Source organism: Diadema setosum, chromosome 3 (assembly GCF_964275005.1).
Source record: "Diadema setosum chromosome 3, eeDiaSeto1, whole genome shotgun sequence".
NCBI classification, from domain to species: Eukaryota; Metazoa; Echinodermata; class Echinoidea; order Diadematoida; family Diadematidae; genus Diadema; species Diadema setosum.
In genome coordinates, this window is record NC_092687.1 from 1,112,645 (window position 1) to 1,184,733 (window position 72,089).

Consider the following 72,089-nt stretch of genomic DNA (forward strand, 5'->3'; position numbering starts at 1 on the left):
AGTCATCGAAAACAAAATGTTGCATGTAAATCCACTCACTCAACATATTCTAATGTGTCATGCGGTGTCCCTCAGGGATCTATCCTTGGGCCCCTACTCTTTTTGATTTATAGCAATGATATTATCAACTCCTCTCCTAGTTTAAATTTCATCTTATTTGCAGACGACACTAATGTTTTTTTTTATTCCCACAAGGACATTGTAACACTGGATGATACATTAAATACGGAATTAAGCAACATCTCAAAGTGGTTTAGAAGTAATTAGCTTCCACTGAATATTGATAAGACATGTTTTATACACTTTCATACGTTGCAATCCCAACCCACCCTTTCTCAAAGTATTTTTATTGATGATATAAACATTGCTGAGAAACATTCAACCAAGTTCCTAGGAGTAAACCTAGATAGCAATCTAACTTGGAATACTCATGTTCAGAATATTACAACAGCAATATCTAAACCAACTGGTGTTTTAAGAAGAATAAAATATTTAATTAATGATCAAACTTTAATTATGTTATACAACACTTTATTTTTACCATAGGTAATGTACTGTCATATTGTATGGGGCAACAATAGCGAAACAAAATTGAACACAATTTGTCTTCTTCAGAAAAAGGCTCTTCGTATATGCACACATTCAAACTTCTTGGCTCACACTGATCCCATATTTTATCACCTAAAAGCTTTGAAGGCCCATGATATACATTTATACCTAACCGCCATATTTATGTATAAACACACTCGAAATGTATTACCATTTTTTCATAATACCCTACTAACCAATGACCATATTCACTCATACCCTACCCGTCGTTCCCATGATTTTCAGTTAACCTGTTCCATACGGGAACCTGGTGGCCTGTGTAGATTAAGTATGGGGATTTCAGAATTCAGCATCGAACGGGTTAAGTAATCCGAAGCTTTTACTTGCTCAAAAGTCGATTAGACATCAAAGTCCGGATAGATGAAACACTCTTCCTGAGGTGTTGAAACAGTGTGCCTCCTTGTTTTCATTTAAAGCAAACTTAAAGAAGTACATTTTATTACAGTATATTTCAAATATGAACTAAAAACAAATAAATTATCTAACAAATGTTGGTCTCCTAATAGCAACAGCGCATATCGTCCCCTCTTTCAGTAAACCAATTTCACTGTTCTAAATTCCAGCCTATATCTGCTATTGTGCATCCTCAAGCACCTGCACACACATTCACCACCACCACCATCACACACCAGAGTTTATCTTCCCCTGCTACCTTCGCAGCAGAATTTATATTGTTACGAATTTAGTACATCCTTATCTTTTCCTCGGGCCGGCCATCTTTTCAAGCAATGCTTATAATGGCGGCCCTCTGCATAATCGTTTCTTAACTATAAATGTTATTCTTATCACTGCTGCATAGACATGCATACTGTATATTAAATTTCTTTCATATCGTTGTTTATACAAGTCAAAAGACTGTGTTAAATTTATTTTACATATACCCTACATGTTCATGATTATGTACTTATATGTATCGTGGTTTATGCAAGTCAAACGACTTTGCGTTGAATTTACTTTGCATATTTCCTGCATTTTCATTATTATGTAACTTATGTATATTGATTTGCAGAAAATAAAGTATCTATCAAACAAACAAACAATTTGTTAATATACCATTACTCTTGAGTGTGCTATTATCTTTGCCCATTGCTTTATTAACCCGTTCCTTCCGCAATTCTCTGAGTGCCTTTAATGCCCCCCCCCCCACACACACACACACACACGAGATTTTTTTTTTTTTTTTTTTGCCCGTCGACAGAAAGGCAGACGGGTTGGTAATCCACCGGCCTGTGTGAGAAGACAGTCAAGCGGTTCATTGTATCCCCCTTTCCATGGTCAACTACATGTGCCAGTGAACAATAAAAATACCCATGGGGTGCGAGGTATGAATAGAGCGTGCGCTGATGAGCTCACAGAATATTTTGTTTTACACAAAACCAAGACAGCCTTGCATACCCTCCCGCCTCCAGTTGCAATGCATTATTTTTTCTTTGTTCATATCCTCTTGTCTTTACCAAAAATTCTGCTGTGTCGAGATTGAAAGTAGCCCTCCATACCATGATTATGTGGAGTATGATGAGACTGATTAGACTCTAATAGACTATTCATGTATACCCATTGAGTTTGACTTCTTTCTCCAAGGTTCTAGCAAGGTAGAAGTTTTTTCTCACTCACCTTTTGAAATCCACTAACATTCTAATATTTCTCTCAAAATAGCAAAAGTGAAAAATCCATACAGTACTGTTAGCCTACATGTACTTTCAGTGATCGTCGCAGTGAAGGGAACAATATCATGTATGTATTTAAGTTCCATTATTGGTACTGATCAGGGAGTGCAGATGTTCACCACAGGCTAAATACAGTGAAAACATTTTTTTTTTTTGTCTCTTTTTGATGGAGTGCATCATCTACACTCCCTGATCAGTACCAATACGACCATAGTGTTGTGCATGGTATAATTTGCCGTGAGCCTAATCTGGTTCGGGTACACCCCAAAGCACTTTGCCAATAATTGATGCAATCTTCAAGGTCGGCATGGATTTGTTCACAGACTGCAGTTATGTTCCTGGAGGGGTTACTATACATATCAAGCTTCCGAAGCGTTGAGTTGCAATTCACAATCAACAAGTTTATTAGTTTGTTTTACAATACTAAGAATTAGTTCTGAATACAGTAGAAAGACGGCAATTTTTGAAAGTAGGCCAAGAATTACATGTGACTGAAAAGTAATTGTTAAATGCAATATTTTTTTTTTCTCCAAAATGAGTTGTGTGTCATTTCCTGCATATACAGACTTTACTGTGTATATATGAGAGAATTTCATTTACGTCTTCGTGTACAGGCCAGTGACTCCCAGGTATCTTGCATTTAACTCAGCATGGTGTCGTATAGCGAAACATGGCAATATTTAAAGGGGAAATCCAGTCCAAATACAAGTTAGTCTGATAAGAAAGAGTAAAATATTAAGAGTTCATTGGTAAAATTTTGATCGAAATCGGATGTAGGTTAAGGAAGTTATGACATTTTGAAGTTTCGCTAATTTTTGAGGAAACAGTTCTTGAATGGTTGATATGAATATGCAAATGGCAACGTGGGCATGTCATTCCCTCACAACTTACTTCACATTCAAACATTCAAACGCAATTATTCCCGAGGCTCAAGTCCTGATATATCTAACCGATCACTTTTCTGAAGTTATTCAACCAGCAATACCATAATGGTTCACATTTCATTAACATAAACATTGAATTTCATAATTTTTTTTTTTTGTACACAATCAATGGAAAATTGTGAGGTTATGGCATGGTCAACTCACTCATATGCATATTCATATCCACTTTTAACTGCTTTGCAGAAATTAGCAAAACTTCAAAATTTTATAACTTCCGATTTCATTCAAATTTTTACTGTTAAACTTGTAAGATTTTACTCTTATTTATTGGACTCGATTTCCCCTTTAAAGGATTTTAACTTATTATTCATCAGATATTGCCCAAGCTTTGACTGAAGTTTTGATAACTTGCATTCAGAGAATTGCCTTTGACTCTTGTAGCCAACATGTTTGTGAAAGCTAACCCGGGTCTTCCCTGTTATTATGCGATGTAAGTGTGCTGATGATTTGGTACATACTGGGTAAATTCTATATAATGTTATGCGTTTATCTCATTCCATGCAAAAAAAAAAAAAAGTGGAAACAATCCACTTTACATTAATAAATGCATGGGAAATAGCATGCATGATGATATGTCTCATTTAAACACGTAGAAATTAGCAAGTATAAATGTATGATGTGTAAACATGTCTCATATAAACACGTGGAAATTACCATGTATGATGTGTAAACATGTCTCATATAAACACGTGGAAATTACCATGTATGATGTGTAAACATGTCTCATAAACACGTGGAAAATACCATGTATGATGTGTAAACATGTCTCATATAAACACTCAGCATGTATAAGGTGTAAACATGTCTCATATAAACACTGAGAAATTGCGATGTTTAATATGTAAACATGTCACATGTTTAGTGTATGCAATTTTGTGATCACGATCTAAAAATCAGACATGTGTTCTGAGAATAAACACTAAAATGGCAAATAAACATGTCGCAGTGTTTTTAATTTGTCACAGCGAATAAACATGTCGCAGTGTTTACATCGTAAACAGTGCGTCATGTTTATTTTTTGGTTCAGTGTTTATATCTTAAACATTGTGGGTGATTATGTGATTGTGCGGTGTTTAGTATTTAAACACTGTGAGTGATTATGGTGTAAACGTTTGGTGTTTAGGCTATAAACAGAGCAGGTGTTTAGTTTTTAAACATCAGAACCGTTTAAAACATAAACATGTGTGTGTGATAAACACCTAGGGTGTGCTGAAAATAAACACAGCATGTGTTTAGTTCCTAAACATGTTTAATATATAAACGCGTCGCAGTGTTTTTAAACTGTCACAGAAAAGTGTTTAGTTAGGTGTTTAGAAACTAAACACATTTTTAGAGTGTAGTCTCTTAGCACATAAATATAAATGAACAGTAGCTGGATCTGACATTAAACTTGAATCAAGCAACTTCCCAACTCACTGTAGGCCTACTAATGAATTTACTGAATCGTGAATTCTCCAATCTCTTTCAAAAGAACCACCTCAATTTTTTGTGTGTTTCTATGAATACTGCATTTCCCATTTCTGCGATGCCTAAAGTCGACGGGAGCTAGACTTGAACTCACTCTATGCCACTATGTGGCAACTTGAAGGGATCTGTTTTTGCTGTGATGTTTGAACAGCACTCTCATAAAGTACCACGTTACTGAAAGAGATCCTATGGTTAGACAACTGAAAGTATGAAATATGTAATCTGTTTCTTGATAACCCTTTAGTCACTTTTTACTTCAGTTACAGCTTTTTCAAACAAAAGACTTCATTATGCTTATCACTTTCTCCTCCACCTTTCAATATATTACATGGATGACTCGGGAGCTGAAACGAGAATGTGCAACAACAAAGCATCTCCACCTTTGACAAACGGTTCCGCTGTAATCGTTCCTCAATAGTGCCGGAATTCAGGACAAGGTAAGTTCCTGTATTCACTAATTGGGATTGAATGCAGATATTGTTAATATTCGTGAAGTTGAATAAATAACTTTGAATGCACAATTATCTGTTTTTGCTGCGATGTTGAGCAGCGCACTCACACAACTTGGTAGACAACTGAAAGATAACCTGTGGTTTTGAGGCAAGTCGTACTGTTTCCTCCCATCTTTTAAAGGTATACTCTCGCATGTCGCATGGAAATGCAACCATGGCAAAAGGTCATAAAGCAGTATGAGTGAAAATATGACTAGAATCTAACTACTTTACATAGACTCATTGCATTGGTCAAATTTTCGAATGAGAGTTCAGATTTTGGGCTGAAATATATTTCTTGAATTCAGTGATTTTGAACAAAGTTGATCCGACCTTGAAACTTTATGACCTACCTATGGACTGTCACTAGGTAAGAATAGATACAATGTACTACCACCGGTACATGTACTACGTGCATAGGCTTTCAATACTTTTCAAAAAAAAAAAGAAATACAATCATTACCAAGAAAAGTCTTCAGCTGTCAGTTTTTGGTAGGGTTTCTCTAGTTGTAAACTGGCAAAGTATTTGGTGCAGCGTTACACAGACAGCTGAAAATATGAAATGTGTTATTTGTTTCCTAATGAACCTTTTTCATCTTCTCCTAAATCATGGCTATTTCAAAGAAAAATCATTCAAAATGCTTATCACTTTCTCCTCCCACCTTCCAAAAGATTACATGGATGGCTCGGGAGCTGAAACGAGAATGTGCAACAACAAAGCATCTCCACCTTGACAAATGGTTCCGCTGTGATCGTTCCTCAATAGTGCCGGAATTCAGGACATGGTAAGCTCCTGTACTCATTCATTGGACTGAACCAAATATTGTTGATATGCGTAAAATTGAATGACTAACTTTGAATGAACAATAACCATCTGTTCATGCTGCGATGTTTGAGCAACACACTGATATAAAGCAGAAAGATAACCTGTGGCTTGGGAGTAAGTTGCACTACTTCTACTATCTGTTACAATGTAAATTCCTTTGAGAAAATACAACCATGGCAAAAAAAAAAATAACTTAGCGATATAATGTGTGAAAATATGACTAGAATGAAACTACTTAACAAAGACTCATTGCGTTATTCAAATGATGGAATGTACATTCAGATTTTGGGCTGAAATATATTGCTTGGAATTCAGTGATTTTGGACAATTTTGATCCAACCTTGAAACTTTATGACCCATCTATGGACTGTCAGTAGGTAAGAAGAGGTACATTGTACTACATGTATAGGCTTTCAGTACTTCTCAAAAATAAAAGAAATGCAATCATTACCAAGAAAAGTCTTAAGCTGTCAGTTTTTGGTAGGGTTGCTCTTGTTGTAAACTGGCAAAGTATTCGGTGCAACGTTACGCAGACAGCTGAAAATATAAAATGTGTCATTTGTTCCCTAATGAACGTTTTTCATCTTTTCCTTATTCATGGCTATTTCAAAGAAAAATCATTTAAAATGCTTATCACTTTCTCCTCCCACTCTCCAATAGATTACATGGATGGCTCAGGAACTGCAATAAGAATGTGCAACAACAAAGCATCTCCACCTTGACAAATGGTCCCGCTGTGATCGTTCCTCAATAGTGCCGGAATTCAGGACATGGTAAGCTCCTGTACTCATTCATTGGACTGTACCAGATATTGTTGTTATGCGTAAAATTGAATGAATAACTTTGAATGAACAATAACCATCTGTTCATGCTGCGATGTTTGAGCAACACACTGATATAAAGCAGAAAGATAACCTGTGGCTTGGGAGTAAGTGTTAATTGTCATAAGGAAGTACAATCATGGCAAAAAAAAAATAAATAAGCGATATAATATGTGAAAATATGACTAGAATCTAACTACTTTAAATAGACTCATTGCATTAATCAGATAATGGAATGGGCATTCAGATTTGGGCCTAAAATATAGTTATCAAAATTAAGTGATTTGGTCACATTTGATTCAAGCTTGAAACTTCAGGGCTTGTTTATGAACTGTCACTAGGTAAAAATATGTTCCACATCTATACGCTTTTAGTACCTCTAAAGAATGCAATAATTATAGAGAAAAGTCTTAAGCTGTGATTGTTAGTAGGTTTGCTCTGGTGACTTGTAAACTGGCATAGTATTTGCTAGTATTACACAGGAACTGAAATAGGAAATGGGAGCTATTTCGTAATGAACCATTTTCATTTTTTTTTTACATCACGGCAATTTAAAAGAAAAAAAAAAACATTTAAAATGCTTATCACTTTCTCCTTCCACTTTTCAATAGATTACACTGATGGCTCAGGAGCTGCAATGAGAATGTGCAACAAAAAAGCATCTCCACCTTGACAAATGTATCCACTGTGATCGTTTCTCAATAGTGCCGGAATTCAGGACATGGTAAGCTCCTGTACTCATTCGTTGGATTCAATGAAATATTGTCGATATGCGTAAAATTGAATGAATAACTTTGAGTGAACAATAATCTGTTTTAGCTGGGATGTAAGAGCAGCATACTGATACAGCAGAAATACAACCTATGGCTTTGGAGTTAGTTTTACTGCCTTTACCCATCTGTTAAACAAGAAATTCTCATAAGGAAATGCAACCATGTCAACAACAACAACAAAAAAATATTATTTAAGCAATATAATGTGAGAAAATGTGACTAGAATGTAACTACTGTACTTTAAGTAGACTTATTGCATTGGTCAGATTTCGGAATGGGCGTTGAGATTTAGGTCTGAAATATAGTTCTCAGAATTAAGTGATGTTAATAATTTTGATCCAAGCTTGAAACTTCATAAAATGACTGTCACTACACAAGAATAATGTACTTCAGTACCTGTACATTTATAGGCATTCAAAACTTCTCAGAAATGAAAGAAGTGCAATCATTACCAAAGCGGCCAGTTTTTGGTAGGTTTACTCTAGGTGCTTGTAAACTTGCAAAATATTCGGTACAGTGTTAAACGGCTAATTGAAAATATGAAAAATGTAATCTGTGCCTGATGAACCTTTTATCATTTTTTTCTTAAATCATGGCTAGTTCAAAAAAAAACCCTTCATTATGCTTGTCATATTCTCCTTCCACCTTTTAGATTACGTGGATGACTCGGGAGCTGAAATGAGAATGTGCAACAAAGCACCTCCACCTTGACAAGTGTATTAATTTCCATTTTTCCTAACTAGCAACGGAATCCTGGACATAGTAAGTTTCTGTATTCACTCTCTGGCTTGAATGGATGTGTAGTTAATATTTGTGAAATTGAATAAATAACTTTCAAAACATGAGATGCACTTTTTTCTCATAATCAAAACTTTCGAAAGTGGCACAGGGCAACAAGAGGAAATGTCCATTTACACCCGAATCAGTTACCCAAATCAGTAACAATTTTATTTAGCATTTACAGAAACCTATACTCTGATTTACCCTGATGCTTTTTTTTTGATATGATTTTTAGGTTTTAAAGGAGTGATATAGTGAAGAGGGGCTTTGCCTACATGTAGACTAACCCAAATTCTATGCAGAGTCGGTATGCATATTAACCCATCGAAAAATTAAAACTTGCATCAAAACAAAGTTGGAATTTTGACTGAATTTGGCTTTCATTTTCATATCCAAAGAGTCAGCAAAGAAGACCACTGTTCATTTCTGTTGCCTAAATCTAATCTTTAAAGGGGTGACTGCATGAATTATGACATAGCTTAGGAGAGTACCATCTTCCCCATACAAATTTGATTAGTAAAAAAATTGATTACTAAAACAACTTGTCATAAATTAGGTCATAGGTGTCTATGAGCGCACTGTATTTTAGTTTACAGACATTGTCCAATTGCTAATTGTCAATGAAGTATAGACATAACATTTACAATACTAAACTTCATGTCTTGACATTCCTTCATTTGCTTTCCGGTGCTCACTTGTTATTCAGTATTGACAATTTTCTAGATTAAAAAAAAAGAAAAAACAAAACAAAACAAAATCTTTGAAATGAAAAATTTTTGTCCAGATTGTATAGCTATATGAAGTGCAATCCTTCTCTGGTTCTTCATGAAGTCCATCGTGGGCATAGTACAGACATCAGCTATTCATTCTGTTTGTTTGTTTTTAATTGTGTCTTTCCAGATTGCGTCCGAGATGGCTGGGGAAAGGATCTGGCAGTTGTGTATCTTTTGCCAAAAGCAAACTGGGGAAGCCCTTGTCTGTCCTCTTGCTAATCCAGTCACAAGTCGTGGAGAGGGGGCCTATGAGGAGATCATAAACCTAGCCAGCCAGTTTAAAGCAATCGGGGTTGCTCCCCATCCGGACATAGAGCTTCTGGATGCATCATCCATGAAGAAGAATCGTGCATCTTGGCATAAATCTTGTCGTCAGCTATACAGGGCATCTGCACTTGAACATGCCAAGAAACGTCACAATGAAGGGTTACCTCCTGTAAGAAGATCCCAGCGAAGTAATGTAGCTGTTGATCGTCATCTGTGTATCTTTTGTGGGGACGAAAAAAATGCAGCCGATCATTCTTTCCAGAAGGTTACACTCACTGAGCAAATACATGACAAGGCAGTTGCGCTCAGAGAAGAGCGTATTGTGGCACTTCTTGCCGAAGGCGATCTGGTTGCTATTGAAGCGAAGTACCATCGAAATTGCTACATAGCGTTCAATCGCCGTTATGAAGCGATTCATAAACAAGACAATGCAAGCGAAAATCTAGAGACCACAACAGAAAATGAACTGTTCCAATTCATAAGGGAAGAAGTCACTGGAGGTTGTAGAATATTTGCATTGCAAGATCTGACAGATATGATGACTGAAAGACTAGAACTGCATGGAATCAAGAAGAAAGTAAATCGGACACGTCTAAAGGAAAGAATCCTAGCACACTTCCCGAATATGACAGAGGAGAAAGGTATCCGTGACCGAGTTTTCATCATTTGCTCGAGGACGGCTAGGAAAGTCATATCAGATCCTACTCTGACACCAGATGAGGAAGCACGCATATTACTAATGGCGGCATCGATTCTCCGCAAAGCTGTTCTGGATCACAGCAGTGCATTCAAGTTTGACGGCTCATTTCCGAAAGGTTGTGAAGAATCGTCTGTTCCACAACGTATGAAGTATTTCTTCCGTCAACTCCTCACATGACCCAAATCAATGCCAGAACAGGAAAGTTCTAGGAAGATACTTTCTGTTAGTCAGTTAGCCATGCTAAACATGACTTCTCTTTCTGCGAATTTGAATTGTGAGCCGCCTGTTGCAGTGTTTCTGGCCCTCCTATTGCATTCACATACAAGAAGCAAGAAGCTTGTAGAACTACTACACAAGTATGCTCTGAGTGTGTCATACAAGAAAGTCCTCGGCATTGAATCTAGATTTGCACAGGCTATTGCTGATCAGACAAGGCACAGCACTGGTGTAGTATGTTCTACAAATTTGCGGCTTGGCATTTTCACAATTTCAGCACTGGATAACCTGGATCATAATCCCACATCACGCACTGCAAGCTCATCTTTCCATGGAACTGGCATCTCCCTATTTCAGTTTCCTTCATCACAAAAGCCTGGGTTGAACCAAGAATGCCTTCGAATCAACTCTCAGAAAGCAGGAGCATGCAGCAGTGAACTCATCCTGCCTCGTTCGTACACGTTCGTACCACCAGTGGGCCGAAATCTTGTCACCCAGCCTCCAGTGAAAGATGTGCAACCCGTGGCAACGAGTTCGTTTGAAGAGGAGAAACAGCACGGACAGGCATGGATGGCTACAGTCAATGGCATCATGTATGTGGATTGTGATACAGAAGTACACACTCCAGCAATGTGGTCCTCCTACCATGCAGCTCGGTTAGATACTGTTGGACAACCGGGAAAAAAAAAAAAAAAAAAAAAAAAAAAACATTGAAGCCCTCTTACCACTCTTCCATGAAAAGGCCGCCACTCCAGGAATGATTCGACATGGAATGCAACTGGTGAAAGAGACAACCGAGCACCTCAATCCACACCAAGTCCCTGTGTTGGTAGTGGACCAACCACTCTATGACCTCGCAAAAAAAGAAAATGCAGTGGACTTTTCCTGACATATTTGGGGAGGACATGTTTGTGGTAATGCTAGGTGGGCTTCACATTGAGATGGCTTTATGGAGCGCCATGGGAGATCTTCTGCGTGGATCTGGATAGCCTGAAACCCTGAAAAAAGCTGGGCTAGTTACAACAGAAGCAGCAGCCACAGCTCTTCTAAAAGCATCCAATGCGATGAGAGCAAGATATGCACACCAAGTGACTCTTTTGGTGCTTGGCAGTCTTCTGAAGCGAGCCTATGAAGACAGTGGAACCAAGAGTGCTGTTGAGGATTGGTTCATGGAAGCTTCCCAAGAGAGTCCAACATTCAAGTTCTGGCTACTCGTACACAAGTACCAACATATCATATCCATGTTCATCCGGGCACATCGTGAGCGAAAGTTGGGGCTTATGGTTGCTACCCTGCAGAGGCTTGTGCATCTCTTCTTCGCTCTAGATCACCAGAATTATGCCCGATGGATATCAATCTACATCCGAGACCTGGAAGGTCTACCAGATAGCATCCAGCAGGAGTTTGAGAGGAGCATTGGACAATAACTCGAAGCAATCACCGGTTCTCATCCTTACCTGTTGACCAAGCACATGAGCAAGCGAATAACAGGGTGAAAGGAGTTGGTGGCATCATTGGTCTAACAGAAAAGCCTGATATGCTGGAACGCTGGATCATGACTGGCCCAGAAACCAGTCGAGTCGTGGAAGAGTTCGCTGGTGGGAACAATTATGATGATGATGAAGAGCTTCCCCATCATGAGGAAGGATATGCATCTCAGCAGCGATTTCTGCGCCATGCCAAAGATCTAATGGAGTTGTTGCTGAGCAATGGAAATCCCTTTTGAGGAGCACAGTGGAGTCTTAGTTACATTAGACGACAAGGTGTGTGAGTCTACTGCTGCTGAAGAATCTGTCCATAAAGTCGACTATATTGGACAAGATCAGTACAACAACTTCAGAGAGCATGTGCTTGCCTCAAATGACACACCTCTGACAGCACCGATCAAAAGAAACAACTTACTGTTGTTCCATGAGAAGAAAACACAAAAGAAGTCAGCAATTAAGCTGAAAATGCAGCACTTCAAACGTCATGCAGAGCTTTATGGGCAAGCTTTTCTTGTACTAGACATCCGCGGAGGTGATTTGGAAGAATTCTTTCGTCATGAATCGTCCCCATACCCACCTGCATTGTCATCCCAAGGGTCCCTCAACTCTTGTACCAAGTCAGATTTGTTGGCATATTACGGAGGACCCAACAAGTAGCACCATTCATACCAACAAGGAACTAGTCGCACCAGATCATTACGATTTCATTGTTATTGATGGTGGAGCACTGATACACTCGCTTCCTGGTACAGCGGTCCAAGGCAAGAACTTCAATTCATATTTTGACCAGGTATTCTGTCCAAGAATTTACCACGACTTGAAACGATCGACAAGAGTAGACATTGTCTGGGACCAGTATCGCGCACTGACAATCAAGGGGGGCACACGAGGAAAACGTGGAAAGGGCACCCGACAAAGAGTATCTGGTTCTGCAAAAATTCTAGGAAATTGGCAGAAGTTCCTAGCTAACGATGACAACAAGAAAAAAATTATTCTCATTCTTGTCCACTAAGATCATGGAAGAACATTTCCCTGAAGACAAGAGTGTCTATGTCACATCAGGTAATCAAGTGCTCCATACTGGAAACGATTCACCGATGGATCAGTGCAACCATGAAGAAGCTGACACGCGTGTCGCAGTACATCTGCTCCATGCCCTCCAATCTTCGTCAGTTGGAATGGTGTATACAGGAGACACTGATGTTGTTGTAATTCTTTTCAGTAATTTCCATCACATCAAGGCCCTGAATCTGGCTGCAGAAGTATGGATCTCTTTCAAAGCGGGAAAGACAACTAAAATGATCTCCCTGAACAGTATTGACACAAACCTGGGTACTACAATATGTAAGGCCATGGCCCTTTTCCATGCATTCACGGGATCAGACAGTACTTCTTCCTTCAAGTTCAAGGGTAAGCGATCCTGCTGCATGTTGATGAATGAAGTGCCGTCCCTTGTGGAACAATTTGCGAGTATTGTTGACAATCCATTTGAGACATCACCGAGACTGACAGAAGTGGCAACAAACTTTGTCTGTCGGCTGTACTTGAATGAATCACATGAGGACAGTGATGTTGACCTTGTGCGAATGAAGCTGTTCTCACAGAAGACTACGGACGTGGAGAGAATTCCTCCAACCAGAGATGCTTTGTATCAACATCTGAAGAGGAGTGTCTTTCAGTCGAGCATCTGGGCAACAGCCCACATGTCTATGATGCCTGTCAACAACCCAACGGACCATGGGTGGAAGGAAGAGGACGGCAAGCTGCTTCCCATTTGGACCACGCTACCCCTTGCCAAGGATGTTTTCCAACGGGATGTGAAGTGCACCTTTCAAAATACCTGCTCTCGGTGCAAATGCGTCAAGACAAAGCTGAGGTGTACGCGCCAATGCACGTGCAAGTGCCAGAAGTAGCTGGACTAGAACAGTTTTCAATAAGAGCACAAAAATGGATAAATTTGGTTAAATTGCTAACCGTTTTGTTACTCTCAGTACATCGTCGGCAGACATCTTAAAGCAATGGTCTATATGTGACCCTGCACCTCAAAACAAACAAAAAGTCGCCAGACATGAATTTTTAGTTAAGACCATATTCTGAAAGAACATACTTTAAGCTTTAAAATGATGTATAACTCAAATCAAATGGACTCTCCTAACCTATCTAAATATTGGAAAGAAAGCACAAACTCAGGAAAAGTGTGAACTGAGAAAAGAGGCTCTGTGGTACAGTGTCTATTCAAGCGCTTAATCTTTACCAAACCGTGCTGGCTGTGCGATGAATGGGACAAAAAACAGGAAGTAAACCACCAGAGTAACAACAATGGAGAGATTATCAGATTAAACTGAAATTAAGCATGCCTCATTAACACATTCTGTCCATAATTAATGCCAACTTTCAAATCAGTAGCCTTATCCTTTCAAAAGTTATTAGAGTTGAAAGTGAAGAGTGTGGACAAGGTTTTTCAGAAATGAAAAAGGGATTCTAAAGACACACCTAATCACACTATTCTACCAAAAATGTTCGAGATAAACTGATAAAAAAATACACTTTCCTGCCTGTTTTATGATACCAAATTTTAGCTTAATGTAAAAGAAGACCCGCTCTTTCAGAAAATATGAAAAAGTCAAGTTCGGCTAGGTTGACCCATTTCACTTATTCTCAGTCCTCACGCATAATCAGTGTGTGTGACTTTATGTTCGTTTTGAGGTGCACGGTCACATATGCAATAATGAGGGAAGATATGCTCCATGATGTCTACTATAATTTTTTTCTATTCAATTCCTCATACATACAAACCTTGTAGTAGAGACCATCACTACCGATATAGGCTCAGAAGTATGAAACTTGTGAGACCTAATACTGGAAGAAATTTAAAATGACAGTGATCTTGAATTTGGTGACCATTTTGAACGGTGACATAGCAATCATATGGGAGTAGAGAGGCCGAAATCTCCAATTTAGACTCTACAGTATTACAAGAGTAACGAGTCGTAATGCAAATGAGCTTGGAATTATGGCAGACGCTCAGAAGTATGAAACTTGTGAGGCCTTATACTGGAAAAATTGAAAATGACAGTGATCTTGAACTTGGTGACCATTTGAATGGTGACACATGCAATCATATAGGTGTTGAGAGACTGAAATCTCCAATTTAGACTCTACAGTATTACAAGAGTAACGAGTCGTAATGCAAATGAGCTTGAAATTATGGCAGCAGCTCAGAAGTATGAAACTTGTGAGGCCTTATACTGGAAAAATTGAAAATGACAGTGATCTTGAACTTGGTGCCCATTTGAATGGTGACACATGCGATCATATAGGTGTTGAGAGACTGAAATCTCCAAATTAGACTCTACAGTATTACAGGAGTGACGAGTCGTAATGCAAATAAGCTTGAAAATGGCAGCGGCTCAGAAGTATGAAACTTGTGAGGCCTAATAACAGGAAAAAAATTAAAATGACAGTAATCTTGAATTTGGTGACCATTTTGAACGGTGACACAGCAATCATATGGGAGTAGAGAGGCCAAAATCTCCAATCTAGACTCTACAGTATAACAAGAGTAACGAGTCGTAATGCAAATGAGCTTGAAATTATGGCAGCAGCTCAGAAGTATGAAACTTGTGAGGCCTTTTACTGGAAAAATTGAAAATGACAGTGATCTTGAACTTGGTAACCATTTGAATGGTGACACATGGAATCATATACGTGTTGAGAGACTGAAATCTCCAATCTAGACTCTATAGTATTACAAGAGTAACGAATCATGATGCAGATAAGCTTCAAAATGGCAGCTCAGAAGTATGAAACTTGTGAGGCCTTGTACTGCAAAAATTGAAAATGACAGTGAACTTGAATTTGGCCACGTTTTGAATGGTGACAGTGATCTTGAATTTGGTGACCATTTTGAATGGTGATACATGCAATCATATAGGCATAGATCAGAGAGACCGAAATCTCCAATCTAGACTCTACAGTATTACAAGAGTAACGAGTCATAATGCAAATAAGCTTGAAAATGGCAGCTATCTTGGATTTTTTTTCAGCCATTTTGAATAGAAGATGTGCTCTAATTGTATATACGCTGTACTGTGTATATTATATTTGTATTCAATTCCTCTCACATGCAGTCACAGGTGTAAAGAAATCTAAATCTCCAATCTAGACTCTACAGTACAAGAGTTAGGAGGCATAATGTAAATAAGCTTAAAATGTCAGCCATCTTGCATTTTGGTGGCCATTTTTAATTGATGATGAACTGTAATTGTGTTTATTTTAATAAATTCCTCGCACATGCAATCATAGGTATAGAGACCAACATCTCAATTCTCGACTCAGTAGCGCAAGAATAATGATGCATGAATGCAAATAAGCATAGAAATGGCAGCCATCTTGAATTTTGGCTTCCATTTTGAGTTAAAGATGTGGTCTATTATCATATTTGTATTGAATTCCTCACACATGCAGTCATAGGTGTAGAGAGGTCTAAATCTCCAATCTAGACTCTACAATAGATGCGCTCTAATTGTGTATATTATATTTGTATTCATCAATTCCTCACACATGCAGTCACAGGTGTAAAGAGATCTAAATGTCCAATCTAGACTCTACAGTACAAGAGTTACTTAGTATGAGACATAAAGCAAATAAACATAAAAATGACAGCCATCTTGGATTTAGGCAGCCATTTTGAATTGAAGATGAACTGTAATTGTGTTTATCTCGGTTTTATTTGGTTCCTTGCACATGCAATCATAGGTATAGAGACCAAAATCTCAATTCTCGACTCAGTAGTGCAAAACTTACGAGGAATAAATAATGCAAATAAGCTTAAAAATGGCAGCCATCTTGGACTTGGGCGGCCATTTTGAATTGAAGACATGGTCTAATTGTGTTTATTTTACCTTTATTCAATTCCTCACTCATGGTAATGTAGGTTTTGAAGCAAAAATCCTCATTCTAGACTCATTGATACAAAAGTTATGAGGCAAAAGGCGGAAAAAACCTTGAAACTGGCGGCCATTTTGAATTTTGGCCGCCATTTTGAATTTTTTAGCATACATGCTTGACACTCGAACTAAAATTGTTATACAGATCCTAACCTTCAATTTGGTACCAAAATTGAAATTTTTACATGAATTTGAAATGACTGAGTGCCAGAGCACCCCACTAATATGGCTGCCAAGACGAACATCACGATTGACATTCACGGGCATGCCAAAAAAGTGCAGTAAAATTAAAGCATCATGTATATTCATTGACGTCACAATGTAAATACATCAGCGCGCATTCAATCAGTTAGGGGCAAAGAGTATACAAGCTAGCACTAACAGGGAGTACGACATGGAGCCCCAAGTGGAGCCCAATGGCGGTCATTTTAGTAACAAACCATGGAGAGAACTGAGCCTTCCTTACGTTTTCTTAATTCTAAGGAGACACACAGCGGTAAAAGTATGCCTCAGACCTCGCAATTTACGTAACGATACTTAAAAAAAAAGAAGTAATGAAATTTACATTTCAGTCTGTAGTCCCTCAAAGTTTGTGTTTGAACTGAGAAACGCCGCGTATCCATTTATCTCTCGGGCTACTTTAGCTCATATAGTAGACCAGCCAAACCTAAAAAAAAGGCTCTAGATAAGGATTCGACGGCATTTTTTGTTAATGCTCCGTTCTCATGCTGAAGGTCTTGCAAAAACACTAAGGAATAGCGTACGGCCGGATGTCAAACCCATTTTTGCCGAAAAAATGTCATTTTTAGCACAAAATTCAGAAGCATGTAAAAAAAAAAATCACGATTCTTATTTTTTGCTTGCATTCAATTGGCATTTAAAAGATCATGATTTTCAGTTGTCCCTTTTAATGAAATTGCAATTTAGATGTGTTTCCTTAAGCCTCTTTTACACTTTCACGGATTGCTTCACGGATGACCACGGATCGTCATCCGTGGTGTTCCGGCATGCAAAATATCGATTTCCCAATCAATGCCGGTGTGAATACGAGCCCAACTGGGTGTCTACACGGACAAGTACGGAGTCTACACGGCCAAGGACGGTACCTACACTGACAGACAAGGAATGAACGCGGACCACAGCGGAAACGATACGGAGCTAAGACGGATATCAAGGATTGAGCACGGATGCAACTAGGTATCTTCGCGGTCTTTACACAAATATCCTCAAAATGTTGACAGATGACATTTGCTTTTGCTTTTGATGCTTTATTATTCTTTGATTACATGCTTCCAGAGCTAAGTACAGTATAAAAGGCACACAAAATCTACAGCAACCTATATACGCCTCTAGTTGTTGACATCATAAAGGCAAATCTCTTTGTCACGTTTGTTGTAAACTCTCATTTTACGGGAACATCATAACATAAACAAAATGGAAAAAAAATCAAATACACACACACACACACACACACACGCACAAACCAAAACAGCGAGGATATGTGTGTGGGTCACTAACGCTTCTCAGGCGACCACTATACGAACAGTATGAGGGGATGATGGCTGTACTGATTGGGAAAGATCTGAGCAAATTTCATGACCTTTATAAGCTTGTCTGGCAAAATACACGAATTTGTCATCGCAGATGGAGCCGATACGGACGTTCAGATGTCTTCATGGATTGTTCTGGAATGAGTACGGAGGCAACACGGAATAGCCGATGCCTACAAGGAAGGAATACGGAGGCTACACGAAGTAGACGATGCCAACAAGGAAGAGTTCATATTGATTTTCATCCGTGATGTCCGGGATGAAAAATTAAGCAAACTTAATTTTTCCCCGGACATGCCGGATGATCAAGGATAATGCCGGATGACTTCACGGAGTCAACACGGCCATGCCGGAAACAGTACGGATGATCCCGGATCGACGATCCGTGGTCGTCCGTGATGCGATCCGTGAAAGTGTAAAAGGGGCTTTAGCATTTTAAAAAGTCATTTTGTACAGCCATATATGGGGCACTCAAATGTTTGGGTGTTGTTTTCTCGAAATAATATTCACGTTCTGTAAGGTTTGTTTTTCCAAGCTAATTTGATGATCTTCCAAAAGTAATTCAATATTTTATAAAACTACAAATGCTTCTTTAATTGAATGCGTCAATATTATTTCTAGTTTTCTTGAAGATATGTTTACTTTTAATCAAAACTCTGAACATGCAGGAACTCAGAAAATGCATTTTCGAGCATTTTCCAGTATCCCCACGCTGCTTGTGTGCGCGCGAATACTTAATACGTGTGCGTACGTCTAGTCTACAAGTAAAATTATCCCGCGAGAGCTGCATGTTTCGGTCGTTGAGTTGGAAACGTGGTGACTGAAAAAGTGACTATTTCCTTCGAATGTAAGTAAATTAGTAAATAAATACATAGTTCTTTATTGCACTGCATAAGGGAACTTTAACATCTGTTTTGATCTAACAGTTAGATATACAACTTTGATCTGAGACTTAGTAGATATCAAGGTTCAAGCGCTAGTAGAATCTAACGTTAGGCCGATGTCTTATGGTACTGCATTTCGCACCGATACCCCGGGTATGCCTATCAACCCCCGGGCCGCAACCCGACCGCGCCGGCGGTCCTTGTTAGTGGAACACCGATTATTCCGTAAGGCACGTCTTGACACGGTGCAAAAAGAGGCCTACATCAGGTCTACATCTTCGATCTAGGTTTCTAATCTATAGACTGAATCCTCGTCTAACGTTAGGTCTAATCTATCTAACGGTTACATTCTCTCCAACTGTTAGACATTCTAGCTAAGGGTTACTGTTACTAGTGTTAGATGTACGGCTACGTGGTACGCCTGTTAAAGGGCCATAGTCCCGGTAGTGTAGAGGGCGCTGTTGATGATACTGCCGATCACCGTTAGCATCGATACGAAGATTACCGAAGTTGAGCTGTCATCAAGAATAAAGTGCGTAGGTGTTGCTAAGTAACGTTGCCTTCGTTGTCTTCTCTGTGCATCGCGCAGTCTGTAGTAATGCCAGGGTACGCGCATATGTGCTTGTTATTATGACATCACAAAAGAAGTTTGCTAAAGCTGTCATCCCCCTCAGCCGAATCTGTGATCGGACCACTGACTACAGTGGATCGGACTTCTTCGGACTCGGGGAAGTGGGCCAAAGCGTAAGCGCTAAAGATGAGTCGATAGCGTGGGTCTCTATAGGAAATTTGCGCCGTGCGCATTTGGCTAAAACATCGGGACCACGCACCTTTAAGTGTTATGCCAAAACAATTTAATCGGGCTCGGCCCTAATCACATTAACTTAACACCTAACGTTATCACATTAGCAGTTGTATAACGTAGTCAGTACAGGCCCACTACTACTAACAGTAGTACTATCAAACGTTAAATGTATTTGTACGGCTAGAGCCAGGTCCAGGGCAAGGGGCTGTAGTCTATACAGAAGGTGTAGATGTAGATCTACTAACGTTTAGAGTCTAATCAAATACTAGACCTATATAAAATCTAAGGGCCGGGCGGGGATCTGAAGTATAAATAGCTGGCGTCTAGAATTAGGAATATAATCTAACCTTAGTCAAGATCTGGGCAACTGATTCTACCTAACTTTAGAAGTTTCTAATAACCTACTAGATATCTGGGCAGTTTTGTTGTAAAGACCCAGCTAACAAGGCCTAGCTAGACCTAAGTTTAGACGTCTGGAGGTTCTAAAATATATGCATATATTATATATCTAGGCTAACTTTGATCTAAAAGTTCACGTTTGATCTAATATTTCTATCTTGATCTAACATTAGAATATCCTAACATTAGCTCTAACGTTAGCACTAATACTAGTCTCTAAGGCAGAGGTCTAAGGTTGACTCCATTCTTTCTGGTAGTGTAGACCTGTAACCGGAGGGCCAAACCCCAAAAACTCGCTTAACGAGTGAGTTCCACTCTCTCTACAAACTAAGTAGACCATGCTTATTTTCAAGTTTTTATTGTAACAAACAACACTCCACTGGTCTACCTCAAAAAAATTTGCTGCGAAAGCCTCCAAATCCAAGATGGCGTCCAAGATGGCCGCCATACTTACTGAATTTGTTATTTGAAAGATATAATTTGATAGAAACATCAAATTTCAACAAATGTGGTGTCATATGAAAGAGAATAAAATTTTCTAGAAGCTGATACCATTTTCGTTGGTTATTGTAATAGCTAAATTGAGATTTTAAGGAAAAAACATTCATCTTTTGATTTCTTTTGTGAAAAAATGAAAATTATAAAATGCTTGATTCAGCGTAAATCAGAGAATGACCGAAGGATTATTTTTAAACGTTTCATTTTTTTTTTGGACATATTATCATTTCGAGAAAATTAGGGGTCTCTACCATTTTTCGTTCAGGAGTTATAATGTCTCAAACTTGAAAACTCACTATGTAAAAATGGCCACTTTAGTTGTGACAACTCCTTGTTGGTCGTAAAAAGAGTCAGCGCGCGCAAAGACTACTACACGCACAACTGGCACTGGCGCTTGCAGCAGTGCTAGTAATGCGTGTAGTAGTCTTGGCAAATGCAGACTTTTTCTTTGGCAGACAGGGGTTTGTGCCTGCAAACTAACTTTTCATACCAAGTGGTAGCTCAGGTGACGCTGATCGCTATTATTTCAAAGTAAATTATTCTGAAGCAGATGAGATGAAGCAGAAAATATCTTTAAAATAGAGGTAGAAGCTTGAAACAACCTTGCTGTAGAAAGTTTAAAACACAATTTGGATCAATCTCTCAAAAAATTCAAGATTGCAGGCCATCAAAGCTGATACAGTGTATTGCGCCAAAATAAATGTATTATTTCGATTTTGATACAATGTTGTCTGTTTTGCTGTCTATTTATACGGTCTTTATGTATTCTGGACATTCTAATGCTATTTCAGACCATCTCTGGTTTTTATGGAGACATTTCTCAGAATGCACTATGAATATTTCTCCAAAAAAAAAAAAAAAAAATCAAATTTAAAAATGTTTATGAAAACCATGTTTGATTGTTTGTTTGTTTGTTTGATTTATTTTTCTTCCAACACAATTTCATAAATAAATCAAGATTCTTTTCAGTAATATGACATGGAATATCATTAAGCAGATTACAATGTTCATGATTCAAAGAAGGAAAATCGATGTGTAAATTAATTTCATTAACAAAGTATAACTCGTATTACCAAATTTCCAAATAATTATCTGAGAAATTACGCAGAAGAAGGACTGCTACTACAAGCAAAAGTTTGAGCACGTAGCAGCCCAGGGACCTATCTAAATAATACACAAATTAATTATATTGTTTGCGGAATGGAGAAATATTACAAAATATAAGACACTGTAAATACATTATGTTTTTATTTCTAGTGCATAGATACGAATAAGAGTAAAGTGAAATATGATGATGATGATGATGATGATGTATGATGATGATGACAGGGTAATGATGAGGCAAAATGTGATAATGAAGATGAAAGTGATGGTGGTGTAATGTAGAAATTAACATCTTTCCCATTTCTAACTAGAGGTCAGTATTGTATTTGGTTCAGGAGTTATAATGTCTCAAACTTGAAATCCCATTTTACATAATATCATGTATTTACACGCATCTGTTCCCAAAGAAGTCACAGACGGTCAAATCCAAGATCGTGTTTACTTTTCGAGTTCCACTCTCTCTACAAACAAGACCATACAGAATACTAAACATACGAAGCAATGTTCCGTAAGTAAACCTCAGTAGATTTGTTGCAAAAAACCTCCAACATTAAAGTACAGATGCGGTCCAATAGGGCCGCCATTTTTATTAAATTTAACATTTCAAATATCAAATATAAAAATACAGACATTGGATTGCAACAAATTTGATTTAATACGAAGGAGAGTAAAACTTCCTAAAAGTTGATACCACTTTAGCTGTGTATTGTGATAGATGGGGGGGGGGGGAGGGTGTTTGCTTCTGTTTTTAGGTGGGGGGATCCATATTTCTATAATGTTTTGAAAAAAGGAAAAAATGTAAAAATGCATGACTTTAGTATTTATCAAAGAATAACTGAAGAATTACTTTGAAACCTTCTATTGAGAATGACATTTACTGAGATTGAAAAATAAATGCATATGTATGGAATTACAGGAAATATCATACACTGTTGACAAGGTAACGTCTAAAACTTGAAACATTATATTTATGCATTAACAATTTTGCATGCAATATGTTCACATGGTCACATGTAATACTGTAATGGTCTAGCGACTTGCAAGTGCCTGCATACTAACTTTTCATGCCAAATTTTAGGTGACGCTGGTCCTTATTACTGTAGTATTTCATAGTAGATTGTTCTGAGGCAGATAAGATTGAACAGAAAGTATTTTTCAAAAAGAGATAGGAGCTTGGAATTTGGCACAAATTGTTGCCAATGTGTCATATTTAGCGACAAAAATAGTATCCACACAAAATTCAAGATGGCGGTAGTTAATCGAGGTTGTCGTTCAAGACATTATTTACCATTAGTGCACGTAAAACAAAAACCCAGCTTTAGTTAACTCCTCAAACTAGTTCTAAACTGTGAGTTAGGAATAGGACAACTAATGTACAAACTTAAATCAGTATAATCAACTCTTTATGTGCCACGTTCGCACGTCCGACTCAGTCGACGGCGTGCCAACTTAGCATATTCTGCTCAACAAACAAAGCCACCAAGACCGATCGATAAACCGCTAATTACTGCTAATCCCGCCGCACAATGAAAGCGTTTCTTGTGCTTTTGTTCCTCTCGTATACGACTTGCATTCTATGTGGTAATAGACTATCAAGCTGTGTTCCCAACTGGATTTGCTTGTACATTCTAAGTTTCTGTCACGGTTTTATGTGCAAAAGTCATGCCTTTACAGCAATGTAGCAACTGGTTATTCAAAAGAAAAATTGAAACTAGATTCGTCATACAACTTATATCGTAACAAAGTTTGGCATTAATCTTTGACTTTGCCTACTATTATGCCCATCTTAACAGAAATTTATAGAAGTTAACCAATCGGAAAAACAGAATTCTTGCTCTAAACATGACTACCTTCACATCTCAGAATAACGTGGCACACAGGGGGTTTCCACCATGGCACATAAAGAGTTAATGCTAAATATTGTTAGATTATATACTAAATAGATCTGATAAGAATGCGATCTTTGATTTCAAAGAACAAATGCTTCTGTATCAAAGATATGCTTTTTTACTTGTATATTTCTCTGCTGTTGTAGAAACGTGAATGATGATGGTATATGTGTAATAATGGCTGATCCGTAGATGTCCTTGAAAGCCCTTCTGATACGAGAACCCCCCCCCCCCCGGAAAAATCCTACATGGCGGCAATTTCTCAAATTTGCTCTTAAATGTGTTGTGGGAAATAACTTTTCAGTATATTGTTCGAATAAATCTGTCAAAATTTATTATTCGTCCTGCATGTTCACATTTACAAATAAGCATGCTGAAACTGTATTTACTGTTATAGATTTTTCTTACATTGTTTTTAGGCTGATTTCATGTGGGTTATAGTGTGTGTCACAATTGATCTGAACTTATGCCATTGGCAATGTTTTCCCTATTATATAGATATCAGGATCACTCGAGAGTGACGAGTGATCCCTATGATCACTGTAAAATGAGTGCAAATGAACATTTTCACTCAAATTTACTCCAATATTAGTCTAAATTCACTATTTTCTGTTATTCACTCCTTCAAAAGTGAAAACTTCCACTCGATTTGTTTTGTTTTTCTTTTTCAGAGTAGAATATCACTGGTTTTAAAAATGTCTCCATAAAAACCTAAGACGGTTTAAAATAGCACTACAGTGTTCAAAATATAAAAACATATAAATAGATAGCACAACAGACAAAATTGTATCAAAATCGAAATGATTTGGCGCAAAACACTATTTCAACTTTGATGGCTGTCATCTTGATTTTACTTTTTGAGTGGTTGATCTAAATTCTGTCTTAAACTATCTATAACAAGATTGTGGCCAAGTTTCAAGCTACTACCTCTATTTGAGAATTAATTTTTGCTTCATCTCATCTGCTTCAGAACAATCTACTTTGAAATAACAGTGATCAGCGTCATCTGAACTATCACTTGGTATGAAAAGTTAGTTAGCAGGAACAAACCCTTGTTTGCCAAAGAAAAAGTCTGCGTTTGCTAAGACTACTACTCGCACCACTGGCACTGCTACAAGCGCCACACAGTGGGCCAGAATGAGCTCAAAGTGCGCCAACATTATATTCCGTGGTTTCTTTTTACCCAAATTTGGTGTCGAAGGGTAATTGGGGGCGTAGAATTGATTGAACATAATATTTCAAACTCATATGACGTCACTGTGATGCTTCTTTTTTTTTCATTGGCTACCAAAAATCTGTCTGTAAATGACGAATAAAGCAATGCAAATCTTAGGCTGTTATTTTTTTTCTTTAAAGATTAATTTATCTTTTCACATTCACTGACACTGCTTATATACTACCATTAAATACACGATGCTTACATGTCATAGAAAGTGTATAAACATTCGGGTTTCGTTAAAAGAATCGAATTTATGCCGAAAGTTCCATAACACGTACTGCAAAATGATACTGTTGTCCCTGATAGTTAGAATATAAGTTTATGATGTATGCTTGGGTACGTTTGGGTACGTTTGGGTGAATTTATTCACTTTATTATAGCAGGACATAAATGTGCGATATAAAATCAATCTCCGATAGAGTTCTTATCTCTCTACTTCAAATATAACCTTCGGCCTATGCCATATCAATTCATACAAGCGCAAAAACCATTTTGTCTTATTTTAATGGAAAGATACATTGTGAGGTCAGTAATAAGGAAAATCAAAGGTAATGACTTAGCAGCTAAGAATGAGTCACTCCAACAACCAAGATTCACATGAATTAACACTGATTATTTTTTTAGCATCTGTTAAAGATGGTTGCAGGAGTTAGTTTGCAGGCACAAACTCTTGTTTGTCAAAGAAAAAAAAAAATAGCTGCGTTTGCCAAGACTACTACACGTACCACTGGCACTGCTACAAGCGCCAGTGCCAGTGGTGCGTGTAGTAGTCTTGGCGCGCGCGCAGACTCTCTTTACGACCAACAAGGTCTTGTCACAACTAAAGTGGCTATTTTTACATAGTGAGTTTTCAAGTTTGAGAGATTATAACTCTAGAAATGAAAGTGGTACTGACAATTAATTTTCTCCAAATATCAATTATAATGTCAAACAAAATGCTTTAAACGTTTCCAGATAATCCTTCAGTATTTCTTTGATTTATGATAAATCAAGCATTTTCATGATTTTCCTTTTGTCAGAAAAATATAAAAAAATGAGTGTTTTTCCTTAAAATCTCAATCCAGTTATCACAATAACCCACAGAAATGGTATCAACTTGTAGGAAATTTAGTTTTCTTTCATATGACATCACATTTGTTGAAATTTGATGTTTCTAGCAAATTCTATCTTTCAAATAACAAATTCAGTAAATATGGTGGCCATCTTGGACGCCATCTAGGATTTGGAGGCTTTCGCAACAAATTTTCTGAGGTAGACCAGTGGAATGTTGTTTGTTAAAATAAAAACTTGAAAACGAGCATGGTCTATTTGTTTGTAGAAAGAGTGGAACTCACTCGTTAAGTAAGCGAGTTTTGGGGGTTTGGCCCTCCGGTTAAGAGTGGTCCTAATGCAAAACTGATTAGAAACTATAACAGAAAAAAAAAAAAAAAAAACACAGGGTGCAGCACTGAACCCAAGCTAAAACACAAATACGTGGGAATCATGGTTCGAACGCTTTTCACATACAAAATAATCAGAATCTGATGAACTTTTATATCCCAATAGATGTCTCAAAACTAACACCGCTATCAATGTTGCTTGCGCGAAAATCACATAAGTAAAGTACTAGAGAGATGTTATTACCAATCACCTTCGTACGTTTGAGACAAATCGGTTGGGGGCGAAAAGTAGCGTTGATAGATATTTGCATGATTTGCATGCAGTTTCCCAAAACAATTGCTCTTCGCACATTCCGCTTACTGCCTACAATTCTGAACTGAACTTTATACTGCCGCGTTAAATATTGATACGTTTATACCGTATGCCCCCCTCCCACAAAAAAAAAATACAACATGGCCCTACGCAATGATATCTTTAAAAATATTGCATCGATCTTAATACAAATTCAGGGTATGGAACTATAAGTCATTACCCACATTTTACAGAAAACCCCATTCGATTTGCTTCAGTGGTTAAAGAGAAATTAGGAATTTTGTAGAGGATGTCGGGAATCTCTTTTGTCCAAGTTCTGTTTATTGTTCACACACAAAATCATCGAAGTGCTAAACTTGGAAGAATCAGACTCATGACATGCTTTACTACAATCGCCATTTCCCTGTGACCGCTTAACCAAAGCAAATGGGAATTTCTGCAAAATAGAGCTAAGATGTTATATTTGAAGACCCTGAAGTAGCATTGAAATAAAAAAAAAAATAATAATCATATTGGCTGTTATCGATGCGAAAATCTGATTGTAATTTTTTGGGGACATACTGCAGTATGTCCCTCAAACATTACAATCAAATTTTCGAATTGATAACATCCAAAATGATCGACCTGTCTAAATGCTACTTCGGAGCCTTAAAATATAACATCTTAGCTCTATTTTGCAGAAAACCTAATTCAATTTGGTTAAGCGGTCACAGAGAAATGTAGATTAAAGCATGTCATGAGTCTAATTTTTCCAATTTTAGCAATTCAATGCTCTAGTGCGTGAATAATAGACAGAACTTGGCCAAAAGAGATTCCCGACATCCTCTACAAAATTCCTCATCAAATGGGGTTTTCTGTAAGATGTGGGCAATGAATTGTAGTTTCATATCTTGAATTTGTATTCAGATTGATTCACTATTTCTAAAGATATCATTGCGGGGGGTCCCACTGTATTCTTTTTTGTGGGGGGGGGGGACATACTGTACAGGAGAACGAACGCACCTTTTTGGTAGTGGACTCTGCCATAATTACATGTGCACAAAATGTTCATAAGTTTTCACATACTTTAGGCCCTATCAATAATTGTATATCGCAACATTGTTTCTTTGTGTTGTCTGCCTAATTCAAGGAGTTGATTTCACTGGTGTCTGATGACGAATGCCACATTAATTGCACTGGTGTTTATTTACTGGTAAATTTCCCTTGAAACCAATAAGAAGGACCAATCTCTATACTAATACAAGAAATGCAATGCACCACTACTATCGATATTTTTGATACGGTTTTTAGCACCGACATGACTACGCATTGGGATAGAATGCGTAACTGTTTTCATCAAAGTGGTACGTATTAAGACATTTCTCGAAACACATTACAATTCCACACAATGAAAAGCAGCAACCAGAGATACAATTTGCACACACACACACACACACACACACACACGTACACATAAATCAACTTTAGTGACATATTATGAAGCAATGACCACACAATATTTCTCCAATTCAACCAAGGTACCCTACCCTCCCCCCCCCCCCCAAAAAAAAAGAAGAAAAAAGAAGAAAAAATGTATATACAATAATAATAATAACAATAATAATAATATCAATGATAATAATAATAATAATAATAATAATATAATGATAATAATAATAATAATTATAATAATTATTATTATGAAAACAACAGCAAAATAAAAAAAGAAATGCTATTACTGAATTCCTGCAACGTACAAAAAAAAAAAGCCTTAATTGCCATACTCTGCATTGCCATTTATCATCGTTCGTATTTAAGTCAATATAAACTGTTACTGATCTATACGAAGTGACTGATATTTTTCCTCCTACTTGATTCTTTGCATCTTATTTTCTGACTCTAAATTCCCATTAGCGGCCTCTCGATGGCTTTCGTTGTGGTCTGTTATTCACTAAATAGTATATGTAAAATCTTTTTGTAGCTGTTCATTGGCTGTTCTGTAGCTCCTCATTGGCTTTGCTTGTTCCATCTGTTGCCTTTCACTCACTAGTTGGTACAGCCCTTTTAATCATTTGGCTGCGACCTTTCATTGGTTTTGGTCGTTGTCTTCCATTCAGTAGTTTGTGCTGCCCGGTCCTTCGCTGGCTTTGGTTGTGGCCCTTTTCATTCACAGTTTGGCGTAGGAAAGGCTGTTCGCATCACAAGCGACTTGTGAAAATGCTGACAGGCTTGTTTGTTTGTTTGTTTGTTTGTTTGTTGTTCTGTTTTATTTTTTTTTTTGTCGTGGATTTGGGCAAGAAGAAAGTCCTATAGCGATTCATCGTTGAGCAGTGTAAGCTCGTAACCTTGCACAAACACAAAGGTACGATAGACAAGTCTCTGCACATAGAATGTTGCAATTTACTGTTATCCTACTAAAACTATAAGATTCGTAAGGCCACTTTGAATGCATGTAGGCGACGAGGGTGTGGGCGGGGAGGGAGATGCTTCTGAAGATGCAGATAGTGCCCTCTCCCCCTCACTTTTAAAAACGTCCCGCAGGGACTGCAATTCCTGCACATAATCCGTTTTTTAAATGATCATGACATTGATTGCATATATCATAACTCGTGGTGAAATGCATTATTCAGTCTCTGATTGAGCGCAATGTTATGGCGAGAAGGAATATGTCTTTACTTTAAGCGACAAGTCCATATAATACTCCTGGCTAATATACACAAAGTTATCATGTAGTTCCAAAAGGTACTAAAGTTTAAAAAAAAAAAGGTGTTTTCAAATATTTTGCGAAAAAAAAAAAACACCGTGATACCTTTGAATGCCATTTAACGATGATGTTCCAGAATATTTCTTCAATGTATGAAAACGCGTTGAGGTGTAGGAGATGAATGTTAGAGTGAAATTAGGCACCTCGATTTGCTCTAAACACCCCTACCCCCCACCCCCACCCCCCCCCCCAAAAAAAAGCATATACCACGTTGCTTTAACCTAACAATTCATTTATTGTACAAACGCAAACAACTGCCTATCCAGGTGCCCTTGCACCAAGTAGTTGCACTTCAGCATAATCAATAGTTCGCTATGGCAGAAAAAAGGGGCGTGGGAATGGGGCATTATATCTAACGTTGATTCCATACCGGTTAGGAGGTCGGCTGTAGATAATTTGCATACAGATAGCGACCAATGAAAAAGCTCGTCTGTCACGTGAGAATGAGATATCGAAATGTTGAGCTTATAACATAATGACACCATCAAGGAATTAACCATTGTCAGGAAAGCTGTTTGAAAGAATAACACGCCTGCTGACTCTACATCCTCTCTCTCTCTCTCTCTCCCTCTTGCTCTCTATCTCTGTGTGTGTGTTTGTGTGCGTTCGACGTTGTTTTCAGACAACAACTCTCAATTCAGAGCATTGGGTTTTCAGTGATTGGTTTTAAAGAAAGTGGAGAATATCACCTTCACAGTCTAGTCACTCAGCAAGCATTATGGCAAGAAGAAACCTGGCAAAAGAGATTCAAGAACTTCGAGACGAGATGAATAGTTACAAACCAGGCAAAAATGTCACTTCCCAAGACCGCATCAAGTTTCCATCGAAAATATCAATCGGCCTATATGGACGGACGGGATGTGGCAAAACCTCGCTACTAAACTCCCTCAAATTTGCAGCGACGGGGAATCTTCGAAGGAGGGATTGGGAGCAAGTTGCGCCGCAGGCAAAACAGGGTGGTCACACCATGTTTCGCAGGAACATCGCGTTAACAAACTTCATCTACGTAGTCGACAACCGGGGACTTGACAATCCCACAGAGGAAGCCATTGAGGAGATCGCTGCTCAGCTTGGTAAGCATCATCTGAGCCCTTTTAAACTGACGTGCCTTCATTGTTAGGTTTTAAACGAAACATATTTTTAAATAATGTATCTCAGGATTTGTTTTCAAAATGAGTTCAAAAGGTTTTGGGTCGATAGTTTTGATATATCCTCGATCGTTTAAAGATAAACAAAAATAAACATGGTCCACCAGGTGAATCTTGTTCCAAAACTGAGAAATTGATAGCATGGTCATATTGCATCATACATATTGCATCATACTATCGTGATATAAATGGAACAAAAAGAGCCTAACAAGATGTTATAGGTGAAGAAATTACATTTTCTTGTGATACAACAATTAATTGGAAAAATAGCATTTTATGATTTTTTTTCTTGAACCGTGCATTTAAGTCATTTGAATGAGTGTTTCCTTTTCATGAAATCGATTTCATTCTTCATACATTAAAAAAATGACATTCAACTCAAACAAGAAATTGCCAAAATTGACACAATTAGCCCGTTCCATACTAAATTTTGAAATCCCCATAGACTTACTACACAGGCCACCAGGTTCCCATATTGAACGGGTTAGTTTATCTGCCCACTACTCCATTGGCGGTGACTGACCTTGAAATATATGGGATATCAAAATTATATTAGCTTAATTACAATTCTAAAAATGGAGTGTTTGCTTCCTGAAGGCGCTAAATGTATTTTCAATAGCTTTAGCGCATTTTGGAAGCAAGCTTTCCAAATATCGATGAAATATCGATTTTAAGGCCGCATCAGGAAAAAAAAAAAGTCTTTGAGGATTGTTTTATATTAAAACCGGTAGGGCCTACGATAATAATCCTCTTGGTAATTACCCTTAACCCTTCCCCTAACCCTAACGATTACCCTAAACCTGAACCTTTAAATCCTAACCCTAACGCAAGATCAAACTCTAAACCTAATCTTAACCCTAATTTATACTCACGTCGTTTCTTTACATTGTAATTAGCGGGGATAGGGGTGTCCTAATGCGTAAAAGCCCTTTACGCACATTTTTTTTTTCACATGAGTAAAAGATGCACGGATGGTGATACTGCAGTTCAAGACAGTATAAGTCCTGAATAGCACGTGCTTAATGAGGGAGGACAATTCAAATTCAAATGTAATTGTATCTTCATATAGTCAAGGCGCTAATTCCTGTAAGGGGCTTAATTAAGGAGTTCGTTCAACCCACCCCGCAGAAAAGGTTTGACCAGACAGGGTGGTAGATGGGACCTCCATGAACATCCCCAGAGAGTCTGTGATTCCAAATTGTGGTGTCAGTAGAATTTTACTGGCCACTTTTCATCATTATTTGTTGGAACAAACGTATCATAATAGAGTCTGCGCACACCAAGACTATTACACGCACCACCAGCACTGTTACAGGCGCCAGTGCCAGTGCTTCGTGTAGTAGTCTTAGCGCACGCATACTTTTTCTTCGACAAACAAGGGGTTTTGCCTGCAAACTAACTTTTCACGCCAAGCTGTGGTCGGTATAGTGTAGTTTCAAGCCGTTTCTATTTCGTCTTTATTTCTCCGAGTTGAAGCTAGCCGAGTGAGAGCGCATACCCAGTGATTGTGACGCCCGAATCGCAATCACTGGGAATGTGCACTCACTCGGCTTAGCGCAATACAGCGCGCTTTCCACAATACACAAGCTGCAACTCAGAGAAATAAAGACGAAATAAAAACGGCTAAAAATTAAGACTAGGGTCGGTGACGCTTGTTGGGGCACTGAAAATGACAAAATTATCACAGTTTTTGCATGTATTTCATAAAGGATTCATCAAAACTGCATAGAACTGTATATGTACATGTTGCTAGAGATGTCAGCAATACATTGGGATTCATTGTAAGTTATAATATTGTGCATGCTTACCATGGTAACCGGATGCCGGCAGGTGATTTGTAACCCCCAAAATGCCTCCTACTGCTGCAAACTTTGATTTTTTTTTAGATACAATTAAAAAAAAAAAAGTTGTTTTATTGATTATCGTAAAAGAAGTATTTTCCTGTTGCCATGGCAACCAGTATTATCCAATGATACAGCTGTCAATAACTCAAAAACTAAGGCCCATAATTTTAAAAAGCTCAATAAGCATTTCCTTCCTTCTGCATAGGTGTACCAGATAATCTGTGAAGAATATATTGAAGCATTCTCAAGTTACAGCAAAATTTGTAAACAAAGGCATAATAAACGGCCACTGAAAGAAAGATATCATTTTTGGAATAGTAAAATGCATGAAAAAGTTGCATCCGTCGTACTTTCAACACAAATTTGTATAGGCAAATGTAGTTTTTAGTAATGTATGGACAAAGCTTTCCCTTAAAAATATAGGTGAATACAGAGAGCAAAGTCAATTATATTCTAAGGTTAGCTCTTTTGAGTATTTACAGAGTGATGGTTATTCAAAACAATTCTGGAAAAGAGCAGAGGAAAGCATTTGATTGTTCACGTTCTTAAAGGAAGTTTATCCAAGAATGCAGAAAAAATTCCTTTCTAAAGAAGGAATATACACGTGCACTGGTTTATCCATCAAAGAATTAAGCATACTTTCTGTGTTCGTTAGCTATTGTAAAAAAAAAAATAGAATAAAATGAAAAATCATGATATGTAAATTTGTATCAAAACGTGCAGTAATGAATTAATATTAAGGAGAGAATTACGGGGAAAAAATCTTGAGCGTCTTTTCCCTCTTATCCAGGCTAATTTTACAGTGTTAGGGTAGGTACTTTGATATCCAATCTAATATATGGGTGATGTGCACGAAAGACAAAAAAAAAACCCAAACAAACAAACAACCTGTTTAAATTCCATATATATATATATATATATATATTTTTTTTTTTTTGGGGGGGGGGGGTTACCAATCACCTGTAGGCATCCGGTTACCATGGTAACCATGCACAATATGTGACCGTGCACCTCAAAACAAACAAAAAGTCGCCAGACATGAATTTTTAGTTAAGACCATATTCTGAAAGAGCAGACTTTAAGCTTTAAAATGATGTACAATTCAAATCAAATGGACTCTCCTAACCTATCTGAATATTGGAAAGAAAGCACAAACTCAGGAAAAGTGTGAACTGAGAAAAGAGGCTCTGAAGTACAGTGTCTATTCAAGCGCTTAATCTTTACCAAACCGTGCTGGCTGTGCGATGAATGGGACAAAAAAACAGGAAGTAAACCACCAGAGTAACAACAGTGAAGGGATTATCAAATTAAACTGAAATTAAGCGTGCCTCATTTACACATTCTGTCCATAATTAGTGCCAACTTTCAAAGCAGTAGCACTATCTTTTCAAAAGTTATTAGAGTTGAAAGTGAAGAGTGTGGACAAGGTTTTTCAGAAATGAAAAAGGGATTCTAAAGACACACCTAATCACACTATTCTACCAAAAATGTTCGAGATAAACTGCTAAAAAACACACTTTCCTGCCCGTTTTATGATACCAAATTTTAGCATAATGTAAAAGAAGGCCCGCTCTTTCAGAAAATATGAAAAACTTAAGTTAGGCTAGGTTGACCCATTTCACTTATTTTCAGTCCTCACGCAAAATCAGTGTGTGCGACTTTATGTTCGTTTTGAGGTGCACCGTCACATATTATACCTTATAATGTATCCCATTGTATTGCTGACATCTCTCTCAACATGCACATATGTAGTTTTAAGGCGTTTTGATGAATTCTTGGTGAAATACATGCAAAAACTGTGATAATTTTGTCATTTTCAGTGCCCCAGTAGCGACAAGTGTCACCGACCTTAGTCTTGATTTCTAGTTGTTTTTATTTCGTCTTTATTTCTCCGAGTTGCAGCTTGTGAATTCTGCAGAAGCCCCTGTATTGCGCTAATCCGAGTGAGGGTGTATACAAAGTGATTGCGACAAAAACAGTTCGGGCGTCGCAATCACTAGGTATGAGCGCTCAGTCGGCTTGCTTCAAGTCGGAAAAATGAAGACGAAATAAAAACGTCTAGAACCTACACTACACCTACCCCAGGTTGGTATGAAAAGTTAATTTGCAGGCAAAAACCCTTGTTTGTCGCAGGAAAAGTCTGTACACAGACTTCTTCTCGAAGAATAAGGTCTTGTCGCAACTAAAGTGGCCTGTAAAATTTTATTGATACCACAATTTGGAATCACATACTACCTAGGGGTGTTTTAGAGGGTCCAACCGACCACCCCATGCAGTCAAACCTTTTCTGCGGGGTGGGTTGAACGAAGTCATTTTTTCAGGGTCCCTGCGCCTTGACTAATAATGGTTACTCTGCCCTTTGCTTTGGTTTCATTCACGGTATATGGCACCGCTTGTAGTATAATGAGTTATTTATCATACTAGCCTCTGATCTTTATCTAAACCCCTTACTACAAAAGCTTGCCTGGGAACGTGTTCTGTGATGCAGGGCTATTACAGATTATGAAACCGTCTGGAGTAAGACGTTGTAGAACAGTATCAGTATCCCGTAGGCTAAGACGTGACTTTGCATCACAAAACCAACAAAAAGTGGCTAGACATGGATTTTGAAAAAGTAGACCATAGGCTTTAAAATGATGTACAACTTAATTTATATTTAACCTATTCAAATACTGGATAGACAGCACACACTCTGGAAAAGGGTGAATTGATAAAAGAGCCTTAGAAGCACATAATCTATTCAAGCGCTTAATCTTTACCAAGTCGTGCTATCTGGGTGATGAAAGGGACAAAACACAGGATGTAAACCACTGAAGCAACAGCAATGAAGGGATTATAATATTAAGCAGAAATTAGGCATGCTCTATTAACACATTCTGCCAATCATTAATGTCAATGTCAAATTAATATCCTTTCAAAAGTTATTAGACTTGAAAGTGAAGATTATCCGAAGGATTTAAAGAAATAAAAAGGGGGCTCCGAGACATACTTCATGTTACTCCCTCCCCCCTCCCCCCCCCCCCAAAAAAAAAAGAAATAGGTTATAGGAAAACTGCTGGAAAAAAAATCATCATGATGTTATGATCCCGAAGTAAAGAATATTGTAAAAGAAGATAGCTCTTTCAGAAAGTATGAACAACTCAAAATAGTCTTAGTTGACCCATTTCACCATTTTGAGCCCTCACATGAAATCGAGGGGTACGGCTTTTTGATAGTTTAGTGATGCTGGTCACATATATATATATATATATATATATATATATATATATATATTATATATATATGTGTCCCACTACAACAAAATGATCCTAAAGTCGGGTGAGGTCGATTATTTGAAAATTGCATGACAAAATCCCAAATCTTTCTGCTTTAAATTGATATATAACACATCTTATGAAAATAATCGGCTGCGGAGATATCGATGTTTAAAAGAGAGCATGTCGAGACGTATGGGAAATCACTGTTTCGAGAAAAGCGCCCTAAAAGTTTTCCTTGCGACGCAATCGCAATCAAGGGACACGCAAGTCAGTTTTCACCTCCGGACAATAGAAGGTAAACCCTAGCAACCCCCGAAATGCTCATTTAAGCACAGCGTCGGCGGTCTCCTCACCGACCAATCAGTGATCAGGATGCCAGGAGAAGCGGCTGGGCATAGCGCACCCCGCCAGCACGCACCCGTCGACTTGGCAGTGTGCGAGCTTCACGCTTCGGTTAGCGGCTAGCAGCAAACTGACCTACGAGATCACTCCGGTCGTTGTTAGGGGCGGAGCCTATCTGTTGCGCTCAATCCAAATTTTCGAATCGGTTTCTGCTTGGGTGAAACGCCAAAAATATGGCCCAGAAAAACGCAATATTTTCGTCTTTCCTATCGTCATTTTGCGTCAAAATTTCGACAGATGATAGAAGACATGTCAGACTCCAATAATTTGTCAAAATTAGAAAATCGTAAGTTTTGACCAATTATGATGCTCTGACTTCAAAACTCGATTTTCATGGCTTCGACCGTGCGCGACTTTAGGACATTTTTGTTGTAGCGGGTCACATATATATACCGGGTGTCCCCCAAAAAGCGGAACGGTAGATTTTCAGTACCTTGCGTTCTAAAAGTGATATATTTTTTGACATCATTAGAAAGAACATCTTCCGCAGAAGACATTGATACCAAAATTATTAAATTTGGTTCAGTACTTTTTATTCTACGCCAATTTCTGAAAAAGCAGTCGTCAAATTTCGCCGGGTTTTTGCGACTTATGAGATAATAATTTGAGTGCGACACGCGATCCATACGGTGAATATTGTGTAAGCTCGGTGACCCATGTCAACAAAAGATACAGTTTTCACATTGGGCACGGGCCAGGAAAAAACAGTGTGTGTATGTGTGTGTGTGTGTGTGTGTGTGTGTGTGTGTGTCTGTGTGTGTGTGCGCTCCCAATATGAAAGCTGTATCTTTCGTTGACATGGATCAACGAGCTTACACAATTCACCGTATGGAACGCGTGTCGCACCCAAATTATTATCTCATAAGTCGCCAAAAATTGAAAATGACTGCATTTACAGAAATTGGCGTAGAATAAAAAGTACTGAACCAAATTTAATGATTTTGGTATCATGGTCTTTTGCGGAAGATGCTTTTTCTAATGATGTCAAAAAATATATCACTTTTAGAACGCAAGGTACTGAAAATCCACCGTTCCGCTTTTTTTGGGACACCCGGTATATATATAATATATATAGATACATATAGATATATATATATATATATATATATATATATATATATATATATATTATTACATATAGTAATATATATATATATACATATTTTATGTATATATATATAGATATATATATATATATACATATATATATTATATATTGTGACGAACTCGCCTTCTCGTCTTGAATCAAGAGAGTATATTTGTGACCGTGCACCTCAAAACAAACATAAAGTCGCACACACTGATTTTGCATGAGGACTGAAAATAAGTGAAATGAGTCAACCTAGCCGAACTTGACTTTTTCATATTTTCTGAAAGAGCAGGTCTTCTTTTACATTATGCTGAAAATTGGTATCATAAAACGGGCAGGAAAGTGTTTTTTTTAGCAGTTTATCTCGAACATTTTTGGTAGAATAGTGTGATTAGGTGTGTCTTTAGAATCCCTTTTTCATTTCTGATAATCCTTGTCCACACTCTTCACTTTCAACTCTAATAACTTTTGAAAGTATAGTGCTACTGCTTTGAAAGTGGGCATTAATTATGGACAGAATATTTTGATGAGGCATGCTTAATTTCAGTTTAATCTGATAATCCCTTCATTGTTGTTACTCCGGTAGTTTACTTCCTGTTTTTTGTCCCATTCATTGCACAGCCAGCACAATTTGGTAAAGATTAGGCGCTTGAATATACACTGTACTTCAGAGCCTCTTTTCTCAGTTCACACTTTTCCTGAGTTTGTGCTTTCTTTCCGATATTTAGATAGGTTAGGAGAGTCCATTTGATTTGAGTTATACATCATTTTAAAGCTTAAAATCTGGTCTTTGAGAATATGGTCTTAACTAGAAATTAATGTCTGGCGACTTTTTGTTTGTTTTGAGGTGCAGGGTCACATTTGACTGTACAAATGTCTCCGCGAGCCGTGTCAGGATGGCCGAGTAGGCGGGGTTCGTTTTGTTGCAGTTTACAACGATCCCTTCAAGTTATTGAAACTACTAGTCTGTACGCTACCATGTATTTGTTGTGTCAGAAGCAGCTCACCAACACAGGCGGCACACATACCAAGTTCAGCATCACTTAAAGTATGTCACTCCCAAGCGTCACTTGTAGAGGATGTTAAATTGGTACACTTATTTTGTTACCAACTTTTACTACCAACTCTTGCTACTAAGTTCCGCTACCAAGTTTTGTTACCAACTCTGCTACCAACTTTTGCTACCAACTCAGTCACGCTAACGTGGAACACCTTTCACAACCATATGGTGGCACAGGTATCGTTGATGGCACAGGATAAAGTGTTGTATCGCACCGTTAGCAACTTCCTCAGGCGACGACTGGAACTTGGATAGATATATAGTGTGATGATGCTGATATTCCTACCGGACGCCTCTGTCATCTTAAGTGAAATTATAGTTGAGACAATGTAGATAACAGAAGATATCACTATACACTCATTTACAGTTATACATTGTTGAATGTGTTGCAAAGTGCCAAAAAATATTGCCAAGTATGTCATGTAACTATTAACTCATGCTCAACTTATATTTAATATATTGTGTTTATGACTTCAGATTTGTTATGCTCAAAAACATATATTTCGTTTCACAAACAGACATTAAAGCTGAGGAAGACCACGGTCGAAAGCTTCACAACTCTGCCGGTTTCATGCGACATCTTCTGTTATCTACATTGTCTCAACTATGTATATATATGAAAAGTTTGTTTGCAAAAACCGATAAGTCCACATTTGCAAAATAGAGATATTTGCGATTAAATGTCAAGAAAAATAAAGAGAATAACAAGAAAATGTTTGCGTCTTTTGACAATAGCTTAAATAATATACCTTTATATGTAGTGACCGATTTATCATTGTTTTGTACTTTATGACAGAGATCGTACTTCAAAATCTTCAAAAAATTGTATTTATCGGTTTTTGCAAACAAACCCTTCATATATGTGACCCTGCACCTCAAAACAAACAAGCAGTCGCCAGACAAGAATTTTTAGTTATGACCATATTCTGAAAGAGCAGACTTTAAGCTTTAAAATGATGTATAACTCAAATCAAATGGACTCTCCTAACATATCTAAATATTGGAAAGAAAGCACAAACTCAGAAAAAGTGTGAACTGAGAAAAGAGGCTCTGAAGTACAGTGTCTATTCAAGCGCTTAATCTTTACCAAACCGTGCTGGCTGTGCCATGAATGTGACAAAAAACGAGGAGGTAAACCACCAGAGTAACAACAATGAAGGGATTATCAGATTAAACTGAAATTAAGCATACCTCATCAACACATTCTGTCCATAATTAATGCCAACCTTCAAGGCAGTAGCTTTATCCTTTCAAAAGTTATTAGAGTTGAAAGTGAAGAGTGTGGACAAGGTTTTTCAGAAATGAAAAAGGGATTCTAAAGACACATCTAATCACACTATTCTACCAAAAATGTTCCAGATAAACTGCAAAAAAAAAAAAAAAAACACACACACACACACTTTCTTGCCCGTTTTATGATACCAAATTTTAGCATAATGTAAAAGAAAACCTGCTCTTTCTGAATATATGAAAAAGTCAAGTTCGGCTAGGTTGATCCATTTCACTTATTTTCAGTTCTCACGTAAAATTAATGTGTGCGACTTTATGTTTGTTTTGAGGTAAACGGTCACACACACACACACACACACACATATATATATATATATATATATATAGAGAGAGAGAGAGAGAGAGAGAGAGATATGAGTGTAATCATTCTATCAAGGTACCTGCCTTGTATTGGATTTTCTGTCACTACCAGCCAGGGGGTATAAACTATGATGTTGTCTCATTGTCAACCTGCTGGTACCTTCTGAGCATGCACGATTACGCGCTAAGCCAAGTAACCGACAAAACTGACAAAATACCGTATGATTATTATTTTCAATATTGTACGCGGCCAGGCGTTGTCTAATACTTCCAATGATTATTTCATATCCATTGGTAAAGATTTACATGATGATAATATAGATGATACAGATCAGTGCGAAGAGTCATTTTTGTCTTATCTTGATCTGCCCTCCTTTGTGTTTCAGGATGTCACGTCTTCTGACGTTGAAATGATATTGAAAAAAAAAAAATATCTGAAAGTAAGGCAACAGGTCCAGATAATCTACCAGCTAAGTTGTTAAAAGCTATATCCATTATTATTGCACCTGTTGTCACTGACATTATTAATCTGTCACTACATACTGGCATTGTACCCAGTCAGTGGAAATGTGCTAGGGTAACACCTGTACATAAAGGGGGTAGTAAATCATTGTTGGAAAATTATAGACCTATCTCTGTGATCCCGATCTTGGCCAAATTTATGGAAAGTGTTGTGTATAATCAGTTTAGTTATCTCAGTATGACGTGTTATCTGACTGTCGGTCAGGTTTCAGACCTAAGTATTCTACACAAACTGCATTATTAAATGTGACATATAAATGGCTTTGTGAGACAGACAAAGGCAATTTTACTGGGCTGGTAATGATTGATTTGCGTAAAACTTTTGATACGGTTAATCATAGTAGAGCAGTTAAGTCAAAGAAATATGCATAATTTTACTAAAGCATGAAACTTTCACCATCTTAAGTACATGTTATAAGATTGATTTTAAGATCGGGAGGTAAGTCAGAATTGACCTTTGATGACCGCCAGAGGTCAGTGACCTCAAAATGTAAGAAAACTGTTATTTTGCGTCATTGGTTAATGGTAAACACGGTAATGATGTACTAAAACTTTTTTTTTGTCACAGTGAAATTGTCTTTATGTTCAACTGCAGAGCCTTGACAGGTTTTTGCCTTTGACCTCTGACGACCTCCAGAGGTCAATGACCTCAAAATGTTAAAAATGGATATTTTGCGTCATTGGTTAGTGATTGACACGGTAATGGTGTACTAAAAACTATTTTTTGTTACCGTGGAATTGTTCTCATGTTCCACAGAGCGCTTACAAGTCTCTGCCTTTGACCTCTGATGACCTCCAGAGGTCAATGACCTCAAAATGTCAAAAATTGATATTTTAATGCGTCACTCGTAATTGAAACACGATAATTATGTACTAAAAACTATTTGTGTAGGCTGATTTACCACAATGTTCCACAGAGACTTTTAAGTAGAATGTCTATCTTTGACCTCTGATGACCTCAGATGACCAATGATGAGGTCAATGACCCTAATATATCAGAACATTGATATTTGGTGCAATTGGTTGCTGATAAATATGATTAAGACGTCATATTCATTTGTATTACGATTGAATTGTTTTCCTATTCCACAGAGCAAGAGAAATTACTCACGTGTCTCTACCTTTGACCTCTGAGGAAGGTGACAGGTCAATGACCTCAAAATATCATAATATTGATATTTTATGTCTAGTCAATTGTTAACTTATACCTGATGTAAAATCATGAATTATGCTATTAGCATTTCTGCTATAATACAAGAATCTTGTCATTCCATGGAACATTGGTCATTACCCTGTGCATTATACCCAACTTTGACCTCTCAGGACAATGAGAGGTCACTGACATTTTATAACATCACAATTTCTATAGGCTTACTTGTATTGATGTTTGGCTTCACAGGTTTAATCGTAAATGCTTAATCATGTACAAGTCACGTCTTGACGTTTTGATCAAAGTATATGCATATTCCACAGAGCATTATTTTATGTGCATCATGTCAATCATTAACTAATGTATCAGTTTCATTTTCAGTCTTGGATTATTTTTTTTCAACGTGCACAAATAGAATCATGGCAAAGTGAACAACTTTCACATCAAAATATAAACGAAAATACTAAAAAAGAAATAGATGTAATAACGTGCAAAGCAAATACCAGGCCTACATCATCTTACGGTATACAGGTGAAGGAAATCACCTTATTGATAAACAATTCACTTGACTCGGATAGTGACCACTGAACAATATCATTTCTTACAATTGAGTATATGAATATAAGAACGACCCAAGTCCAATTTTTGGCCAAATTCAGTTTGACATGGGAAATTGTAGCTTATGCATGGACTCATCTTGTGTATAAATGATAAATCCTAATTACCCCCGGAAGTGCCTGAAATAAACGAGTTAAATCTTATATGAATGTAAGAATGAAGGACTTGGGTCATTCTTACATTCATATTATAGCGCCCTCTCTCGTCCTTCTCTCATCTCTATAGCAGAATTTCATGTATATGAATCAAAGAACGACCCAAGTCCATATGAATCAAAGAACGACCCAAGTCCATCACACAAAATGGCGTCTCCACAATTAATGTTAATGTTAATTGTCATAATGATATACGTTCTAATTTGTATATACAATGTTGCCTTCCCATCACAGTTAAATAGAATATTATTGGACAAACAAAAAAGATATGAAGTTTTTTTTTAGTTTACTCGAAATGGTCTTCCATGGACTTGGGTCGTTCTTATATTCATGTACTCAATTCTATCTTCTTTTCAGCAAGTGGAATAAAACACCTGCACATACCGGGGCATCAGTTTGGAGGAGGGGTGGAGTGGTGGCAGGGATAGTCGACCCTCACCCCAATTGTGAGATGTGAACTTTGTTTTGTTTTGTTTTGTTTTGTTTTGCTGGCCACGTTTTTCACTTTACGTGTGCATCAGATTGTTGAAATTTAATTCTGAAATGGAAAATCTCCCTTCTGTGAGAGGGGGATATCTTCCTCCAATAGACTCCTTCCCCCGATTGGTACCTTCCACAGATGTACGATACTTTGGGGATTGTTAATACTCATTAATTCTATGAAAAATGCTTTTAAGAGATATTTCAATTTGAGTTCTAAACATGAAAAGGCTTTCCTATCATATATGCACGAGTGTTCATCTTGGAGAGCAAGAGACAGTTGCCCCGCTTCCCGAGAAAATATGTGAGGGGGATTGGCGGGGACATTAAACACTGCATCCAAGTATTTCCTGAGATGCGGGTTTTGTTTTTGCTTTTTTTGATGGAAAATAAATTGTCTGAACATTTCACCTACGGTATGCACCAGATTAAAAGGCAAAATTTCCTTTGCATACCCCCTCCCCCAAACTATCTTCAATTAGGTCCCCTCCATATACACTTAGTACTTTTTAGATGAACCATTTTTGTTTCTATATCATCAAAAAAGTATGTAGTAGATCTTTAATTTCAGTTCCAACAAATTAAAGAAAATCCCTCTTGTTAGAGGGGGTAGGGTATCCTCTTTCAATTAACCCTTCCCTCCTCGGTTTCTACCCTTAGATTCAGTACACGTCTTTTACTGATATTTTCCCAAATATTCCATCATAAATGTGTATGTAAGATTTTATAAATTTCTATTCTTAATGCGAAGGCTCCCTCGCATGAGAAGGGTTGGGGGACAGCCCCTTTCATACCCTCCTCTCGTTATATCAACCTCCCTTCCATGTATTGATTATGGCTACACATTTGGGGATGGACATTTTTTTTTTCAAAAATAATGGTAGTTCAGTCAAGAGTGGCACGAAATCATAGCATTGCAAACAAAAGAATATAAAAGCTCCATAATGTGGGAGGGTCATACCTCCGAACACATGCTTCCCTCGATTGGTCTCTATCCATGCCAGATGGCTGACTTCAAATACTTCACCTCTCTGATTCAAATTTCGAAATATTCCTTCAAAAGTGCATGTGCGCCAGATCGTTGAATCTTATCTCTCAAAATACAACAGCTCTCTCGAATGGGGGTGGAATTCCCTACCCTCTCCAACGCTGCCCTTTTGGGTTCCCATCCATATAGACTTTGTACACTTTGGCGATCCATAATTTTCCAAATATTCCCCAAAATGTATGCATCAGATTCTAAAAATTGAAAAACTTTGTCTTCGAGAGGGATGACGCACACGTTAAACAAGAACTGCACTAAATCACTGATTCAGGTCTAAAACTGCAAAAGTCCAATCCCCCACCCACACCCTCCCTCTCTGCTCCACTCCTTTGCAACATGGACGTGTGCTTACACATATTTTCCAAGTCCCCCCCCCCTTGAAAACAGATCGACACCCCTTTCTCTGTGCACATACCCGATGTAGATAATTACCTGAAAAGTTCTGCGGAATGAGTAGCCACTTTTTTAGTAACAGAAATGCATGGTTTGTAAGCCCTACATTATAAACAATTAACTATTAGCTATCGCAATATCAATATTGATATCCTCACATTTCATTGGAGGTCTTTGAACTTTTGTGATTTTCATAGGTGAAAGGTGATGGCTTGTTAATAAGCAGGGCCTGCGATTGCTCTTTAGAACATCACCATGTTTACCATCAATGATGCCAAACTTTTTTGATACTTTGAGGTCATTGACGTCTCGAGATCATCAGCGGTCAAAGGCAGAAACTTGTCTGTTTGGCTTGGAATATGAAGACAATGTCATTGTAAAACCACTATGCTTGTTTTGTACATCTTTACCATGTTTATCACCAACCAATAATACCATAGTTCAATGTTTTGATATTCTGAGGTAGGTCATCAGAGGTCAAAAGTAGAAACCTGTCTGCTCTTTAGAATATAAAGACAATTTCATTGTAAGACAGATATGATTGTTTTGTACATCTTTTAACGATGTTTACTATTAACCAATGACATCACATATCAATATTATGAAATTTTGAGGTCATTGACCTCTAAAGGTCATCAGAGGTCAAAGGTAAAAATCTATCAGTGCTCTGTAGAATCAGTCAATGGTTTCCCTGAAGTATAATTGCATGTTTAGTGCATCATAACCACATATATCAGCCACAAATGTCTCAAAACATCGATATTCTGATATTTAAAGTTCAGTGACCTCTGTAGGTCATCAGAGGTCAAAGGTAAAAACCTGTCAATGCTCTGTGGAATCAGAAAATGATTTCTCTGTAGTATAACTGCGTGTTTAGTGCAACATAACAACATCTATCATTCACAAATGTTTCCAAACATCAATATTCTGATATCTAAAGTTAATTGACCTTTGGAGGTCATCAGAGGTCATATCAGGCTTACCTCCCGATCTTGAAATAAATCTTATGGTATAAACAAACACTGACGAAAGTTTCATGCTTTAGTCAAATTTTGCACAATTCTCTTGATTTTGAGGTCTTAACCGCCCTACTAAGTATATTGCTCAAGAAACTAAAACTGTATAGGTTTGATAATTCTACTATGAACTGGTTTAAGAGCTACTTTGATGGAAGAACTCAGTTCACGTCCATTAATGGTTATGCATCCCATAGTAGTAGAGTAACATGCGATGTACCACAAGCGTCCTTGCTGGGACCGTTAGTGTTCTCCTTGTTCGTCAATGATATGCCAAATGTTACCCTGCCCCTCAAAACATACAAAAAGTCGCCAGACATGAATTTTTAGTTAAGACCATATTCTGAAAGAGCAGACTCTAAGCTTTAAAATGATGTATAACTGAAATCAAATTGACTCTCCTAACCTATCTAAATATTGGAAAGAAAGCACAAACTCAGGAAAAGTGTGAACTGAGAAAAGAGGCTCTGAAGTACAGTGTCTATGCAAGCGCTTAATCTTTACCAAACCGTGCTGGCTGTGAAATGAATGGGACAAAAAACAGGAAGTAAACCACCAGAGTAACAACAATGAAGGGATTATCAGATTAAACTGAAATTAAGAATGCCTCATTAACACATTCTGTCCATAGTTAATGCCAACTTTCAAAGCAGTAGCATTATCCTTTCAAAAGTTATTAGAGTTGAAAGTGAAGAGTGTGGACAAGGTTTTTCAGAAATGAAAAAGGGATTCTAAAGACGCACCTAATCATACTATTCTACCAAAAATGTTCGAGATAAACTGCTAAAAAACACACTTTTCTGCTCGTTTTATGATACCAAATTTAAGCATGATATAAAAGAAAACCCGCTCTTTCAGAAAATACGAAAAAAAGTCAAGTTCGGCAAGGTTGATCCATTTCACTTATTTTCAGTCCTCACGCAAAATCAGTGTGTGCGACTTTATGTTCGTTTTGAGGTGCATGGTCACAAATAGACTGCGATGCAATGTATCGCTAAATGCAGATGATACGTGCCTGTTTATGTCTTCAGAGAACATACCTGAAATTGGTAGTAAACTTGATCACGATTTAAACAGTTTATCACTGTGGTTAAAGCAAAATAAATTGTTAGTGAATGTGAAGAAATGTGAACTGATGTTCATAGGAACACAACAACGCTTGAAATATGTTCAAAATGATCTGGCTAACTGTCATATTTACATTGATGGTAATGAAATTAAAGAAGTTAGATCTTGTAAATATCTTGGTGTGGTCATTAATCACAATTTAACATGGAACAAACATATTGATTTTGTAATAAATACGGTTGTGAAGAATACGTATCTGCTTCGAAGACTGCGTCCATATATTGATAAAGATGTTGCTTTGACATTCTTTAAATCTTTAAATCAATGTCATTTTGATTACCGTAGTTCTGTATGGAGCGACGCTAGTAAATCGCTTTTGATAAAATTGCAAGTTCCTCAAAATCGATCTTTACGAATTGTTATAAATGTTGATTAGAGATTTCCTTCAAATTCATTGTACACTGCACTGAAACTCGACAGTTAGCATGTACTATGATCAGAGCTGTGTTTAACTTTTATCCGCCATACCTATGTGAGTTATTTTGTTACCGTGAGTTGGTGTTTCGTACTAGGTCAGGTGAAAAGAAACTACAACTTTTTCAACCAAAAACTAACTATGGGAAAAGATCCCTAAGGTACAGAGGAGCTTTTTAAAAGTGTGGAATGATTTAAATTATCAGGATATAAATTATATCCTATCCTTCAAACGATTCCTCCTGACATGTAATAACAATACATCTTGGAGTGGCAGGTATTAATTATTTTGGGGTTTTGGATTTATCAGGGCACAAGGTCAGGGACACAGGACTTAAACTATACTAGTAGTGAATTAATAAATTCATTATTATAATAATTTCAATAGAATTATGTTTTCTCTGAAGCTGAACTGATGTGGATTAAGGGTCATGGAGTAAAAGGTCATGGAACTCATACATATAAAAACAGAAAAAAATGTGTAGCGATGGAGGCATCCTTCTGTGTGAATAATGTGTTTGTTTAATCTAATACATATTATATTGTAATGTATTGTGTGTATTTCTAAGCATGTTGCATATATTGTACACATATTTGTCTATCTCTTTCTTATTCCTTTTACGTGTGTTTCAATGTTTGTACATTTTAATGATTGTATGTTTTTTGTTTTTTGTTTGTTTGTTTGTTTGTTTGTTTGTTTGTAATACTGTATATGGTCGGACCCCTGTGAAAAACAGCTCTTAGCTGACCAGGGCTATCCGTCCCATAAGTGGAGAATAAATAAATAAAAATAAATAAATAAATAAATACATAAATGACAATGGGATTCATACCTGGACGAAACATGGTGCTAAATTGTAACTACTTACTGACCCATTCTAAGGGCTCTGCTGCTTGAGCATGTATGTTCAGCTAAATGAATTGTTATTTGGCGATAACTACAAATTCCCATAAGCAATAGAAACACTCTAACCTCCGATACAAAACAAGGGAAATTGAGTGTTTGTGTCCGTGGGGTGCGTATACTTGATGAAATAGTAAAATAAATGATATCGGAGTGAAGCTAAACTGCCTAAGAAAAAAGAAAAAAAAAACAGAAAGCCCTCACAGCTACAAGCCTCTGAAATTTTCCAGCAGTAAAAGAATGAAGCGTCCAATACAAAACAGAGGCACGTAGAGTTTGTGTTTGTTTACATGACAATGTGATTTGTACCTGGACGAAAGCGGCACTACCTCAATTAAAATAAAGACAGAGACATCGCTTCTAACCACGTAAATAAACGGTAATCTCCTCGAACCAAGATTGTGGAACGTAAGCATCTACGTGAAAGATGAATCATGACGATCAGCCGTGACCGACACATCTTCAAAGGGGATAATTAGAAGTGGAAGTCCTCGTGCCAAGCATAATTGTCTCTGCAATTCCACAGCAATGACACCCTTACATTTAGGCATACCATAATTTCGCCTCTGAAAGCAATGGTTTTAATCATACACCATTGTTTGCATAGTCCATAAATTTTGCTTTACAAACATTCAGTGAAACGTGTCATAGAATAATAATGAAACTCCATTAGCAGTGATTGACTACATAAAGAAAGATATATCAAATTGAACGCTTAGCACGTATAACCCAGGAAGATTATAGCCTGATATACTGTTCTTCACTGCCAAGATGCCAACAACATTCATCACCTGCGGCTACGTATACAGAAACAGCCATTCTGAAGATAAAAGTTTTGCCTTCTCTTTGGCAGAACGACACATAATCCCTTCAAATGCACTTTAATTGGCAGGGAGGGACAAGAAAAAGTTCATTACTAATACTAAGCAGCATATGCATTCCACTCATATGGGACGAGATACCTCTATAGCAACATAAAGCCTGTCTACAACTCCGTTGGTCGAACAATGGCAACCTGAAAAATGAAAGAGATGAGCGAGACGCTATATTAATTCAATTTTCATTCCTACTTCAAGCTGGGTTATGTTAATGTAATCATTCCCATCTGCAGTATAAAAAAAATAAACGGAGTGAAAAGGGAAGAGAAAACAAGAGGTGACGAGAGGAAAACTGCAAAACTGCAATCTATAACCCTACCTGTCACAAGTGGATAGCAGAGAGTATATGAATATAAGAACGACTCAAGTCCATGGAAGACCATTTCGAGTAAACTAAAAAAGAACTTCATATCTTTTTTGTTTGTCCAATAATATTCTATTTAACTGTGATGGGAAGGCAACATTGTATATACAAATTAGAACATTATATTATTATGACAATTAACATCAACATTAATTGTGGAGACGCCATTTTGTGTGATGGACTTGGGTCGCTCTTTGATTCATATGTGCTTGGGTCGTTCTTTGATTCATATACATGATATTCTGCTATAGAGATGAGAGAAGGACGAGAGAGGGCGCTATAATATGAATGTAAGAATGACCCAAGTCCTTCATTCTTACATTCACATAAGATTTAACTCATTTATTTCAGGCACTTCCGGGGGTAATTAGGACTTATCATTTACACACAAGATGAGTCCATGCATAAGCTACAATTTCCTATGTCAAACTAAATTTCGCCAAAAATTGGACTTGGGTCATTCTTATATTCATATGCTCAAATGTATTTGATGTTATAGCAGTATTTTTTACAGACAAATAGACAGACAATGTTAAATTAGAAAAACATTAAAAAAACATGCATTATATTCTAGATGGGAACACAGTCTTGATGCTATGGATTGTCTCATTAATTTAAAAGCAATGATTCCCTTACCCCCACCAGTACCACACCACAATCACGTCTCTAAAATCAATGCTAGCACATATCATTGCATCGCACATTAACTCTCTTTTCCTAAACTACCAGTGGAACGTGTCATATGTGACCCTGCACCACAAAACACACAAAAAGTCGCCAGACATGGATTTTTAAGTTAAGGACAAATTAAAAAAGAACAGACTCTAAGCTTTAAAATGATGTATAACTCAATTCAAATGGACTCTCCTAACCTACCTAGATATTGAAAAGAAAGCGCACACTCTGGAAAAGTGTGAACCGAGAAAAGATCTCTCTATTCAAGCGCTTAATCTTTACCAAACCGTGCTAGCTGAGCGATGAATGGGACAAAAACAGCATTTAAACCACTGGAGCACCAACAATGAAGGGATTATTAGATTAACTTGAAATTAAGCATGCTCTATTACCACATTCTGTCCATGATTAATGCCAACTTTCAAATCAGTAGCATTATCCCTTCAAAAGTTATTAGACGTGACATTGAAGAGTGTGCAAAGTGTTGACCCATTTCACCTTTTTTTAGTCCTAACGTGAAATCAAGGGGTGCGACTTTTTGTTCGTTTTGTAATGCACGGTCACATATTATATGTGACCCTGCACCACAAAACAAACAAAAAGTCGCCAGACATGGATTTTTCGTTAAGAGTAGATTCTGAAAGAGCAGACTCCAAGCTTTAAAATGATGCGTAACTTAATTCAAATGGACTCTCTTAACCCATCTAAATATTTGAAAGAAAGGACACACTCTGGAAAGTGTGAACTGAAAGTACAGGCTGTATTCAAGCGCTTAATCTTTACCAAGCTTTGCTAGCTGTGAGATGAATTGAAAAAAAAAAGGATGTTGACCGCCGGAGCAACTACAATGAACAGATTATCAGATTAAGCTGAAATTAAGCATGCTTCATTGGCACGTTCTGTAGATGATGGATGCCAACTTTCAATGCAGTAGGACGAAAGTGAAGCGTATGGACAGTTTTTTTTTTTTTTGAGAAATGGGAAGATGGTTCCATGAGAAACAACTAATGACACTATTCCACCGAAAAGCGTTCGAGAAAAACTGCTGAAAACACAAGTTCCTGTTTGTTTTATGATTCCAAACTTTGATATAATAGAGAAAAAAGACTTGCTCTCTCAGAAAATATGAAAAACTCAAGATAAGTTACGTTGACCCATTTCACCTATTTTCAGTCCTGACGCAAAATCACTGTGTGCGACTTTTTGTTCGTTTTTGTGGTGCACGGTCACATATTGTGTAATTCCATCAGTAGTGATTGATTTTAAAGAAGAAAGAGAATGCAACAAAGTGAACGTTTACCACATTGCTTATTCATATTATATTATACTGCTATTCCAGTTTCCAGATGCCAACAACACATATCACCTATGGCTAAACTAGTGAGACAGCCATGACGAAAATAAACGACAGAGATCCCCGTTATAATCACTACACTTGGAAAGGTGTTGCCCGAAATTCCTCATTATATTATAATATGAGGCAATATCAAGTCACTTCCCTCCCTGCCTGTCTTTAACTCCGTTATTTTGTCAGACAATAACAACCTGGAATTCCAAAGAGATAAGCGAGATGCCATACACCTGGACAAGAGTTAATCAATTCAGTTCCCATTCCTGTTAGTTACGTAAACGTACGCGTCCTTACCTATCCTGCCACAGTATAACAAGAACAAATGAAGAGAAAAGGAAAAAGAAAACGAATGGTGGCAAGCGGGGCACTGTTTCAAGGGGCAATTTCCAACATTACGTGTGACAAAATTAATGAAGCAAACCCAACCTCCAAACTCCTAAACAAAACAAGGGAAATAGAGTAGCTGTGTTCAGGGGGTTGCGTATACTTGATGAATGATACGATAAATGACATCGGAGTGAACCTGAACTCCGAAAAAAAAAAGAGAGAAAAAAGAAATAATAGGAAAAAGTCCTGCGGGACTTGATTAACTTTTCTCCTTCCAGTAGGACATAATGAACACGCAGCGCGCTAAGCGATTATGCCACAAGGCTCTCCCGAAGATCGTGTGCGAAACTTAAATATATGGGTCAGAATTTTGAACGATGTACAAATGAGCCAAAACAAGGCAAATTTCAAAAAGTAGGAAATTCTCCAAATCATTTACCTTACCTGAAAGAGTATAACTCACGCTTTAACATGAACCCAATTATACTAGGATTTTCCCAGATGAACAAGTTTTTATTCACCGAGGAAGTTAACCATGTCCAGAGCAGCGAACGTCCGTGGGGAATAGTACTGCACTTACATTTGAATACCATTTAACATAGTTTGGAACAATCTGATTCAGTTCAAAATCGTAACGAAATATCTTAAGGGACAGGTGAACGTGTTGGGAGAATATCAAGCTTGTACTCTTAACCAGTACGTAATGGTAGACAACTGATGATTTAACCAAATTCGTCATTTCTGTTGAAATATTGCTCTTCCGCTAAACAATTTCTTCACTTTACGCGCATTTTACAGAAACTCAATATTTCGACCTCTTATTTCACTATCCCATACTTAAATCCTCACTCCCAAATAATAACATACCCGTCTATCATGTATCTGATCTAGGCAGTCTCGATAACCCAACAAACATAGCATAGTATTCATCACGGAGGTTCGCATATAGCTCACGGACGTTCGGAACAAACAAGATGTTGATCAATACAGCTCTCTTGAGTTGGAAACGCATTCTACTCACAACCTACCGCAATTTCATGTCAAGAACAAACTCCTCCCCCAAATCCTGAATAGATATTACCAATTCTCAATTATAAAAGCTTGTTTATCTTCTCATATTGAGGAATCAAAGAAAACAATTTTTCCATCTGTTGTAAATGAAAGTAGAAACGAACGTGTTATCTCAGTGACGTAGTCCATCCTTGAGAACGAATATATTTATCAAAATTTCGTCATTACGAAGTAAAGATTCAGGTCCTAAATTTGTTATCTTAAGTCTACAATGCAAAATTTGCTTTTAACGAACATGGTCACAGTTAATTATGACATAGAAGTAACATAGAAAAACAAAAGAAATGTGCTCCGTTATAGAAATACGAAGTTTAGCTGGAGAGGGCAAACGAATACGTTAGGAAGAAATCCCTCTGCGTTTGCTCCTTGTGCTACACACTGTTACCGAGGAGAATTTGTGTTATTATATTAGTCAGAAATGATATTAGGTTCGATACTGCGAAGTTTCGTCATAACAAGACACAATAAGTCCATATAACTTGGATGGATGTCTGTGACTTCGATATTATACAATATGGTTTGTTATAACAAACATTTGTAGCGCGTCATTTCGGAGGCTCGTTATTCATGCAGTTTGTCAATCCGAAAATTGATAGAGTTCGTATAATCATGAAGCTTTTTTATTCGGTAAATGATAGGAATCTCCGAAGATTAATCGAAAGGTTTATTAATTGGAACATGAACAATCAGGTTCGCTTATCCCAATGTGAAGAAATAAGTTAACAACCAAATCCTCCAAATTTCAAAACCTCATGATAACCGTTTTCACCTAAACGAATATCTGGCCCATTCCACTTTTAGAAGAACGGACCTAAACATAATGAACCTTAATATTTCATTTTCGGACAAACAAACGTTCGGAGTAAGAACATTTTCAATAAGAAACCTCCTGAATTAACTACGAATTTTTTTTTCCATTTTCGGAATAACAAACCTTTGGACATTCGGAGTAACGAATCTTTGGAAGAGCGAACGTATCAAAGTGCAACCTTAAACCTATTCTTAATCATTACTTTTTGTAGCATGTGTTTTCAAAGTAAGCACAAAAGCACAAACAAATTGACGATCTGTCTGTCTCTTAAATGTAAAATTAAAAAAAAAAAATCTTGGAAAGAATTACAAATTAACCCGTTCCTTCCGCAATTCTCTGAGTGCCTTAAATGCCCCCAAACGAGATTCTTTTTGCCCGTCTACAGAGAGGCGCACAGGTTGGTAATCCAGCTGTGTGAAGGCAGTCAAGCGGTTCATTGTGTCGCCCTTTCTATGGTCAACTACATGTGCCCGTGAACAATGGAAATATCGATCGGGTGCGAGGTATGAATAGAGCGTGCGCTGATGAGCTCTCTGAATCTTTTGTTCTACACAAAACCAGGTACCTGAATGAGGTGACTGGGGTCAGCGAACCCGCATTTCTAACTGATCTCAGCCTTCATGATTATGTACATGTTCGTACGAGTTTACAGCAGAACAAGCAAAAAACTAACTAAGGAAAAGGTACATAATACTGTAAAACCCCCTTTTTTAAAACAGCTGGAGAACAAATCCTGATATAATAAACTCTGATCTTTTTATCAAACCCACTTTTCTGAGCATTTTAACACAAAGAAACATAAATTTAGGCCACAGAAGCAGGCACCCTTGTCTTCATTTTGGGAACCTGGTAAACCAGGTTCCCGTATATCAGTTGCTCCCACGGGAACCTGGTAAACCAGGTTCCCGTAAGGAACGGGTTAACATTGCTTTTCATTGATGAGAATAAAAAAAAAAAAAAAAACACCGTGTCATGATAAGCGGAGGATTTGCGTGTTTTCATCAGACAATAATTGTATACTGCATTATTTTTGTTCGCTTGTGACGGCATTTCGATGAATAAAAAAACAAAAAAAAAATTCTTCAGAGGAATTTGGTATAACGGGAGTGCACTGGCAATTCTTTTCTCTGTTTGTCGGAGCTCGATCCCTTCTCTGTTTCTTCTCATTTTCATTCAACTGCTTGCACGTCCTTTTGAAACTTTTCCGTTTCTTCTTCAACACATGCCCATTACAGACTTCAGCCGTCATTATCCTGAATGTGATTGCGTAGCACTTTTCGGATTTGTTTTTGTTTGGTTTGTTTAGTTTTTGTTTTCTGCTTGGTCGCAGCATGTTCAGGCTACTTAGGGGATGAGAGAAAAATCGTCGTGAACGGAAAAATAAGAATGAATTAACGCATTTAATATCATGACAATTAAAGCGAACGTCCGTTATGGAGACCAAAACTGGATGTGTTCTGTTTGTGACGGCAGCTACCATACTCAAAAGATAAACACTTGGAGCATCTGTCACTAAAAAGTGGCACTGTTCTTCTATCTCCTACTATGTAATCCATTGACTTATTATACAAACGAACATCCGTGACCAAAATGTTTTCCGTTTGTTATTACAGGTAAATAGAGAGATGAACGTTATTCACTCTTGGGTATGAGAGACTCGGTGATTTGGTGATATGTTCAAGTAACATTAACTTAATGTGCAGTGATATATTTGTAATTATCAGAAATTTCCTTTTTCGGACAGAACGTCCGTGAAAGAAACCTTCAGAACTTGTAACAGTACAAATTGTCTCCAGAACCTCATTAGAAAGAAATTAAAATGCACCGAAATTACAGATTACAGAAAATTCCATATTCCTATAACTTGTTTTCAGCGTTAAGCTGGTTTTTTTTTTTGTATAAATAGAGGGACAATGGTCGTAAAATTGTAGGTAAATTTTCAACTGTTTGTTCATCATGATCACATAACGCCTTAAAAATTTTGAGACTACTGCTCTAAACTCACTGTTTATTTTGTAAAACTTTCCCTGTCGCTATTGGAGCCAAACGTTTTAAAGAATACAGGACATAATCGGGACAAGTTATACCTATCGGTGGGGTTGCATACGTCACGGACGTTCGCTGGAATTGTCTACAACTAGGGTCATGTTCCAGGACGGATAACTAATCGGCAGAGAATATCTAGCATTCCTAACTTTTTCAAAATTTTGAAAAGGTATTGTCAATCCAAATTATAAGAATTTTGACATCCTTACAACATATGTATTGCTCAGAGGGGGAACAGGAGGTGAATTTTCAGAAAAAAAAATAATTATTTGCTTGGTTCTCGGTGAATTGCATGGTCCAAAAACTGCGGACAAACCTCAGTCCGCTCCAAAAATGACATGCAGCTTCTCTGCTAGAGAGCCAAAAGCAAAATGTACCTGCGCCATCAAAGCAAGATGGTGTCCCACTCGAAAACGTTTTAATCATTACGGACGTTCTTTTTTTCTCAGGGGTTCGTCTAAAAATATAATTTCGGTTCCTTTTCGACAAAGGATGGACAGAAACTCAAAACAAACATATTATCTTGTGGCTAGATCTTAGTTGATTACGACTCAGAACAATATCGCCAATAACGTTTAATGGACTGCGATCTTTACTAGAAAATAGCGGAAGCACGTCCGTGACGAAAACTGAGTATAATTTTGTATAAAAGAATGTAACGCCCCATGTACAGCCAGCAGACGTACAATTTTTGCAGGATATGTTCATGAGGTGGAACACCAAATTTTCGTATACATTACAATTGGGACAACAAAGTAGAATTTGTAGCAGCGATAGCAATAAGAGCATCACGGACGTTCGTCTGTTTAGTGCTTTCATATTTCAATTGTTCTCTGTAATTTTATACGTGCTCATAAAGTTCTTATAATTTTGTGATACATACCCATGATATGTCAGATCCAGAACATGGTCAGATATTAGATGTCACGTACCATACAAAAGGCACATCATTAGTTTTGAAAAACAAAAATTATTGTGAAAATAGCGTTTTTACCGTATTTTTACGCTTTAAGTCCTTGTCTTATGAAAAATATCTGGCAAAAGTCAACCAAACCATACATTTCCTGAAAGGAAATTTACCAATCTTTGAGATGACATGAAAAAATCTGGTTTCTTAGATCATCCTGGCGTGTTCTAAGGGAAAGAATGTTATAAGGTGCGAAAATTGGCAATTGTACATCGTTCAAAATTCTCACCCATATATACTATGCAAGACACAACTTTACTTTGATATCCACCTTTTTGGCGATATACGTCAAGTGACTGATGGCGCTATTCAAGTTCCCACAAAAGGCCGCGTGGATTCGATCAATTTGCAGTTGCAAAGATAAATCGGGATCGTTTCGACCAGATTCCATTCTCATTTTTAGTGATCGACAACGAAAATAATGTTAAGTAGCGACTTAAAGTAATATTGAGAAACATTCGCGAAGTCCAATTCTTTTTACAGTCCCACATAATTCAGATGAAATTGTTTCTGTCATGCAACCAAGTGAAAATTTTGTGCGTGTGGCTGCGTGTGCAATTAAGTCGATTAGACAGGATATGTAAATGAATATTTACCAACAGGTTTTTATATTGTAAAAAAAAATCAAACACGGCCATGTGGTCTTTTCAGAGTCACTTTCATTTTAACATTTATAATTTCAAGTCCAAGTTGCCAGTCAAAGCAATGTGGTCTCCAACACAAAACAAAGGGATGTTGTGTGTGTGTGTGTGTGTGTTTGTGTGTCTGTGTGCGCGTTTTACATGAGAACGTGATTTCTACATGGACGAAGGTGTAATATTCCATAGAAGAAAAAAAGTAAAATATATAAGTATTTTGTTTCGTGCTCTTATGGGGTTCGAACCCGCACGGGCGCAACCTCACGTCTCTGGTGATGTCGCCTTTATCCTCTCGGCCATACGTCTTGACGAGAAAATATGAGGAACGTAAGCTTATATGTGAAAGATGATTCAGGAATCGTTTCGTCCACATTCCATTCTCATTTTTTTAGTTTTTAGCTGCGAAATTATCTATCTGTTGAGGAGATTTGAAGAAATAAAATGAATGATTACTGCAGCTTATTAACTCAGCTACAACATACTTAAGGTCCAGAGGAAATGGAGCAAATCAGCTGAAATAAAGGTGCTTGAACGTTATCTAGTCAATGCATGGTTTAAAAAAAAAAAAAAATCTCCTCCCATAGACATAACACGTAAACTTGTCTGATTTTGAGTCTTTACCTTTAATCATAATTTAAAGTATGATGACGTCATCAAATGTCAAAACTATGACATGGACTTGAGAGGCAAATGTTTAAATAACAACATATCTGAATTTGAATGTCAGAAACAGTACCTCAAAAAATGTTTCCACTTTTTTTTGAATTCAGAGGACGATATGATGCAATGAAAACATAGGGTCAAAGGACGTTTTAACTGAAAACCTGTTTCAAGAAGTTGACAATAATAACATTTAGATATCACATTTCACAACCCAAAGGGATATTGTGTGTGTGTGTGTGTGTGTGTGTGTGTGTGTGTGTGTGTGTGTACGTATAGGTGCATTAACATGTGATAGTGATTTCTACATGGACGAAAGTGTAATACTCCATTGAAGAAAAAAAGTAAAAGGCATAAGTATTTTGTTCGTGCTCTTATGGGGTTCAAACCCGCATGTATGCAACCTCACGTCTCTGAGACGTCGTCTTTAACCTCTCCGCCATACGTCTCGACGAGAAAATATGAGGAACGTAAACTTATATGTGAAAGATGAATCAGGAATCAATGGATATTGTTACTCAAAGTATCAGGAATCCAAATCAGTCGAAAAAAGTGCATTTTTTGTTGCTTCCGCCCTGTGCGCGCGAATTTTCTGAAACGCTTAAACTTGTCTGAAACTTCGAGATTTCCCATTAGGAAGTCATTTTGAGCATTTTAAAATGTTTAACGCGCGCGTACGCGCGCATCATGATCACTTGAGTAATTAGCATAGCACAGGATGATCAGTCGTGACTCCAACTTTATAATGTCTACCAAAAATGATACAGAAATGACATTTTGTTATGAAGTTATGAACGATTATGTGACTTTATCGAAAAATCACAAAATGGAGCGTAGATGACGTCACAGATATGTTATCGTCATAAAAAAGTTTCATGTACGGAGATATTGATATGAGATATGTTGACTGAAAAGTTCATGTTATTCCATCATGTCATTGTTGAGATATTTTGTCCACAAAATTCGTCAGAAAGAAAGGAAAAAAAAAATCCGTGTAAACTCAACAGGTGATACGCCGACAGCGTATTACCTATAAAAAAAGAGAGAAATTTTGATAATCGCAATGGGTGATACGCTGATAGCGTATCACCTAAATATGGACACCATCTTGGACGCCACCTTGGATTTGTAGGCTTTCACAACATTTTTTTTTTTTTTTTTTTAGGTCGACCAGTAAAATGTTGTTTGATACAATTAAAACTTGAGAATAAGCAATGATCTACCTAGTTTGTAGAGAGAGTGGAACTCACTCGAAAAGTAAGCGAGCTTTTGGGGTTTTGGCCCTCCGCGTATAACCTTCGGAACAAGAAATAATAACTTCTTTTCGTTTCTTGACCATCAAATCATTAGATAACCATTATCCTCATTATCGTCTATTAACGTATTTGCGGAATAATGAGCATTCGATACAACAAATCTTCAGGACAATCGAACTTCGAATAACACACACAATACGACCATTATTTTACAGGTGGACGAAGAGGATATGGTGCTGAAGTTGACTGGCAGGGTGGCGCCGATAAAGAGCATGCAGGAGCTGTAGACAGTAATGAGAGAATCAGTTGTGTGGTATTGGTTTTCAGGTAAGCACTGTAAAAGCGCTTAGCGAAACTTTTTCGTTATTCGTTCACTTACCACTAATTCACTTTGATATCGGACTAGATGAGTGTATTGTGTATATTTACCTCTGCAACGATGTTTCACTGGCGGCATTTTGTGTTTGGATTGTCCCTCTGTCCATCCGTCCTTCAGCCAGTCTGCCCTTCTGTAATCATTTGTGTGGATGGCATAACCAAAAAAGCTGTTAGAGGTACTAGTACCCTAATAAGCCTTGACATAATAATGCATGTATGAGTGGAAGAAGTTGTGCTTATAAAAGCTTGGGTACACATGCTCAAGACTAAAAGTTTTGATGTGGCTCTCGAGAGTGCTGACTGGTCAGGAGTATTTGGCAGCGATGATGTTAATACATCTTTTCATAATTTTATTGAAACTTTTAATCATCATTTGGATGATGTAATTCCAAAACAAAGAAATAGAACCGAGTATAAAAAGACACCTAGATTACCTTGGATTTCAAGATCAATTCATCGTTCAATTAATAGGAAAAATCGTTTGTACTATAAGTACAAATTAGAAAAAAATGAGCGATCGAAGAATAGATATACTTCATACAAAAATACTTTGACAATGATTTTACCTTCTGAAAAGAAAAGATATTACTCTAAGCAATTATCGAGATATAAGTTTGATATGAAAAATACTTGGAAAGTCCTAAAACAGGCAATGAATGTTCCGAGTAAAAACTCTGACATTGATAAAATCAAATTGAATGACGAATTGATTAATAATCCTCTTCATATTGCAAATATTTTTAAGTCTTATTTTTCAAAAATAGGCGAAAATTATGCTCAAAATATTCCTGCAACAGCGGCTCATTTTAGTGAATTTTTAGGTCAGCGTAATTCTGATTCCATATTTTTTCTACCAACTAATAGATTTGAAATTATTGATAAAGTTTCCTCTTTTGAAAATAAACGAAGTTCTGGTTATGATGAGATAGATAATTTTGTACTTAAGGGTGTAATTTCCTCAATAGCTGATCCACTTGCTCATATATTCAATTTGTCAATTTTTAATGGTGCGTTCCCTGATAAAATGAAATTAGCTAAAGTAATCTCAAGATTTAAGACAGGCGATAAGTTTGAATTCAGCAATTATCGCCCAATTTCATTATTATCGTCATTGTCTAAGGTCTTAGAAAAACTTTCAATTCAATTCAATTCAATAGTTTATTTATTTCCATCATCACGAAGAAAAGAAAAGAAAAAGTTGACATAATCCAAAGTGATACAATTTTTTTTTCATTTCTCTTACACTCGTCCGATAAAGGATTTTTTCAATACAATATAAAGTATATTATACACGAATGATGTCGTAAAAAAGAAACAATGCACTTTGTCATGGCAACAAAAATAGTAAATAATCATAATGATGGAAAACAGTGTTCCACTAAAAAAGCCACGCTTGTAAAACGTGGAACACTGGAACAAAACAACAACAGCACCAATTTGTTATACCAATAAGACATATTCATTTTAAATTCTTCTATATACTATTGTACATTTTACTCATTGATATAATGATGTTGGTACTATGAACAATACATTACTAGGATTTTAGGATGCAAACGTATAAACTATATAACATATCACATTTGTGGCACAGACACTATGGGGCCAGGTGTGCAAGGAAAATTGAACGGAAAGGAAGATATGCAATCGGCCACAAAAAACACAACGACGACAACAACAACAATAACACAATACACAGAAATAACAGAATTTGAAGAAATGCACTCAGACAGATACTGGACAACGAAGAACGAGGGAAAAGGAGCAGGGAAGAATAGAGAAGGAAAAGGAGAGGGATGGAAAAGGTCTGTGGACACACTACAAAATCTCAAGGAAAAGTGAAACATGACTGTTTTTTTTTTTCATTAAACAGAATTAACTGGTATATTTAGAAAACAAATATTTTTGAGTTTATACTTAAACGTAATTAACTTCACAGATTCTTTTAGATCATTATCTAAGCTATTCCAAAATCTGGGTCCGGTATAAACAAATGTATTTTGAGTGTGTACAGTTCTAACTAAGGGAAGATGAAATTCTTTAGATTGTCTAGTGGGATAATTATGTACGTGGCTGTTACGGTGAAATAAAGAATAGAATATTTTGGGTAGATGATTGCAGTTGTAATTAAACATAAATTGACCAAGTTGAAACAAATACAACTCTTTTATTTTCAGAATTTTGTGCTCAAGGAAAAGCTTGTCAGTATGTGCTCGGATATGAAGGTTAAAAACGATTCTGAGCGCCATCTTTTGCAGAAGAAAAAGTTTATCTAACAATGTCGAATATGTATTCCCCCAAGCAAGAACTCCGTAATTCAAGTACGGCAATACCAAACTTGAATAAAGCGTAATCAAAGCCGAAGAAGGAAGATAATATTTCAATCTATTCATTATGCCTATGTTACGTGCAATTACTTTACAAATATTGTTTATGTGACACTTCCATGATAACTTATTATCAACACAAACACCTAAGAATTTAATAGACGAAACCTCTTCTAGAGGAGTACTGTCAAATATAACATTACCTGGTAATCTATCTAAAGAATTACTGAAAAACATATACTTTGTCTTCTCAATATTCAGTGACAATTTATTTGCATATATCCATTGTGAGACATTCTTCAATTCATCATTCACTGTACTAATCAAAGTATTAGGGTCAGGGTGGGAATAAAACAGATTGGAATCATCCGCGAATAATATGAAAGAGAGTTTATCTGAAGATCTATAAAAATCATTAATGTAAACTATAAATAACAGTGGGCCTAACAAACTTCCTTGCGGAACACCACATTCTATTTTCTTCATAGAAGAATCAAAACTGTTCACATGTACATATTGAAATCTGTCAGATAAATAACTCGTAAACCATTGCAAGGCTTTTCCGCGAATACCATAATGGGATAACTTAGAAAGAAGTATACCGTGATTAATCGTATCAAAAGCCTTTGGAAAGTCCAGGAAGATGCCTATTGTATGCAAAAATGTATCAAGTGCATGTGTAATCTTTTCCACAACGGTAAGTAAAGCGTGGGTGGTGTTGTGATTTTCTCTGAATCCAAATTGAAAATTCGTAAATATATTACTCATATTGAAAAATTTTACAGTTCGGATATATACTATTCTTTCCAAAATTTTAGAAATTGAAGTTAATAACGATATTGGTCTGTAATTATTGACATCATTTTTCTCCCCTTTCTTATATATAGGTATAACTTTGGCAGTCTTCATTTGACTTGGTACAAGCCCAGTACTAAGTGATAAATTAATAATATATACTAAAGGATCTATCATTTGAAGGATTATATTTTTCAACAAATAATTATCGATTCCATCACAATCTGGGCTTTTCCCTTCTTTCAAATTATGAATAATATCAATAACTTCTTCATTATACGTAGGGTCCAAAAATATAGTTTTTGGATTAGGTATATCTAAGAAATCATAAAACACTTTATTAGATGAAGGAATACTTTGTGATAAATTTTTCCCAATCGATGCAAAAAAATCATTAAAAATTTCGGCCATACCAGCAGGTACATTGCTTGAGGAAGTACCCCATCGTACTTCTGAAATACTAGATACATCATTAGATGTATTCATAACATCTTTTATTGTTTTCCAAGTATTCTTAATATCATTTTTATACTTCATTATCTGGTTGACATAAAATTTTCTCTTTTGTAAAGGCAATAAATTAGTAAGAGTGTTTTTATAAGTCACATATTTTTGTCTGTTTTTATCCGTAGGGTTACTCCTGTATTCATAAAACAAATTATTTTTTCTATTAATCGATCTTAAAAGTGATTGGGTTATCCACGGGAGTCTTGGAGTTCTTTTATAAGAACTTTTCCTTGTGCAAAACGGAATATGTTCATCAATTTTAGAAGTGATAGTTTTCATAAAATAATCATAACACAAATCAAGATCGGTATTGTTGTAACTTATTCATAAGAAAATGATCAATTTTTTCAAGGTACATGGCGTTTTTACGAATTCTCAGTTTGGTTTTCGTGAGAAACATAGTACTACGCATGCTCTTTTGCATTTTGTTGATAGAGTTGTTTACGCAATCGATAACCATTCTCATTTAGTTAGTATTTTCTTCGACTTCTCCAAGGCCTTCGACACTATCAATTATGACATTTTACTTTATAAGTTATCGCATTATGGAATACGTGGGGAGGCCTTGGAGTGGTTCTAGAGTTATTTAGTTGATAGAAACAATTTGTTACAATTAAAAACAATGATTCCGTTGTCAGAGAAGTTAAATGTGGCGTCCCACAGGGAAATCTTTTGGGACCGTTATTGTTCATTATTTATATCGATGATTTCTGTCGCGTATCCGACGACCTCTCTTTTATTCATTTTGCAGATGACACTAATGTATTTTTTGCCCATTATGATATTGATTTTCTCGTTAATAGAATGAATATTGAATTGAAAAAAGTGACAAACTGGGTCAGGGCCAATAGGCTATCACTTAATGCACAAAAAACGAAATGTATGCTTTTTAGTAATACTGTTGATAGTTTAAGTACAAATATAGTATTAGATGACTCTCACCTACAAAGAGTCTCACATATCAAATTTTTGGGTGTCATTGTGGATGACAAACTTTCCTGGAAATCACATGTTGATAATGTTTGCAATATAATTTCACGTAATATATGTATTGTAAATAGATTGAATGTTATATTCCACAAAAATCATTACTTATGTTATATTCGTCGTTAATATTGCCTCATCTTAATTACGGAATATTAGTTTGGGGCAACACGCATCCATAGAGAGAGTGTTCCTTTTACAAAAGAAAGCTCTCCGTGTTATCTGTTATTCCCCTGTGCGTTCTCATACAAATATGTTGTTTGCCTCCAACAAGCTCTTAAAATTTACAGATTTGTTTTTGTTTAATTTAGGGCAATTTATGTACAAGTATTGTAATAACTTGCTTCCGTCTATTTTTGATTCTATGTTCCTAAAAAAAATCAATCATTTCATGAATATCCCACTAAGCGTTCCAATAAATTTCATTTACCTCTTTAAGAACGATTTTTGCTAAAAACACACTTATTTATGTAGGCCCAAATTATTGGAATTCTTTGAATCATCACATAAAAAACGCTCCATCTATATATTCTTTTAAGAGGAGACTGAAATCTTTTTTATTGCAATCGTATGAGTCTACAATACAAAATTAACCATTTGGCCTTCTTTCTTACATACTGACCTGCTCACTTTGTCCCCTCTTCGTAGAATTAATGGTATTTTTTTTTTCTGGATGTTTGCAATGTTGTCATCTATCCCTCTTCGTAGAATTAATGGTATTTCTTTTTCCTGGATGTTCGCAATGTTGTCATCTATGCCAATTTACCCATAACGTCTTGAAGTTGACTTTCCGTATGTTACTCCTGTTCATACGTCCCTCTATTTTCTGTTTCCTTGTCTTTTCTTCAGGCGTCAAAATATTACTTTTTCCCCAAACTATATTTTGTTTCTCTTGGCATGCTTCTGCCGAAGATCGCTATTTCTGTTTCTGTTGTTCTGTTTCTGTTTCTGTTGGGCATTCTTGTCTGCTATTTTGTCTTCAGTTTGCCAGTCTTGTCCATCCCGTTTTGTCCTGTACAACCTTTTCTTCAGTAGTTATCTTGTTGTCTAGTCCTGTTCATGTTTGTTCACATCTATGAAAGTGTATATCTGGTAATCTAATTTTCAGTGGGCTTCCAGACTTCTTCCACTTTGTTATTTTTTGTATCTAAGATGATTCAATTTATCTTCCCATCGATGTTCTTTTTCAGAGGGGCCCACACACTACAAGCTCTGTCTTTTTAGTGGGTCCCTCCATTTTTCGCACTTTATGCAACGGTATACATGTACTTCACTTTGATCACTTATGTTTCTTTTGTACTATACTAAGTATGACTACTACAATAGGTCCTCAAGTGTTGTACAGTCTTTTTCACTTCTCTATGTTATATTTACCTCATTCGCTGTTACCAAAAGAAGTGAAACACATGTTTTGTCGAAAAATGAAATAAACTTTGAATTGAATTGAATTGAATTGAATTAAATCTCCAAATTGTACTATCCCCTCAAAGACATTAGATAAAAATGTGGTCATGTATCAAAGGGGGAGCTTCATAGATCAAGTTTAATTCTCAAGTTCTCACTTTTTTCCCTCATTTGTATGGCATGCGAGGAGGTATTTTCTTGAAGCTTAGTGTATACAAGTACACTCAGCAAAAAAGAAAGAACTTAAACACTTTAGTTCCTTTTCACTGTCTCCCTCAATATTATGTTTTATAGAAGAAATTTGATCAAAATCATTGTTAAACCCAAAATTACAGATTACTTATTTGATTATAAAACTGGTAGGTTAATAAAAAGAGAAATGTCATACATGAGTGAACACAGTAACTTTTGTAATTCAATACACAAAAGTAAAAATAGCAAAAACTGACATTTATGTCATTAATTTGCAAAGGGCCTTCAAAATAACAATAATAACAAAATACCAATTAAACACAATGAGATACATGAATGTGATAGCAAAAATCAGTTTTCGTCCCATTCTATCACTTTATATCCTCAAAATAAACAACATGGGGAAACTAAAGGAAAAAATAAGAATTTGATGTCAAATCTAATTACAAAATGACACAGGGAGGAAGCCGCAAAGGTGATAATGTGCACACTTTCTTTATTTCATTCTTCTGATTTATGAATGTCAGAATTCATAAGACAAAATCTGGAACCAAATATTTTTAAAGTTATTTATTTGAAATAACATTTGAAATTTCTACCATTTTTGTTAAAGACACTCAGTGGTTTGTGCGGCACGGAGACGAACGGAGCACGCTGCCTCCCCCATTCTGTATCAAATGTAGTGACCCCCGAATGAGAATAGCGCTGGCTCAATGGGTCAGCGAAAATACGGTAGGCTACAAGAGAGCTCCCTGTGCTTATCTCCTAACCCAAAACGGCTGTCCCAGCTAGCCACGAGAGCTTCCGAATGGACGCACACTCTCGGTGCGCATGCGCACGAAGAGAGGCCAAAAGAGCCACGCGTCTTCTGGCCTCTCTCCTCCAATTACCGCAGCTCGCGGTGACAATATTTGTGTATGATGCGTACACACACACGCACACACACACGCACACACACACACACGCACACACACACACGCCGCAGCGTCTTCTGGCCTCTCTCCTCCAATCACCGCAGCTCGCGGTGACAATGTTTGTGTATGATGCGTACACACACCATGGGCGTAAATCCGGGGGGGGGGGGATGGGGGGATATATCCCCCCCCCCCCCACTTTTGAAGTAGGGGGGGATGGCCTGTACAAATATCCCCCTGAAATTCTCCCAAGAAAAAGATGTAGGAACAAAAAACAAACAAAAATAAATGTGGTGATATTGATTTCAGCATGATGGATTATTGCATAACCTACAATCTAGGCGGAGAATGCAGTTATTGTCTTTGTAATTTGCTGTTAAGCTAAACGTATGATGAAGCGAGATAATTGTCTTTGCCAAGCGATACATCTGATGCGGCGAGACTACGAACAGTGGACGCATCTACCGCGTCCGCTAGGCGCCACGAGTCATCGGTGGCAGTGTTTTTTTCCGTGTAAGAAGACTGCCACCGATTCAAAAAAAAAAAAAAAGAAAACAACGACAAACAACTGGATCATAGGCGGTGTTATTCGCGCGCATCCACTGTTCGTAGTCTCGTCGCATCAGACCAGCTGCATCCCCAACTAGGTTATAGGCTACATACTGTATTCATGAGCCATGACGTTCGCATGACGTTCGCACGCCCGCCTCGTGACGAGAGCATACTGCTGAACAGTGCTAGCAGCGCTCGCGTACTTCTCTCGCACGCCAATGCATGTAGAGCAATATCGACCGTAATGCATGCTTCGGATGTTGAACTACTATAGTAGCCACACAACCAGATGGCAACCAGCTGCATGCAACCAGGGAGGTGCTCTTCCCACCTCCTTGATGCAGCACAGTCTGTAGGGCCATGAACGTAGGCGTGAACGAGTGCACCATGCCGAGCGCGATACGACTCACGTCGAGCTTCGCATGAGTTACCGAAAGATCTAGATAACAAACGAGTTCTTTAACAGCCTTGTACGAGTTTAAGTCGTAGGAATTGCAACACATTTACTTTCTCCATATTGGCAGTGATTTTGCTCAGTTATAGTATAATTCGTTTGCCTCCTGAAAAAACAAAAGGAACGGGTGTCGATTCCCATATTTTGCCATATGCAAGTACCTCCTTTAATCTAATGAACATTGCTTTAGATTAATGGTTCAGACCTATCAGATTTCTTTTTGTTTTCATGGGAGATGTGCAAAAAACACAAGAAAGTTCACCTGTTAACAAACATACATCAATAGATTAATAAGACAAGTTTATTCGCAGCTAATTTTATTGATATTATATGCAACATTCATCTCACGAACAGAAAAATGGATTCTTTAATCCCTAATTAAACAATCCCACAGAAAAGGCAAGACATTCTAACAGTTTGCCAGAATAGTACGAAAAGATTTTCACCTTTTTTTTTCCAGTGAATAGGACCTACTTGGAATTGAGTACTGAAACGGAAATTGTACCTTACCAAATCATTTTCACACGTTGGTAAGAATGTATGAAACCTGAAGTGTGCCGTGATCCAGAATGAATTTAACAACTGTATTTATGACCCTGTGATGTTGTTGGAAAATAACGTTGCTTATCATGTCATTGTGCCTAGTAGGGGCCAGATATGAAGCCATCAACTTGACAAAGATGGAAAAAAGGTAAGCAAAATAAAAAGAACTATCTCTACGAAAAGGAAGGGCTGAACTCATTTTGATTTCTGCAAATATGAATGGTGTTTAAATGGGAATAAAATATACAAAAGAATCGTGAAGAAAATATCTCAGGAAATTATTCAAATTGTCGGCATCATAAATACCCAGTTATGTTTGAACTTTCAAAGGCTACAGTATGTTAACATCAGATTCTGATAGACCTGGGATTCAGAAGTGCTCTGATATGTAGGCCTATGTTGCGAGATTTATAGTTAGTAAACCTTGGGTTGTCTTCAATTAAAGTACGGTTTGCTTAATCTATTCCTGTGAGGTAACTGAAGTTAAAAGGTAAAATATCCTTTAATACGAGATGAACTTTCAAGTTTTCAATCTCCGCCTATACGGTCCTTCTATAACCTTGCGTTTCTGATAATAATTATTGTTTACTCTCCAAAGGAATGGGGTTAGACATAAAAGATAATATTCGGTATGGTCGATTGGAATTACGGAACATAATTATGTTATTAGAGTCCACAAAGATTGTCATAGAGACACATACGGAGAAAAAAAAAACTGTGCTCGTTTGTTTAACCTTGTTTGCTTTGTTACTGTTTTATGTTAAGGTTTTTAACACATAATGTACACAACTGATCTCGCGGAATAAATTTATTCAAGTGAATAAAACTATATATATATATATATATATATATATATATATATTCACCTTTATCAAGCAATTTGTTCTCAATAGTGTTTTGATCAGAGGAAAACTAGCGTTTTAGTTGTCCCATGTCACAAGTTATCCCGGGTTACATGAAGAGCTGTCACTATACCTTACCACTACAACTCGACTTCTGTGGAAACCGTTCCTCGTTATTCTGCCAAGTACCATTATATCCCCCCCCCCCCCGAGCGCTTTAGAAGTTCAATCGTGTGCAGTGGATGAAGTTAGGGGAGACAAATCATTTTGTCCCCAAAGCAATTCCCGAGATGAGGACAAATCTCGCCCCCCCCCCCCCCCCGAGCGCTTTAGAAGTTCAATCGTGTGCAGTGGATGAAGTTAGGGGAGACAAATCATTTTGTCCCCAAAGCAATTTCCGAGATGAGGACAAATCTCGAACTTTCTTTATGGAAAATTGGACAACTACCGCCAGAATTATGCACCGGATCGCTGAATTGCAATCATATATATGCAAAAGCTACTGGGTCCCTTTCGATAGACTTTGTACACTTTTGATATTGACGTTTTATTTCCTTATATTTATCAAAGAGTGTGCAGCAGATCTTTCACTTACAAAAGCTCCCTCATATGCAGAGGCGTCGATGGAGGGGGCGGGGGATGGTTTCCCCACAAAAGTAATGGGGACATACAGATCATTTTGCTCCTCCTCGTCACTCCCGAGATGTGGAAATGTTCTTACTTTTTTTGATAGAAGACTGTTTAAATATTTCACCAAAAGATGGCTGAATTTCAATTCTGAAAATACAAAATCTCCCTCGCGTAAGAGGGGGATAGGCCTAACCTCTTTCATACCCTCCCCGTTCAATCATTTGTACATAATACACTTTAGATTGACAGATTTCAAAATGTTTCATCCAAAGTGTGCACCAGGTTTGTTACTTCAGTTTAAAGAAATGCAAATGTTCCTTGGGTGGGAGGAGATATCTAGATACTTTCAATTAACGGAGGATCTCCCCCCTAAAAAAAAAATAGTGTACACTTCTGGGATTGAAATTTCCCCAGATTACATCATAAATGTGTTTCGAGATATTTGTTGCTGCCAGTAATTGCCAGCAGTTGCGCCCGGTGCGCCCCCATCCCGTAATTTCCAAAGCGAAAAAAGTACAGCTACAAACGGCAGTATTTGGACTGTAAAATGTCAAAATTTTCAAGCTCGCTCGCTCGCATTGAATCGTCATGCCATTCTCCTGATGTTGCTGCTGGGTAATTCCCAGCAGTTGCGCCCGATGCGCCCCCCTTATTTTTCAAAGCGAAAAAATATAGCTACAAACGGCAGTTTTTGGACTGTAAGATGTCAAAATTGTCAAGCTCGCTCGCATCGGGGAGGTGGGAAGAGAAACACCTCCCTGCTCGCATTTAATCGTTAGGCCTATGTCATTCTCCTGATGTTGCTGCCAGTATAATTGCCAGCAATTGCGGCCGGTGCGCCCCCACCCCCTTAATTTCCGAAGCGAAAAAAAGTACAGCTACAACGGCAGTTTTTGGACTGCAAAATGTCAAAATTTTCAAGCTCGCTCGCTTCGCTCGCTCGCATTTAATCGTCATGCCATTCTCCTGATGTTGCTGCCTGGTAATTACCAGCAGTTGCGCCCGATGCGCCCCCCCCCCCCCCTCTTATTTTTCAAAGCGAAAAAGATATAGTTACAAACGGCAGTTTTGGGACTGTGAAATGTCAAAATGTTCAAGCTTGCTCGCATTTAATCGTTATGTCTTTGCTGCCAGTAATTGTCAGCAGTTGCGCCGGGTGCCCCCCCCCCCTTAATTTTCAAAGCGAAAATTGTAGCTACAAACGGCAGTTTTGGGACTGTAAAATGTCAAAATTTTCAAGCTCGCTCGCTCGCATTTAATCGTTATGTCATTCTCCTGATGTTGCTGCCAGTATTAAATTACCAGCAAATGTGCCCGGTGCGCTCCCCTTAATTTCCAAAGCGAAAAAAAAAAAATATATAGCTACAAACGGCCGCTTTTGGACTGTACAATGTCAAAATTCTTGATCGCGTTCATGATCTTCAGTGTAAGAATTAAGACAAGAAGTTTCTCCAAATTATACCATTTTACAGGCAAAATTGTTCAATGATAATCTACATAAAATGTACTGCTACCTTAAACATGTTGGACTGTTTCAAGTCTATAGAACACGCAAAAAAAAAATGAATCAAATTGCACCATTTACAACATCAATATGCAAAAAGTTCTCATTGTGGGAGGGGGAAACCCCCCACCCACACCCTCCCCCCTCGCTCGCATCTCTCCCTCGCATCTAACCGCTCCCCCTAGGATCAAATCCTGGCTACGCCGGTGATAGGCCCCACTATTTAGTAGGCCTTCACAGAAATGTCGCACAGGCCAGGGAGGCGACGTGCACAGGCGGAGCAAGACCTGAAATACCACGATGTAGTCATTCAATTATCTATGATATTTCTTTTTCTTACTTGTTATTTTTTTATAGGAAAAAAATCCCAAATTTCACCAAAAGTGTGCACCAGATCGCTGAATTTGAGGTCTGAAAATGCCAAATTTTCCTCGTGTCCTTCCCACACCCTCCCCCAGGCCGCTCCGCTCCCTTGCACAGATATTCAAACTCAGAAGTCCCTCCCCTACCCCCATCATTAAAACGGAACGATGTCCCTTTGGTGATTGCTTCACTGACTTAAATCAAGAAAATTGAAGAATACAATTAATAGCTACAGGAAAATATCTACTTATACGTTATTCAAGAAATGGATATCCTTATTAGCATTTTATTGAATTTATTTGGGCATTATTCAGGGCTGCGCTACGTTTTTTGAAAGGAGGGGGGGGGGCAAAATCGCCTGTCAGTCAAGAAGAAAGAACATCAAAAGACAACAGAAACAACAACAACAACGGCTTACAAGAAAAAAAAAAACAAAGCAAAAACAAGAACAAAAAGTCGTTATATTTTTGCTGCCACTTCCCTTCCACTTTGCATGTAAAAGAGTGGGACATTAACTTTGATCCCGGTAAAGTGTGTATGTGTGTGTGTGTGTGGGGGGGGACCAAGCCCCCCCCCCCCACCCCCCCCCCCCCCCAGGGCTGCGCCGGTCCGGTTATTGGCTTGTAATCGTGGTGACGGTGATTATTGCCAATCATCCCCCCCCCCCACTCCTCAGTACGGATTTACGCCGTTGACACACACACGCACACATACACACTTGTCTCAGCGGTAGCACTGTCCCACACGTTTATGGATATAGCACCGATCTGGCATTGCGCAATTGCATGCACAAACTTCGGTCGTTCGGAGTTTACGTACCATTAGGGATGGCGATCGGCTGCCTTTAAATTGTCTTTTCATGCCATTTCAATTTGGGTTTGACAGAA